The sequence below is a fragment of the Juglans microcarpa x Juglans regia genome, chromosome 1D (genome assembly GCF_004785595.1).
Source record: "Juglans microcarpa x Juglans regia isolate MS1-56 chromosome 1D, Jm3101_v1.0, whole genome shotgun sequence".
Classification (NCBI taxonomy): Eukaryota; Viridiplantae; Streptophyta; class Magnoliopsida; order Fagales; family Juglandaceae; genus Juglans; species Juglans microcarpa x Juglans regia.
Window position 1 is genome coordinate 44,881,347 of NC_054594.1, and position 63,108 is coordinate 44,944,454.

The 63,108-nt window shown below is 34.8% G+C and overlaps 5 protein-coding genes across 5 annotated transcripts; 2 read left to right on the forward strand and 3 right to left on the reverse strand.

Moving 5' to 3' along the window:
- Positions 1-2,185: 2,185 nt before the first annotated feature.
- LOC121262351 (CBL-interacting serine/threonine-protein kinase 5-like) lies at positions 2,186-4,246 on the reverse strand. Its single transcript, XM_041164802.1, has one exon. The coding sequence runs from the start codon at positions 3,805-3,807 to the stop codon at positions 2,446-2,448; it is 1,362 nt and encodes a 453-aa protein (XP_041020736.1). The 5' UTR covers positions 3,808-4,246; the 3' UTR covers positions 2,186-2,445.
- A 12,124-nt stretch (positions 4,247-16,370) lies between these two features.
- Positions 16,371-19,718, reverse strand: LOC121248092 (sucrose transport protein-like). The gene is made up of 3 exons (XM_041146450.1): positions 19,469-19,718; positions 17,310-17,380; positions 16,371-16,541 (listed from the first exon to the last, which is right to left on the reverse strand). Exons 1-3 carry the CDS (start codon positions 19,716-19,718, stop codon positions 16,371-16,373), a joined length of 492 nt encoding a protein of 163 aa, XP_041002384.1.
- Positions 19,719-34,561: 14,843 nt separating this feature from the next.
- On the forward strand, positions 34,562-36,966 carry LOC121262360 (probable WRKY transcription factor 40). Its single transcript, XM_041164814.1, has 5 exons — positions 34,562-35,013; positions 35,131-35,193; positions 35,409-35,726; positions 35,854-35,970; positions 36,315-36,966. The coding sequence occupies exons 1-5, from the start codon at positions 34,936-34,938 to the stop codon at positions 36,675-36,677; spliced, it is 939 nt and encodes a 312-aa protein (XP_041020748.1). The 5' UTR covers positions 34,562-34,935; the 3' UTR covers positions 36,678-36,966.
- Positions 36,967-39,446: 2,480 nt separating this feature from the next.
- Positions 39,447-43,350, reverse strand: LOC121262369 (phosphatidyl-N-methylethanolamine N-methyltransferase). The gene is given in 3 exon segments (XM_041164826.1): positions 39,447-39,956; positions 42,996-43,026; positions 43,029-43,350. Coding segments are annotated over 3 exon segments (492 nt in total). The 5' UTR covers positions 43,240-43,350; the 3' UTR covers positions 39,447-39,706.
- An 11,070-nt stretch (positions 43,351-54,420) lies between these two features.
- On the forward strand, positions 54,421-56,902 carry LOC121262377 (probable N-acetyltransferase HLS1). The gene is made up of 3 exons (XM_041164837.1): positions 54,421-54,645; positions 55,010-55,137; positions 56,026-56,902. The coding sequence occupies exons 1-3, from the start codon at positions 54,421-54,423 to the stop codon at positions 56,900-56,902; spliced, it is 1,230 nt and encodes a 409-aa protein (XP_041020771.1).
- The last annotated feature ends 6,206 nt before the right edge of the window (positions 56,903-63,108 follow it).

A 63,108-nucleotide genomic window follows, 5' to 3' on the forward strand; every position in this document is an offset into this window, starting at 1 on the left:
GTTACATGGTGTACTACATGTATTTTTAATGGAAAATGCTAGTATGCCGTCTGAGTTTACCCTTTCATTTTGACTGCTCATGTATTTAAATTTTTTTTACTATGATTGAGGAAGTGGCTTTTAATGTATTGATGTATTTTTTCTATTTTTTAAAAATATTTAAATATATATGAAAAAATATGAAAAGAAAAAGAAAAAGAAATATAAATACAAATTTGTGTTAGGCGGCACGCTCAGCAGTCATTATTGGGTAGCAGCCTAGTATGACTCAATTTTAATATGCCAAAGACATATTTTCATTACAAAACCAGCATGCTTATTGTTGTTTTATTCACATTTCTTCACTCCTACAGTCTCCCAGTACTTGAATCAAATGAACAATTTTTCTCTCCTTTTATGTTGTGTAATAAAATAATTTCTTCTCATTTGCATAGTTAAGCACTTATTTGCTTTCTTTGGCTGTTTGTGTATATGATATGCTAATTGAAAGTAATAACACTCTTTTTTCTATCTAAAACTCAATTATGGAAAAATATTTATCTATTCAAAGTTCATCTGAAATGTCATATTGAACTCAAACCTGGGTCACCAATTATGTGTCTGGTTTAGGCTTCATAATATGTATGCTTAAATATTTTTGTTTTTGTTTTAATTAATATTGGATTTCAATGATTCACATTTGTCTTGTTAGCCTAATCCATTTTCCTTTTAGCCCTTAGCCGTGCGCAACTTAGCGCTCCCATCTCTCTCTCTCTCTCTCTCTCTCTCTCTCTCTCTCTTAGCCGTGCGCAACTCCCACTTTAGTCGAATCTTCCTTTCCAAGCAACCCAGCCATCGTCGGCCACCAGCAGCTCCCTCTTACGTCGGCGACCACTCCCATGGACCCAAGCCACCGTCGAAACCCCCACGGCAACCCTATTCTCATCGCAACTCCCTTTGCCAAATGGGTCTCACACGTTTTCTAAATTAAGGCATAAAATTGCATTGAAGACTCATTTTAAGATGTTGTTGTAAATATAAATTCACAAAAATTATATTTAAAGATTTTAAATAAAATCTTATTTTATTGTAAAGTTTGAAAATATTTCATATAAAAATTTATATTTTATTATATTATAATTACGAATAATTCACTTAAATCTCGTTTTAGTTCTAAATTTATTTTGAGCAGGCCGCATATATGTCAGCCGAATTGTCTCGAATGAAATTTTTTTATTTTTTTATTTAGTGATTAATAAAATATTTTTTAACGATATTGTGAATTTTTTATTTTTTTAAAAATGTTTATGATGATTAAAAAAATATATAAAATAAAATAAAATAAAATAATAAAATATACTATTCGGTGAAGTGATTGGACTATTTTTTGATACATGTAACAGTACTCTATATATATACGTATGTATTATTATTATTATTATTTTAAATAAGAGTCTCGAGATGATGATAATAATGTTAATAATGATAATAATAATAATAATAATAGAAAAGTAACGTATTCAGAGTCCAAACGCATCGTTGACAAATGAGAAGTTGGATGGATTGAATAATTATGGAAGATCTTTCTACTGTGACCGATACACTATTTTGGAGACAACTGATTGAGATAAGGTAAATTTGCGTGTTGGGATTAGTAGAGTAGAATCCTGGATAATGTTGACACCTTTACAGCAAATCACCTCTATCCTTATCTTCTGGTTGTCAATTGAACTCTCGGACAATTCTCCATTCATTCAGGTTTGACTCGTAAGCTTTTGATTGGAACAATCCACCTTCATTCATTCATTGTGAAATTTACATTGAGGACATATTTTCTTAAAAAAGTGAAATTAATTGGATCGCATTCTTGTCTCTATCATGGGCATCCATGTCAAACAGTGGAGGCTCCTTGGGGCCCCCCCATCTTGATACCCACACCAATTAGATATGGTACCAGCAATCCAACCTCCACACAAATTAGATAAGATAAAGCTTGGCAACAATGACCCAATAAAAAAAAAAAACCAACCAGTCCTCGTGATTTTTTGAATCTCAAAATTAATTGAATAGTAATAGACTTATTACTCCCTCACTCATTTATTACTCTTTTAATTTTTTATTTAATAATTAAGAAAATAATTATTAGTAAAGTTGTATATTTTTTTTAATTTTTTTTATGTTAAAAAATACTTAAAAAAATAATAAGAAAATGATAATTTCGAATATTTTATAGAATAGTAAAAAGATGAAATGAGGATAGTATACTAATTTACAAAGAAATTCTCATCCCCTCACCTACTATTCTTCACTAATCACACCATACATTCAGATTATATACATATGCCACTGTTGCACAGGAGCTTTTGCCACACAGATTACAAAAAACTGTGTTACAATCTGCAAGCCCAAAAAACAAAAAATAATGGATTACAACTCTACTAATCTAATTGGATTAAGAAGTCTTAATTAGTGACAGGTACTCTCCCCCTGCCAGCTCCAAATAATGTCTTTGAGTGCAGGCCTCACATCCTCCTCACAAAATTTCTTGTACTCGAGAGTGTCTCCAGCAGACTTGGACAACTCTACCACCGCCACCTCCGGTGCCACCTCGAACACCTCCGCTGTCACAGCCAACTTTCCTTTCCTACCATCCACTTCACCCTGCATTTTCATCTTGAAATCCTTCAAACTCGTCACCCCGAAATTCAGCCTCTTCGCAACAGCCGCCAGCTTCGCCAGGATCCCCTCTGCCGAGCACTTAGACGTGAACATGGACCCGGATTTCCTCTTGCTCTCAAACAAGCTTGACAAGTCGAACCCGGAAGACATCGACGAAATGAATTCAAAAGCGTTATAAAAAGGCGGTGACAAAGATTTGGTTTTTACCGATTCCATGAACGCCTCTTCGTTATTATCGTCCTTCTCATCTTTCTGATCTCCCACCGGTTCTTGGATTGAGAACGCAATTGGCTTTGTAAATCCCTTTTGAAACCAAGGACTCTGCATTATCTCCGGGATTGAAATTCTCTTCGCCGGATCAGGAACAAGGAGCTTGGATATCAACAGCTTTGCATCGGTGGAAAACCATGGAGGAAACTCATATTCGGCCTTGAAAACCTTCCGATACATTTTCATGACGTTGTCGGCTCGAAATGGCAAATACCCAGCAAGCAAAACGAATAGAACTACCCCACAAGACCAGATGTCAGCCTTAGCTCCATCGTACCCTTTCTTCCTCAACACCTCGGGCGCCACGTATGCCGGGGTGCCACACTGGGTATGGAGTAACCCGTCATTCCAGAGCTGCTCCGGCAGAGCGGACAAGCCGAAATCGGACACTTTCAAGTCCTCGTTATCATCCAGAAGGAGATTTTCGGGCTTCAAGTCTCGATGCGAAACTCCCCGGCTGTGACAGAAATCGACCGCACTCACCAACTGTTGGAAATACTTTCGTGCCAAGTCCTCCTTCAGCTTTCCTTTTGCTACTTTAGCAAACAACTCGCCGCCTTTCACGTACTCCATCACGAAGAATATCTTCCCCTTGGTGGCCATGACTTCCTTCAGCTCAACAATATTTGGATGGCGAACCAAGCGCATGACCGAGATCTCGCGTTTGATTTGCTCCATCAGGTCTTCTTTCTTGACGTGGTCTTTGTTGATGACCTTGATGGCAACGCTCTCGTTGGTGATGAGGTTCTTGCCATGGTAGACTTTGGCAAAAGTGCCTTGGCCTAACACCCTCCCCATCTCGTACTTTCCGAAGAGAATGTTTCTTTGCGGACTGAGCAGCTGCTTGCAGTTTTGTTGCAAACTCGGTTCCTCTTCCATCGCACTCAAAAAGGAGGGAACAGTTTCGGGACTGTTGAATTATTAAGAAATTGGATCGAAATAGGCCGCGAAACTTTTTGATCTGGTAAAATTATCAACGACCACGATGGGGAAAAGGGGATTTTCCAGGAAAACTGAAAACTGTATCAAATATCTGAGAAGCATGTTGGGAGGCTAAAGGTAGTCATGCCCGCATATGGGAAAAAATATGATTTTTTTTTTTTTTTTTGTGGGAGAGAAGTAATTAGGGGATTGGAGGTTGATGATTACAAAGTCGACCGGTGGTAGTGAAATGGGTGAGATTTAATGAGAAAAAGCACTGATTGGGGGGGGCAGGAAAATAAAGGGCATTGGAGGAAGTAGTGATGACAGGAGAGTGGGTTGTCCCATAACCATTGGAGGACATAGTTTTGGGCTTCTTTTAGGATTTGGATTGATCTGGAAGGAGGGGCAACTGGCAAGCACACAGAAATACTAGAACAGTAACAGAAATATCTTCCTGTTTCAATAATCGTAAAATTTTGGTCAATTGGGTTAAGCCACGTTGAAAATATTGGGTCCAGACTATATTGACCAGTCACTGGTCTCCACCGCTCCAGTGGCTTGCTTTTTCAAGTAAAGCTTCGTAGAATCGTTATTTTTCTTTCTGCATACAGCATACCTCAAATCGTTGGAAAAATTATATTTCTGAAACGATGTAAATCATAATTTAATTTTAAATATTGTTTTATTCAGAGTATACGTTGCAAGCAGGACTCTTGTCGTTTAGGGTTACACACACAATAAGCCAGAAGGGACAATAGGCCATGGTGAAGCTTCCGGTTCGGTGCAGTTTGTATTTTGCCAAAGTGTCGCGAGGGTTGGTCACGGATAAGGCTTAACAGCCCTTTTATTTTTCCATACATTTTTTTATTTTATATTCTTAAAATTTTTTTAAAAAATTCAAATTCATTTAAAAATATTTTTTAACAATTAAATAAAAAAATAAAATAGTAATCGGTGAATTTTGTAGTGCATCCACGATGCAGCATTTTCCTTTGCCAAATTTGTACTTGCCCCCAAGGTTCAGAAGCATGCAGACAATGAGCTTTGACTGACGATGTCGGCAAATACCAATCTCTAATTTTGAGAAGCTGACCCAAATTCAGCTCGAAAAGGGTCAGAGCACAAGAGTTTAAAATCCAACATTTTTGTCTTTTCTAATCGCGTGGATGCCGTGTCCGTCTAGAGATGCCACTCCCCTTATGTGTTTGAAGCAATGTTTTGAATGCCATTTTAACGACTCTTTTGATTGAGGTACTGAATCAAGATATTTTGATATCGATATGATTTTGAAATCGTTTATATATACATATAAATAAATTATATATAAAAAAATATAAAAATTATATTTTAAAATAATAGTTTATATATAAATAAATTATATATAAATTATAAATAATTTAGTTTGAATTAGAGTCTAAAAATAAGCTTACAATTTGAAAAATAAAAAAAAAAAATCGAAATTTATATATAGACAAAAATCTGAAATATTGATTAGACCAGTCGAAATATCTATCAGTACGAACCGAAACGATTGAAATTATATTCAGTATGAAACTATATCCTTTTTCATACTGACCATCCAGCCCGTATGATATATTTTGGCCAAATCGGCCGGTACAAAACAAAATTCAAAAGTTTGAAGTGTGGACTCAATTATCCCAGATGGGGGAAATTGCAATTTAGGGGGCAGCATAACTTGAATAGATAAGCTTAGCTGTTGCAAAATAAATCCTAACCCTCATTGTGCGGTCGAATATGATTGAAAATCACAACCGATCAACGAAACCGGAGTGGGCTGGACAACTGGACTGGATTTAGGTTATATTTAGATGCTGAATATTTGTAGATATTATTATTTAACATTTTATTATATACAATCATTTTTATGCACTTTATGAATGTAATTAGTTGTATCAATTTTTTTAATATGCATCCAATTACATCAATAAAGTACTTAAATAGGGCACGCCGCACTATTACATCCACGAGGGTGGATCTCAAGAAAAGCTATCTACAAGTGTAATTTTTTTCAAACATTTTTTAAAATATTTAAAAAAAAATTACAAACTTATTAAAAACTACTTTCTTAATAATTAAATAAAAAAAAATCACTATTGGTATTTTTGTCAAAATTTACCCTTGAGAGTAGCTATCGAACACAGCCTTAGCCTTAGGCCATGCGGGTTGAGAATTATGTGGACCTAACGCCTTTTGTGCCGGCCCTCTTATAGCATTTTCAGTGGCTTCTTGGTCCTATATTTAAAAATATATCATTAAATTAATTTTTATTTTATTTTATATATTCTTTTACAGTATATTATAGATCACTTTTTTTTTTATATCATTTTTATATTTTTTATTTATTTCAAATATTTTTTATAATTACTAATGATATTCTCATATTTTTTTATATTTACGATATCTCTCTAAATATAATATTATATAATTATGTCTTATTTTAAATTAATTCAAATTTATAAGCTAGAACAAAATATAAATAAATTCAAAAAATAAAAAAAAGATTATATAATAAAAATATTCTCAAAGAATATTATTAAAATATTGAGAGAGACTGAAGCATGCCCAAAACCCACTCGGAAAAGGAGGAGCTATGGGGAGAATTTTTTCAGAAATTTTACCATAGCCAGACAACGAGATGCTTGAACTTTGTTGTCGATTTGAAGCCCCCTTCGCAAATCGTAATCGAAGAAAATCAACGAGCAGCAGAACCAGTCTTATGAAGAAGAGAAGATGGCGCGAAATAAACTTCCGGGGCTGAAACAAAATAAAGTGGCTTTACGACGATGAAGAAAAATGTAAACAAAATAGAGAGAATTGAATTACAAATTTATATATTTGTGTACAGTGTCCACTAGATATAGAGAATGTGCTGAAGCAAATTGGAAATTAATTATAAAATACATAATCTGTTGGATCGGTGTTTTGAGCTATTTTCTTCAAATTTTACATTTCTAATGGGTTTTACATAAGAACAGTGTTACACCCACTGAGGGTGTAGCCTAAGAATAAGAATGGGTTCCGATAAGGATATTTAACCTTTTTTATTTTTATTATTTTATATCCTTACATATTTAAAAAAAAAAATTCATGACATCATTTAAAAATACCTTTTTAATCACTAAATTAAAAAATAAAAAAAATTTCGAGACCCATGTCGGCACAAGTAGCATTATTCTTTACCTAATCTAACGGAAATGCTCTTAGTATTAGTATTAGTTTCTTTATATGCATATGTAAAATTACATTTTTTAGAGATTTATTTTACATATAAAAAAAAACTATCACATTGAATTATGTATTTTTTAGCCAAATATTATTATTTACTTTTTTCCTAATTTGTTTTTTATATTTTGCAATTAGCATCATTGCAAATTCTATCATTTAGCACTTAATATATTTTTTTTCCTCAAATTCTATCCGCTGGTGGAGAGAGAGAGAGAGAGGAGAGGGAAAAAAAGTAATAAAATAAAATTTAAAAAGTGAACAGTATATCTTCAAATTTATAAAAATATTATTTACAGCTATACAAATTTTTAGATGTATATAATCTAATGCAGCCTAATTTAAAGTTATATTATGCAAATACATACAATGATAGTGCTTGTCGCTGGTCTCTACTCATAGCAACAGCGTGTTGTCACTTTCACGTAGTTGTCGTATGGCTGATTTTTAGCATTGCGAGATTTTGTATACTCTTTTAAAATAGGAATGATCTATTATTAAAAAAATGTTTGGAATGAAAACCAAGAGAATAACGCTCAATACTCTTTTTAGTGAGCGTAAATTTTGTATACTCTTTTAAAATAGGAATGATCTATTATTAAAAAAATGTTTTCTTTTTTTATTTGCTTTTTTTTGTTAAAAGGAATATATTGATATTGTACATTTTAAGACTACAAATATCATAAACAAACTAAAAATTGTGACTCCCTTTTAGATTGAATGATTCAATTTTAAAGAGAAAGAAGATGCAAAATATAAGAATATTATGCCTATATTAATTTTCAGACAATATAGATCCACACTCTCTGGAATTAGACTATCTAACTTGATTGTAAAACTAAAGACACTTGTTAGTAGATATAAAGTAAACTTCGTCTTAAAACGGATGTATTTGTAATTGTGGCTACTTTTTTTTTTTTTTTTAATCCGAGATTTGGTTTTTTCTTGGATGAGGCCGTGGCCTGTGGGCAGAAACCAGGGTTGCCGGCTGGTTTTATGGTTCTTTTCTTTTGAGAGGCTACATTACTACTATTCAATCATGGACTAGGCTTCTGGATTTAGGTTTCTGTTTTGGGCCTCTCTTTTTGTAAGGTTTCCTTTTTTTTTTTTTTTTAACTCCTGATTCAGGCCCTATCACGTAGTGGAAGTGGAGAATCTACTGATCCATTCAATTAGTAAATTACTATATCCTCGTTTACAGTTTAATACTAGGTCACAGTATGTTTTGATAAGGATAAAAATATGAAATGATATCATTCTTCTTGAAAATCCGAATATACTTGTTTCGGCACTTTACGAGGGTTATATTTAGCTATGACCCAGGTTTTTTCTAACGCTCAAAATCGATGCAAATATCCATAATAATCACTGCATTTAATCATTTTAGGCTATTTATAAATTGCTGCAAGTTCGCCAAAATCCTAAAACCGCTTTTGATCAATTTCAGAGATAGGCAAAAATCGTCACAAAACTACTATTTTCGGCGATTTTAATCTGTCGTAAATGTTTCAAAAATCGACGGAATGACCTTTCTGTTTATCATTAAAATCGCTGAGAAAAGTTATTTATAGCGATATGTATCATCACAAAAGGTTACTAAATCGCCGCAAATAATTTTATTTTTTTGGCAATTTTAAATTATCGTCGCTATTATATAGTTCCATTGGTTATTGTTGTCGAAATAGATTATTTCCGGCGAGTAAAATTCGCCGCATATGATAAATAGATTATTTATTCGCCGAAAATGATTTTCCAAAAAAGTAAAAAAAATGCACAAAAATAGAGATGAACTATACCCAAACCATACTTCATAGTGTATGGTTTGGGTATAGTTCACCTAAATAGTGTAGCAACCCCTCTCACATATATTATTCTCACATATATATAATACTAGTGGAGGCATAATGTGCAATGCACGTTTGCCTAGTTCGGTTTTTTTAACTGTTTTGTAGAAATTTGTACAAAGAAATATTAAACAAAGTTAAACAACAAGATAAATTATAAACTTGTTTTTTTCCTATCATCATTGTAGTTCTGGACCATATTGGACAGGACCAATTGAGACAACATTGAAATTTTTATGTTGTTGTTGGTTGAATTTGTCTGGATCTGTTGTAAGTTGAATCATCCATTGTTTTTCTGTAAATGGTAAATGCTCTTGTATATTAAATATTTAATGAGATTAAATAATCAATAAATGTATGAATAATTTGCACATAGAACAAAATTGAAAACTGCAAAAATAACACTGTTTTTTATAAGTAATTTAATTATATTATTAGACTTTTTAAGTTTAGAGATTCAAGTTATTATTTATGATTTAACTCTTGCATTATAATGTATAACTAATATAACCGTCTTACAAATAATAAAATAGATATTTCTTCTAAAATCTGCTTAGTAAAAAACATTATCAAGCATATTTTTTACAGATTGATAACATATTAATTTGAAACACCCTAAATTTCTACAGTTGCAACCAGGTTTTCTTCTATGCAACCCAATCCTTTACATAAAAATATCAAATAAACAATCTCTCATCCAGCATAAAAGTCAGATTGTTTATCCAGAATGCCATAAATTAGTATATCACAATTTAAAGACCCCATTAACGGGAAGATTAGTAAAATCACAATTATATTACTGAGGCATAAATAACAATGCCTAAAACTGATTTTACCTACCCAAGAACGCAGAGGATCAATGATAGGAAAACAAAATGGACAAAAGCTCAAAAATTAGTATTCACTTCTTTCATGCCTTTTTTGAACTTTTGGACATATATAAAAAATTTTAGGATATGGTTTTTTAGCAGTATAGATGATAAAATAAAAAGGAAAAGCTGAGCAATTAATTTCACTATTATATAAAAATCTCTCATTGAACCCAACATCATTGGGCAGATATGATTTTTTTGACATCATTTATTTCTTACCCCAGTTAAATAATTATGATTTTTATAAACAATTCAGTCAGAACCTTAAACCATAACGTTGTCTTTTCTCATAGGTTTAATGAAAAAGTACACAAAGGCATGGAACGTCATGACTGGATATTAGCAAGTTAAAGATGTAAAGTAAAGAAAAGTACGCAAAGGCAATGCCTTCTAGATAACATAATCTTTTGTAACCATTGATAATAAAATGTCATAAAACAAAGAAAAACTATATAATATGTTAAAACATATTTGCATCATATAACTATAGATACAAAATTAAAGAAAATAATATAAAAGATTTTAATATTTTGAAAGTATCTAAGATGGAAGCAATTGTTTGTTCTCAACAAACAAACCCAACAACATACAATCTTGGGAGCAGTGAGTATCAAAAAATTAAAAACATTGAGATTCAGCAATACAAAACTTCCAACCATGCTAGACAAAAAAAAAAAAAAAAAAACTTAAATTCAGAAAACCAACGAATGAAACTTAAATATATATACAAACAGAAAAATCATTTCAACATTAAACCAGAAAGTAACAAACAAAATAGTTAAAAATTAGGAATAACTACAATATATACATTTACAATAAAAACATAATATTCACTGTAGGATTTGAAGTATATTCAAATTGAAACATCTACATCAAAAAACACCAACATCAACATAACAACAACATCTAATTTGTTTAAATATCAAACCAAAATTAAGTTCAATTAAAGAAACATCTAATGTAACACAAACCTTAAATGAACCGACCACATAAATAGTACTTCAATCTTGCTTGCACCAAAGATAAACAAATTAGAATAATTAAAAGCAAATAAGAAAGGAAGCAAATTTCAAAACCAAGTCAACACGAGCCAAAAAGAACAACACAAAGATGCCAAACAACAAAAATGTATAGAAACATCCACAAAGATCTTCAGCCAATAAAAACACAAGAAATGTTGAAAGATGTTACAAATCTGAATGGAACAGCATAACTAAATGTTTAAAACATGAAAAAAAAATTCAAATGCAAAAATGTAAGAAATGAAAAACACAACAAAACTACCATGTGGTCTCAGACAGAAGCTGTATCACAAAAGAAGAGATAAACTGTGGCCTAACATATAAATAATGGAATGCTAAAAAAAAAAAAACTGAATAAAACCTAAATTTTCAAACCTGCAAGTATTTAGAAATGAACTATACACAACAGAGAAACAACAAAAAATATTGAAGAACTTTAACAACAAAAAGTGTACACACAACACAAATAACTTTTTCCTATCATGAGTAGATAACAAGGGAGAATGATCTTAAATAAATCTCTAAATTTTAGCCGAATTACTTAACTGTCACAAACTCCCCGACCTTGACAATTCTCAAAGCCGGAGAGATTTTGAGAGTCAAGCAATTTGACAGACATTTCTTCAAGATAATTCTCTCCTACTGTCTACAAGACAGGAAGTTTCAAACATTGTTTGACAAAAGAAGAGATAAAAAGTGGCCTCAGATATAAATAAAAAAACGTTTAAAAAAAACTGAACAAAACTTCATTTTTCAAAACTGCAAGAAGTCATCCGGAACTATTCACAACAGACAAACGATAAAAAATATCGAGGAACTTTAACAACAGAAGGTACAAACACATAACATAAATAACCAGATTAACAAATGTGAACAGAACAACGTAACCAAACATTAAACCAAGAAAAAAAAAATTCAAATGCAAAAATATAACAAATAAAAAACACAACAAAAATTCCCCGTGGTCTTAGATTGAAGCTATATCACAAAAGAAACAGATAAACCGTGATCTCAGACAACAAATAGAATATAAAAAAAAATGAATAAAACTTCGTTTTTGAAAACTTCAAGTATTTAGAAATGGACTGTACACAAACACTACAAAAATAACCTGTGGTCTCAAACAGAAGTTATATCACAAAAGAAAAGAGATAAACTATGATCTCAGCAAACAATGGAATGCAAAAAAAACAAAAAACAAAAAGGATAAAACTTCGTTTTTCAAAATTGTAAGTATTTACAAACAGACTTTACACAACAAAGAAATGTTAGAAAAAATTGAGCAACTTTAACGACAGAAGAGAGAAACATAACACAAATGACCAGTGGTCTTAGACAAAAGTAACATAAAAAAAGGACATGGATAAATCGTGGTCTTACATATAGAGAATGGAAAGTAAGGAAAAAATAGATGAATAAAACTTGTTTCTTAAAACTGCAAGTATTTACAAATGAACTCTACACAACAGATACATCACAACAAAATGGAGGTACATTTAACAACACAAGGTATTGTAATGAATGTCAAGATTGTACTGCGAAAAAAATATATAAATATCACCGAAAGGCAATTTCATATACAGTTTTTCACGAAAAGGGAGTACATCATCGATCTCACAATGAAACTGAAAATATGAAACGGTAATAAAGACAATCTGCAACGCACAAAAACAAACCGTAATAAATTCAATGGCAAAAAAACATAGCACAAATTGCACTGAAACATAAAACGGAGGGGGGGCGGGAAATTACTGTGGCGACAGTGTACTTCAGAACTCCAAATCCAATCTTGGTTTTTTAATACAAAACCCTTGACCAAAAACAAAACATTAAGAGAATAGAAGAGCGACGTTATGTTTGGTATACTCGATCAAAAAGAAAACAACAAGAGAGAATAGAAAGCGAGGTAGTGTTTGATAAAGGATATATAACAGTTTATAGAAGTGTGGCCATAAAGTAAGAATCCAGAAGGAATGACGCATAAAAACAAAAGTAATAAAACAAGAAAAGACTTTTGCACAGAAAATACAAATCAAATTATTCAAATCTCCTTGTTGCCATCCTCAATACAGTGACGACACAAAAACCCAAACAATCAACCCATACTCTAAAGCTGACAAACAGTTCAAACAGATCTAGAAAAGGACAAAAAGATATTTCAGAAGCTTCCTCGGGAACTCAAATTCAGAAACTGAATGTCACATACATATAACAATGAAACGAGAATGTACCAACCAAACCAAAAAAGAACAGTAGAACCAACAAAACAAAAGGAACCAAGAAACTAAAAACTCTGAAGCTGACAAACAGTTTAGACAGATCAAGAAAATGACAAAAAGATATTTCAGAAGCTTCTTCGGGAACTCAAATTCAGAAACTGAATGTCACATACATATAAAAATGAAACGAGAATGCACTAACCAAACCAAAAAAGAACAGTAAAACCAACAAAACAAAAGGAATGAAGAAAATAAAAAGCTGTCAAATCGAATATTAAAAAAAAAAAACCTTCAAAATCAGAATGTAGCAAAAAAACCAAAAAACAACAACAAAACCTACAAAAGAAAATGAAACCAAAAAACAACAGCAGAACCAACAAAAGAAAAGGAACCAAGAAACTAACAAGCTATCAAATCGAATATAAAAAAAAAAAAAAAAATCTTGAAAACTGCATAAAAAATATCTACATGATTATTGAGGTGAAATCTCAAAAATACAATTCTCGAAGCCACCAACAGTAACCAGTGGACTCATCAGAGCATCATTAATGCACTGACCAAAAGATGCCACATCCATTTAAAATAGAACCCCCACTCTATATATGTAATAGGTAAACATATAACCATAAAAAAACAAAAAACCAAAATTAAAACAATTACTTAAAATGTACAAACAACAATACTAACAAAAGGCATAACTTTATTAAAAATCCTGAAAAAAAAAATTACATCATTGACCACGGAATCAATACTCAGAGCCATAAGCAAATCCAGCAAATTCGCAAACAATATTGAACCACCACCATAATAATAGGACGGACAAAATACAGAAAGAACACGAATTGCTCTTCACCAAAACAAAGTGCATCATCGACCACAGAATCAAACTGAAAATAACAAAAAATGTAAATTTACTGAAACTAAAACAAACCAAACGAAGCGTATCATTGACCACGTGATCAAAACAAAAAAAACTTCAAACCCTTCCAAAACCAGTAAAAAACTTCAATGCACAACCAAAAACCCAAAAAAAAAACACAAGTCACACCCAAAAAAAGCCGAAAACGTTCAAACTCTTCCAAAACCAGCAAAAAAACCTTAACTTTGAACTCGCAACAACATCCCCACAAAAAAAAAAAAAAAAACTGCAACTTTCAACTCACAAAAAAATCGCAACTTTCAACCCGCAAAAAATAGCAACTTTCGTAAAAACCCTTCCTCTTCAACAAGCACCACCAAAAGCGCAACCCAAACATTCCAAACAAACCAACACAGCACCAAGAGCCATACACATAAAAAGGAAAGGCAAAATGAAAAGCAAGGTAAACGTTCAGAACCGACGAAAATGCACCACCCAAAACCCCAAAAAAACACACAAGATACACCCAAAAAAATCCCAAACCCTTCAAGTTTGAACCCAAACCAACAAAAAAACCTCAACTTTGAACCCACAACATCCCATAGAAACAAAACTGCAACTTTAAACCTACAAAAAAGCACAACTTTCAACCCTGAAAAATACCAAACTTTCAGAAAAACCCTTCTTTTCAACAAGCACCACCGAAATGGCAAAATGAATAAAAATCCAGACGTCCGAAACAAACCCACACAACACCAAGATCCATAAGCAGAAAACGGAAAGAGAAAATGAGAAGCAAGAGAAACGTTCCAAACACCTTCAAACCGACCAAAATGCATCAACAAAAACCCAAAAAAAACATACAAAACACACCCAAGAAAATCCAAAACCGTTCAAACTCTTCCAAAATCAGAAAAAAAAACCTCAACTTTGAACCCAAACAAGCAAAAACACCTCAATTTTAAACCCATAATAACATTCCCACCGAAACAAACAAACCCACACAGAGCAAACCAAAGGTCTCAAACAAACCTACACAAAAAACCACACGGAAAGAACAACAAATAAGGAGAAGACAAAACCTAGAGAAAGAGACACAGAAGACCAAATACAATGAACAGACGAAACGCCAAAATCAAAAGCCACCCAAGCGTCCAAACAAACCCACGACAGAGAGGGAGGAGGCGAGAGAAAGAAAGAGAGAAGACCAAATGGAGAAAATGAAAAGCACCCGTATAACGCACCTAAATATCTACCCAAGGAAAAGACAAAAAAATCCCCCCCATACACTGAAACAAAGGGCAGAAATAGAACTGCAAAAAAGACAAAACACACACACGGGAGAAAAAAAGGGAATGGAAAATCACTGTAGCACTGTAGTACGCCAATTCCCACTTATATAATAACTATAGATATATGAGGGGTTGTTGCATTATATATAGTTACACTTATATATAATATATGTATATATAACTATAAGATATAATTAATTCACCTAAGTAGTGCAGCAATCCCTCACATTGACTGTTGTTTTAATACTACATACACACATAGATATATATATATATATATATATATATTTATGCATTTCAATGAAATGAGAGATTTTGCTAGAAAATGATAAAAGCTCACTACCTATTTATTATTTACTCGTCCTCATAACCAATTTTCAAATCAATTTTTTCCTTAAGTAATCACTATATATAGTGTGATTCCAACGAGTATGAAGCTCATGTGTATACAGTTAGTGTTGCATATCAAAGTGATCACAATTGCCCTATGATACATGTTCTAAATAGAACAGAACATTAGTATTAAATGCAAGAAAGAAGTTCTATTTCCTTAAGTTTATATTTAAATGTTAGAACCAAAACAATAGGTAACCAAATATATGTCAACTGCTATCGAGGTATTTATTTGGTTAAACCATTATTCCATAATACAAGTACTTTCCAAGTACCAATCTTCTTCAATTTGTCCATTGAGGGGGAAATGGGATAGTCCTTCATAAATTTTTCAGTTCAGTTAAAACAGTAAAAGAAAGTAAAACAACCATAAAAATATTCAAACTTTTTCAATCATTTGGAGTTTGCCAAGGATTTCTACTTATTCCGTTAATGATGCCATCGATAATGAACTAATGAAGCAGAACATTTTGGTGAATGCTGCATATATGGAAGCCATCTCTCTAATCTCACCGACTATGCTAATTAATTAATCTGCATAAAAAGTAGCAGTGATTGGCAAAGTTTCAATACTGGAGAAATCAAGCCTAATATCTCTTTGGCCAGCCAAAGCTGTTAATGATCATTACCATATCATATTTGATACTTCATGTTTCATATAATGAATTTAAAGCTTAGAACTTGGAAGACGTTGGATAAACCAAGATGATGCCATGGGCACTGGTAAAAATACTATACAGGTTGGTTGTCACCTTGATGATGTCGCTTCAGTCATTAACCCAAATGGAAACCGGATGACTTGTAAGAGCCGCTGGAAATATTTGGCAGCCTGCGGATTGCAATAACACCAGCCACAAAGCCAGAGACGGAAGCCAAAACAAAAGCAGGAATGTTTCCTCCTCCAAATAAAGCATCGCATGGCCCCGCGCCAAGTGATACGATCATCTAAGTAAAGTAATAACACAGTTGACATCAACATTGACTAAATTAATAAGTAAAAAATGGGAGCAAGACTATAAGTGTTTTCCATAATCAAACAAGAATAAAAAGGAAATGTATATATTTTTATAAACCGCTCATCAATCAATAAGCCCAACATTATCAATAACATATTACAAGCTAGGCTAGGTACCTCTGAACTCGACCCCCAAATAATAAGTAACAGGAGAAAAATAACTAGAGACAGGAGACTATAGAACATTCTCACTAAGATATGTACCAAAGATGCTTTGGAAATGAATGCTGAACTTTCTCAAGCATTGTAACTGCAATTATGAAAATACACACAAAAGAGTAAAAAAAAGGTTGGGATGAAGGTTAACGGAACCAAAGAAATATATAAGTTAGCTGTTCATTTGCAAAAACAAAAAAAATGCTAATCTATTTCAAAGTTTGAAAGCCATGTCCTCATCAAAGCCAAATAGGAGTAAAAGGAAACAATTATCACACTTAACTAGTTAACTAAAACTAAAAAACGATATGAAAACTTAGATGAAGGGATTCTGTCAATATTCCCCCTCCCTTTCCTTAATACATGTAGACAAGAAGTCTACATGAGAATGTTCTAGTTCGATTTATAAAGCAAAAACCACAGGGTGGAATAATTAGTGTAAGACTCTATTGAGTGTAGACCTCTCTATGTTGCCACGTTTCCCTTCTTGTTCTAGTTCGATTTCACTCACACTAATTTTGAAACTAATAACATTAGTCTACAAGAACAATAGTGATGCTTGTGTGAGTGACAAGAGTGAATAAGGAGTGATCAGCCTGATATTGACGAAAACCTGTATCAAGAAGCACATTAGTTAGTTTGAAAAACCAGTTGCGGGAGGCTTGCTTGAGACCATATAGGGATTTTTTGAGTCGACAAACACGGGTCTCCCCCTTAGTGCAATAGCCGGGAGGTGGGTTCATGTAGACTTCTTCAAATAGATCGTCATGCAAGAAGGTATTGTTCACATCGAGTTGATGAATGATCTAATTTTTTGTAGCAGCAACGACCACTAAGCAGCAGACAATGGTCATTTTGGCTACCGGAGCAAAAGTCTCATGGTAGTCAAGTCTTTCAACTTGAGTGTAGCCCTTGGCAACCAGTCGGGTTTTGTGTCTCTCAATGGATCCATCAACTTTGAGTTTGGTTTTGAAAACCCATTTATAGCCAATGGGTTTCTTACCAGGTGGAAGGGGGTCAAGAGTCCAAGTGGAGTTAGCTTCGAGAGCCTAGAGATCAGCAGACATTGCCTCGCGCCAATGAGGATGTTTGAGGGCATCAGAATAGCATGAGAGTTCAACACAAGGGGTGAGAGCATTTAAATAAGTAATATGTGAGGGAGAAAAGTGAGAATAGGAAAGAAAAACAGATAAAGAATGAGCAGTACCTGAAGCCGTTGTAGCAGGTGAAGACACCGTGGGCTTTGTATGTAAGGTGGGGCATATGTAGTCATGGAGATAGAGAGGCCGTGTAGTGTGACGGTGAGGAGGTGAAGATGAGGAGGGTGGAGTTTGAGGAGGGTTTATAGGTGTTTGAGAAGTAGGTAAAATGAGTTCAGGGACGAGGAGAGGAATGATTGGAGATGAAGAAGGGGAGGGTGGGGGAGTCTGAAATATCCTGAAAAGGCAATTGTAGTTCATGGAAGGTGACATCACGAGAATAAAAAATGGACTGTGTATCAAGATTATAGAGTTTGTATGCTTTGTGAGTGCTGGGTAGTCGAGAAAAACACATTTAGTAGCACGGGGAGAAAATTTATCACGGTGAGCATAAAAAGTTTGTGCATAACAGAGACACCCAAACACACAAAGGTGATCGTAGTTAGGTATTTTGTTGAAGAGAACCTCAAAGGGTGATTTATTTTAAAGAGTACGATTGGGAGTGCGATTGATGAGGTATGTAGCAGTGAGAACACAATCACCTCAAAAAGGAAGGGAACGTAGACTGCGAGCAACATTAAGAAGGTGCCGGTATTTACGCTCCGCAATGCCATTTTGTTGAGGAATTTCGACACAGGTACGTTCATGAATAATGCCGTGGTCAAGAAGATAAGTTTGAAATTGATGAGAGAGAAATTCTTGTCCATTATCAATTCTAATGATTTTAACATTGGTGTTAAATTGATTTTTGACAAGAGGAAAAAATTGCGTTAAATGAGTGTAAGCTTCAGATTTAAAACGCATTAAATATATCCAAGTAGTACGGAAAAAATCATCCACTATTGTAAGGAAATAATGTGCTCTAGATAAGGAAGAAGTATGATATCCACCCCAAATATCACAAAAAATTCAATTAAAAGCAAAAACACTTTTAGTAGCAAAAGTTGGAAAGGATAATCTTGTGTGTTTAGAACGAGTACAAACATCACAATCAGAAAGAATACAAGGGGAATCTAAAATATTAGGAATAATAAAATTGGAGGGATGACCTAGACGTTGATGTCATAGAGTCTTATTAGTAGTGGATTAAGCAGCAAAAACCATAGGGGGATCAGGACTGTACACGTAAAGCCCATTGCATAGTTCACCCACTCCAATCGGCTTCATCGATTGTGGGTCTTGAAATAAGCAATTATTAGAAGAGAAAGTAATAATGCAAGAATTGTGAAGGGCAATTTGGAAAACAGATAATAAATTAAAGGTTAAAAGAGGAACGAAATAGACTTGAGTTAGGGTTAGAAATGAAGATAGAACACATGTGCCGAGACCCTCGGCAGGAATATCTTGACCCGTGGGAAGCCGAATGGAGTGGGAGGTTGCTAGAGGTTGAAGATCGGTGAAAGCATCCTTGTGGTGGCAGATATGGTGGTTGGCGCCACTGTCTACCACCCAATGGAGGCGCCGATTGAGTGGAAAATCGAGTTGAGAGGAGAAGAGATTACCAATGAAGTTGACAGAGGACTTAATCGGAGAGGAAGATGGTGCGAGCAAGCCAAAAAGCTTCTGGTAGAGCTCCAGTGACAAGCCAGGAATCGGGCTTGAGGCCGACGGAGTAACGGCGGTCTGGTATATTCTGGATGGGGGCTGACCAAGAATGGAAGGCTGGGTCTTGGGTCTCGGGTTACGGCTAGGGGGATAACCCACGAGGGTCCAACAACGATCTCGAGTGTTTCCGTCTTTGTCGCAAGCCATGCACTTGAAGGGGGTTTTGGGCGCCCACTAGATCTGATTGCCATGGCCATGGTTTCCGATGAAAATGGTCGAATGTTGAGCAGCCTTTGTTACTTTTCTTGAAACAAAATAGAGAAGACTTTGCTTGTGGGTGGGAGTGGATCCATGGCCAAGATTTGAGTGCGGAGGGAGGCGAAGGAATCGTTGAGGCCGAGGAGGAACTGAAACACCTGTTCATTATCAGTTTATTGTTGTAAAGCTTTGAGGTCAGTGCTTTGTTAGAGATGACTGAGTTCATCCCAAATTTGTTTGATTGGTTGTAGTAATCATGGACTGAATTTGTGGTCTGGTGTAGAAAAGAGAGAGTCCGTTTTGAGTTGGTAAATTCTGGCATTATTGCCATGACAAAACCGATAGGAAAGATCAACCCAAACATCACGTGGGTTGGTATGATATTCAAGAGAATTGGCAAGAGAGCGGCTGATAGAATTGAGGATCCAGATAAGAACCATATCCTTCATTTGGTTCCATTGTGTGTATTCTGGTGTGTTAGGTTCAGGAGGTTTGAGGGTACCATCAACAAAACTAAGTTTGTTTTTGGCATTGAGGGTTCGGGTCATGGCTTTTTGCCATTTGGGATAGTTGTCACCAGTTAGAAGTCCATTGACAAGGGTTAAGCTTGGTGAATCTGATGGATGAAAAGATAAGGGGAAATGAGGGAAGGGAGGGTTGGGTTGGATGATTCAGCCATGGTGTTGCAAGACCTTGTTCTAGTCTGATACCGTGTTAAGAGAGAACAAGGTCTTGCATAAGGGATACCATGTTAAGAAGATGAGGGGGACGTGTTTGAATAATTCTGTTTATTGTTTTGGTATTCAGCTTTACAAAATATATAAGTGTTCAATGAAACTAATTATGGAAATTTACATATAATGAAAGGTGCTATTGTAACAAATGCCTAAAAATAAGAAATCCCCGATTTTGTGCAATCCATAATTATGGGAAGAGATGATTTTGTCAATATTCCCCCTCAAGTTGGCACATGAAGATCCGTAATGCCCAACTTGCAGGAGAAATGATGAAAAAGGTCCTGGCCTAAAGCTTTGGTGAAGATATTTGCAATTTGCTCATGTGAAGGAGTGTGAATTGCTTTGAGGAGGCCGGAGCGAATTTTGTTGCGAATGATGTGGCAATCGATCCCAATGTGTTTAGTACGTCATGGAATACTAGATTGTGAGCAATGTGAAGTGCAGACTAATTGTCACAGTATAGATGGAAAGGCTCGGGATGAGGGATGCCAAGATCAGTGAGAAGTTGCTTTAGCTAGGTGAGCTCACAGGTGGTGACAGCAATGGCGCGGTATTCAGCTTCCAGCGGAAGAGTGGGCAACGGTAGTTTGTTTTTTTGTACGCCACGAGATCAGACTAGTACCGAGCTGGATGAAGTAATTTGTGGTGGAACGACGGGTGGTGGGGCAGCTGGCCTAATCAGAATTAGTATAAGCTGTAACCTAAGAGGTGCTGGAAGAGGAGAAAAAAATGCCTTGGCCGGGGCTCCCTTTGATGTAACGGAGAACACGCGTAGTAGCAGTCATATGAGGAACACGAGGGGCATGCATGAACTAACTAAGAATGTTGATGGCATAAACAATGTCAGGTCGAGTGATGGTCAAGTAAATGAGACGACCAACTAGACGACGATAAATGCTAGGATAAGGAAGTACAGATCCATCTTCATTGGAAAGCTTCAAATGTTGTTCTATCGGAAAAGAGGCGGTCCAGGCACCAAGTTGACTACTGTCAGAAAGGATATCAAAAGCATATTTTTGCTGATTCAGGAAAATACCTGCAGAAGAACTTGCAACTTTGATTAAGCTATGTTTATTACCAATGATTATACTAGTCATGATAAAGTAATTGCTAAATAAATTTTTGAATTACCATAGTCTTCAAAAGCAAGAACAACTTTGCCAAGACAATAAGCTGCTAAATAAATTTGCAACAACATGGGTGTTTTACATAAAATACCATTAACTTTGCATCAAAGTACAAATTAATACAAAAGATCACTAATCATAACCTCAATACAAGAATTAGTACCAGATTCTGATACATAAAATAAAACCGTAATCCCTGAAAACATTAATGATATATGATTAAGATATAATACGAATAACTACGGATGCACAACCATTATGATAAATAAAGAAAATCATGGAAATATTGTTTGGATTAGATCGGTATATAAGTCTGAGTAGCCATAAGGATCTCATTATACTAGAAAATTATCTCATTGAATTATTAACTCACAGTGTTTTCAACTTTGTTAAATCCTTTAGTGGTGGAAACGAGCCAAAAGAACCATCCAAGTCACTACTTCTCTTGCATATCAAAATCCAAAAAAAAATCCACTCAAACCCATGCCAAATTCATGTAGCAAACAAAACCCTAGAGCTGCCAGTATAACACCTACATCATTCACACAAAAATTGAAACAAAATCCTAACTTCATGTTCATAACCCAGATCCATTTTTGGTAGCAATCCAGTTCTAATTACCTCCATCACAAAGCACCTCACAACTCTAAGATAAGAGCATGGTGGTTGTCGTGGCAGAGCAGGACCGAGGAGGCGTAGAGATGAGAGAGAGACCAGGAGGTGCTCGGTGCCATGGAGTGGTTCCTGAGTGATGTAGCAGAGAGAGAAACAAAGAGACTTTTGCCCTTGAGCTGCTGGGCTAGGCATATAGGAGAAGGGGACTCCGACGGAGGACTGGCGATGGCGTCGAGGTGTGAATAGTGGAGAACGACGCCCCTAGCGGCGGTGATTTCCAGAGATATCCGAGAGAGAGAGGTGATGCCAGATTTAGGGAGGCAAGAGATTGAGCGGGGGTTGGGGGAGAAGGAGCTGGTGGCCTTCGAGGTGAGGTGGCAACAGCATGGTGGGAACGTTGGCAACATGCTGTGCACGGTGGCTTGAGTTGTGTGCGACTAAGGGATTGAAGAGAGACAGGGGGATAGAGGGGAGAGACGGATGGAGGGAAATGACTAGAAACTGAGCAGAGATTTTAATTTTATTAGTTTTTTTGCGGCGAGTTCATATCGCCACTCATAATATTTTAAGTGGCCGTAAACCCTTTTATGGCGACAATTTTCGCTGCAAAATTATCCATTATGGCGATTTTTGCATTTGACGGAAAGAAATAACCGCTACAGTAAAAAAAAAAATATTTATAACAGTGGAAAAAATCGCCTCAATAGTATATAAAAATCGCCGTAAAAAATTGACAGTTAATTTTTCCATCAGCATTTTCCAAACTTGTGTTTTAATTCACTGGCGAAAGTTAAATTGTTGAAAATACGTATTATATAGCTACAATTTTTTGCACCGATCAAAAAATCGTTGGAAATAGTTTTTTTTCGACAATTTTGAAAGTTAAAAAATCGCTGCAAAAAAAACCACTTTCACAATTGTAGCGATTCACGAACCATCGTAACAAGTATTTTAATATATTGGCAAATTTTTTTGTCGCAAAAAGTGAAAAATCGCTACAAAAATTAGAAAAATCACCACAAAAGACCAGTTTCAAAATTTTATGTAAAAAATACGGTGACAATGTAAAATCGCTGCAATTAAAAGCTTTTTGCGACGATTTATTTTCAACTGACAAAAAATGATCGGAAAATGCCCTATTTCTTCTAGTGGAAAGGGGAAGGCACTCCAGTTATTCTAATCCAATGGCAGATTAAGATGATGGAGATATCATTTTAATAAGCAATGAAAGATATAACTTACGAATGTATAAGTTTCGCTTTACTCTTTTTTAAGAGTGAGACCTATCATAAAAAAAAAATTGAATATTTTTATTTATGTATTACTTTTTTTCAAGGAGTTATTATGAGATTTGTATACTTTTAAATCTGTATAAATTATTTTTCTTTATTCCAATGACATGACTATATATTCATAGTATCCAGATGGAGACAGACTTGGTAATATTTGGCGTGCAAATCCAGTTTGGTGAAATAATTGAACTAGCCTCGTATCTTTCGTCTAATATGCCATCCGCACGAGAGTCGATGTGAAAACGAGCCTTGATCTTTACAACATTCAAATTTCTGTAGATCATGATATGAGTAATGTTATATATTTATTTTTATTTTATTTTCGTCTCATTATTTGATGATTTTTTATTATCTAATAATAATAAATATATTACATTTTACTTAATAAAATGATAATATGATATATATAATTTTTCAGAAGAAAGTAGCCTAGCGCTTGGTGTTGGATCCGGTGTATGACCAATGAAGCAACATCTATGAAACTTGTTCCAATATCTTGTTCTTCTAGAAGTACTGTGCGATAAGGTATAACATTTAGAGTATTGGCATTGGCTTCATCAAAAACCTAATTAAATATAAAATTTGATGAATTTCATCAAAATAGGACTGCATTAGATTAGTCAAATAGATAAATGTGAAACTTTGAGCTACAGTAAATCTATAGGTTTCTTCAAATTTAAAGGTCTACTATTCATTTATCAAATCTATTTTTTATTTACTTTTAATCTCCAAATGTCTTTTTTATTCACATTTAATCTCCAACCGTCTTGTAATAATAATGTAAGAATCAAATTAAATTATTAATCAATATATGATTAGTGTAATTGTAAAATATGAAAAAAAATAAAAATATTTTTATTAAAAAAATAATATTATATTATTATTTTGATGAATTTAATAGCTAATTCAATGTGGAGTTATGACTAGAGAAGACTAGAGAAGTTTTAGATTTATAGAAATTATGTACTTTTCATCAAATTTTAGAGATAATTTTGATGAAGCCAATGCCAATACTCTTATAGGAGAAGTTTCCTTTTGTCGAAGATATTATATTGATTTGATATAATATCAATATAATATAATAAGTATTGATTTGATATTATATTCATTTGATTTTCATAATTATCAAATCACTTTGATTTGATATTATTTTAATTTAATTTTATAATATTTATTTATCTCAATGTAATTTTTTTTTTATAAATAGGAATGTATACCTTATATTCAATAAAAATCGAGAAAGTAAAAATTTAGCCCTCAAAAGTCTTTTGCCCTCATTCTCTTTTCCATATTCTTTTATATTATATTTTATTTTCTATCGTGGTATCAGAATCTTTGACTAACATTAAACTTGATCTTGTGGAATATTTATTCTTCCGCTAGGTTTACCTCTCACAAATTTTTTTATCGTCGTTCAATTACGTATCGTCTTAAATTAATACATTTGAAATATTTCTATTAGTTGTGAAACTTTTTTATTGGATTTTGATCCGTTGTGAGCATTGTTTGAAGCCTCAAATCCAACTTTGGCCTTCTGATTTTGATCCAATAGTTGACCAAGGCCATATATAGTTCATTGTTGGCTACAACTCTAGATATGATGGTCCAGTTGCCAGCCACTTCATCATCAACACCATCGTCTTATCGACGATCAATTAATGAATATGAAACCTACTTTTAAATTTCAAACTCAATATCTCAAAATTCTTCGACTTGAGTTTGAGGGAGAATGTTGAAGATAATATTTGATTTGATATTATATTATATTGATTTGATTTTCATAATTATCAAATCACTTTGATTTGATATTATTTTAATTTGATTTTTATAATGTTTATTTTATCTTATCTCAATATAAGATTATAAATATTGCATGTTAATAAATATTAAGATAAATTTAAATATATTTATAAAAAATTAAAAAAAATTATAAATATTACATGTAAAAAAATGTTGAATTGAAAAATATTATATTACAAAAGTGTAAAAATGACTCGAAGGAGGCGGCCTAAGATTGATACCGCACGTACTACGTAAGCAGTTGCATTTCTGGTCCAATCTCTCAACTTCTATCGCACGAAAAGGACCCCGCTAGCTAGCTAGCTAGGTTCAGCCATATTTGAAAGTCTAGCTTCAAGCCTAACCTGCAGTGAGCTTCAAAACAAGGTTGTCGATCGCCAAATCAAGCAAGCTGGAATAATGATTTTTCCTCAAACACGTGCTGAGAAGTAAGACCACATGAGCATCTGAATTCCAAGGTTTTTGTCTTGGATTAGAATATTTCGTAATTCTGGTCCCGTAATTAATTGGATGTGGACACGAAAAAAACCAGTTCATGAATGTGAACATGCATAGACTCTATATCCCTTACAGGTTCGGTGGACTGACTCGCAGACGTGTACTAATTATTAAGTCGGTCAAGGTCCGTGGCCGGTATGGCAAGGTTACTATTGTTTTACTTCAATTTTGGATTAGGTTGTTGACTTTTAAATGGCTATGAGTATGTGACGTCGTCCGTGACCTAACCACCACCCCCCATCCAGTTTAATTTGAGCCATCTCTTTTAACATTCACGGAGGATTGAGATTATAATTTGCACATAATTAGATCGTTTCCCAATCATTATATAATTAACGAACAATGGCAACATCCATTAATATTGCTTATGGTTCTCATTTTTGTTCGAGTTGAGGGTGGAATTATCACTTATTTTAAAATTTTAAATTAATTAAAATTTATAAATTTAATTATTTATATTATATCACGACAACATAATTTCACCTAAAAAATAAGTGAATACATTATGGTGTGTTTGGTTAAAAAAAAATACTGAGAAATGTTTGGAATTTTTTTAGATTTTTTAAAAAAATTTATTTGAATATAAATTTTCTAGGTTAATTAATTTTTATTTTTATAAAGTCATTTTAATTTTTTTTTATATTTTATTAAAACTTAAATAAATAGTTAGATGAAAAGTTGAAAAATTAAAAAAAGAAGTAGTGATAACCACATGCCTCTGAACCTAGTATATGTATTTAAAGTTTTATATACTAATACAGTGGTTTGTATACGAGTAGAAAACACGTGACGAAGACAAAACAAAAAGAAACTGTTGTCAAGCCAAACCAGGACGTGAACATGACCACACGTGCTCTTATCCAGACAAAAACACACCACGTGTGACACTCCTTTCACGCTGTCAAATAAAGTGCGCGTCGTTTACTTACTACTTTTTTGTTTTTCAGCTCCCACTTCTACAAATCTAGTAATTTTCAGACCAATAATAATAATAATAATAATTATTATTATTATTATTAAGAAAAATGATAAATATATAATATTTTTCACAATATATTTCACAATTATATTTTAAAATAAACAGTATTATTATAAAATATCATATAAAAATAATATTATTTTTTAAAAATATCATATTTTACATAAGAGAAATAATTTATATAAGCTCCAAATAAACAAGCTTCATACAAATTTTTGTAAAAAAATAGACCTCACTTTAAAAAAGTGTAAAAAAAATTATTATTTATTAGTGAGACTCTTTATTTTATAAAAAGACTTGTATGTAATTTATCTATTTAAGACTTCTATGTAACATTACTCTTTACATAGTGTATTATAAAAAGTATTGTGTGTATTATTATTCAGTAAGAAAATCCAAACCAGACAATTGTACTGGTGCTACTGTTCTGATTTCGGCTGAATTGTAGTGGGTATTCATCCAACATACTTTAAGCAATTCAAACGTTCTGGGATTTGTCCCTATTTTGAAAAGAAAAAAAAAAAAAAATTCTCTACCCAAAAAAGAAAAATGAATAATAAAACAAAAATGTCACTACCAATTTTTATTTTTATTTTTTTTTAAAACAATGATTACTTGTTAGATTGGAATAAGAGTAGAAGAGAAGAGATGAAGACCAAAGAGTATGATGCCAATCATATACTTCCAAAAGAACATGAAAAGCACAAGGAATTGATGATGTGGATGTTTGTACAACACGAGCCATTACAAAACTAATGCGTTAAGTTTGTGCCGCTTATCTCATTCATGGCGTCAAGAAGAGGGCTGTGATCTGTATTTGTGCCCAGAAAAGGGGGATATAATTAATTAGGTGAAGAATGCAAGTGCGTAAATCAAAGGGAAGGGGCCGGCCGGGCAGTTGGGATTTTTGGGTATTGGCCGGGTTCTTATGCTTGATCGATCTCATGTAGTAGTACTACACGTCCTGAGTGGCTCAGAGGTGGCTTCTAGATGCGGAGGGCTCTTGTTGTTTGCTTAAATTCAACTAATATTTCACTGTTTAACTCTCGTGGCCATCTCCATCAGAAAAAGAAAGCCATTACAACCTAATATATGGAAAACCAGTTTTGCACGCCGAGTTTGCCTCGCGTGGTGTGATGTAAAATTTTATCCATCACATTATTATCTTACTTTTTATTCGTGAGATGTGAGAAAATTTTTTATAATTAGATGATTATTTATCATTCAATGATAATAAATATGTCATATCTTACATAATTAAATAAAAATATAATGTAAAACATTACTCGTACACAGTGACAGAATTACGTTGGACTTTGTGGGGTCACTCCCAACTTTTTGAAAACACAAAATACCCTTAGATTTTATACATAATTCTATAAATATAGAAAATGTCCCTGCAAAAAATATATATATAATTTCCATATGCTCTCTAATTTTTTTTTTTTAATTTTCAATATACCTAGAAATACCTCTCTCTAATTTTCTTTTCCTTATAATTCCAAAATTTTGTTTAATTTCTGCATATTATCTATTTTCAAGGATATGGCTTCTCCAAAATTAAAAATAAAACTAAGTTTAGGAAAAATAATAAATTTATTAATATGGATCCTAAAGTTTTTTGTTATATAATATTGAGCTTCCTAATATGGAATCTAAAGTGAAAATATAAGAAAAATAATTTAAGGTTGATGATCTATGTGAAAAATAGTTGAGAGATTTTATCCTCTAGACTTCATTGAGCAAAAAAAAAAAACATTTTTTAAACTCTCAATTATAACATTATATGTTTAATGTGATACAAAAATATATAGATTTTGCATGAAATGTAGCTTACATACTATAATAAAATATTAAATTCTAAATGATCTATAGTTTATATGAAGAAAATAAATTTTAAATATTTTATTACAAAAATAATAATAGATGAATATTATTTCATTAAATATTATTGCCAGAAATTTGATATATATATTAATTTATGTTTTTAGAATTTTATTTCTACATATATGTAGCAAATTACGAAGATATAATTTTATATTTATAATTTTTTAATCTCATTTTTAGTTTACATAAGAGAAATGATGTTTGTAGTCTTAAGATATGCAAGTTCTGTCATTCCCTTTAAAAAATTAGCTAAATTTATGATCCATATGAAAAAATTATTTTTTAATAGTGATTTTACTTTTTTTTTCAAATAGAGTGTGTAGAGATTGAACAATATAAGAATGTATTTAATATTAGTCTTTATATAAATGTGTTATATAATAGAAAAGTTGGACCCACGAACGCCATTGTATCAGAAACCTCGTGTCATTCCCAATTAATTTAAAATGAAAAAGGAATAGTGGATTAAGGAGCCGGCGTGCTGAAGATCATTACATTGTTGTCGAGTATATATATAGAGATGGATTTCAATGTGGCAATAAAGTTTCGGAAATAAAGAAAAATGCGAAGGAAATGAAAGAAACATCAAGGAAGAGTTATAACTTCTGCTTCCATGTCCAATCGAATGAAAATGCAAATATATATAATTGAGTTTTGCTACTCATAATTTTTACACACTATACATCTTTTTTTTTTTTTAATTTTATTCTTTTTAAAATAATTAAATTATTCTACTCGTAATTTATATACTATATATTTAATAAGAGAGAAAAAAGTATAATTTATAGTGTCTGGAAATAATAAATAAAATTTTTCTACATAGCTCGCTTGACACTCCCTTATCGAGACTTGATCAGGTTCACAATTTGACAAACTTTATGTATGGGTAATTACTTCTTGGTAAAATATTAAACTGTAACTTGACTCTACATGCATTAAGAAGAAAAAAAAAAAAAAAGTAAGCTACGTGCATGCATATTGAAAATAAATATGGTGTGAAAATCGAGAAAAATATTAATTCTTAAGTAATTCTAAATACAAAAAGCTGCCGAATTTGATTTAGGTCTATTTAATATGATTTCCAAATTATAATGCAGTCAAATTAATATTATTTAATTGTTAAAATGAATTTCAATCTAAAAAGGTAGAGGAGGGCCGAAGCTGGTGGCCGGTAATCGAGAGAGAGAGAGAGAGAGAAGAGAAGAAGAAAAGATGTTCAGTTAACGATAAAAAAGATGTTAAACGTCTATACTTTTTATATTCCAGCAAGATTTCTTCCACTGGTACAACTAAATTTTGAATTGACTTGCCACTAATCAAATTAACTATTAATTAAAGTTGATTGGAAATGATCTTCAATCGCATCGTGAATTTCAATTAATACCTTTGTCATGATTGTTCTCACCATCCTAAACTTGTTTGATTTGAAAACTAACTAGCAGCTTTCCCGTACGTCGTGTGTGATTTGATCAAACGTCATTATTTAATCGATCATTTCATAAATCTTGAGATAATTACAAATTAATACTCCATTGATTCTATATTAATATTATTACTATCATTAATATTATCATTATTTTACCCTTTTTTTTTTTCATTGTCGTCTTGTAGTGGACATAGGAACGCCCTTTGTCAAACTTAATTTGGTCCATCGTATTATTCCTTCTGATGTCCTAATACTAGATCATCATAGTAATATAGGGACCTTTGAAGTTATAAAAGACATTAATCTTAACTTGTTTCTTTCTTCTTTTTTTCCACATCATGACGTAATTAGGTAATGAGAGGAGGAGGCGGCAAATGTTAAGTTTGATGAAATGAGAGATCAATATTTTATGATCAAGGAACTGACTTAAATGATTTACTTGATCATACTATATATATTTCTTAATTATGATATTTCTTAATAAAATATTTAGGGACTGCAATAAAATATTTCTTAATTATGATATAAGATAGATGAAGAAAATTTGATGACATTTGAAAGCGGACAGCTTATAGTTCTCCATTTTCATGATTTACAAAGATCTTCAAATTCTAATTTTGTACATATTTAAGATCCCGTTTAGATTCGAAAAGTGTTTTATCTCATTTTATTATTATAATTTTTCTAAATTTTAACATAAAATATAATAAACAAGTTAATTTTTTCAAATACCAATTCAATTTTTTAAATCTACAAATAATAATAATAATAATATTTTTTTAAACTTTCATCTTTTATCTAAAATCATTTCATATCATCTCTTCTCTAAATTCAAATCAACTATAAAACGACTCATCATAGAATTTTTCAAAATTATGATCTTGAAAATAGAATCGCACGTTGTCATGACAGATTGTTGACATGTGAAATATCCCAATCTTTTACTCTCCAAGATTCATTTTCGCCGACTCATGAGCCTTAATAGTCAATATGGAAGGAATCTTAGAAAACCATACTGTTCATAACTTCATATATATGCTTGGTTGAATATTTTGGAAATGGAAGGGAATTATTATAACACCAAAAAAAGCATCAAAATTCTTTACACGACAATTTTATCAGGCCGACATAAGATGACAAAGAATCCCGGCCCGTAGACCATAATTCACGTTTTGTCGCTTTTGTTGCAAGTACCCAAATCTTTTTCTCTTTCTTTTTTTTTTTTTTTTTTTTTAATTTATTTTTCCGTAAAGTCATTGCCCAAACAACCTTTTAAATTTTTTAATTAGTTGAACTGGACAAACGTTCTCAGTACACGTGCTGAGAAATACGACCACGAGAAAAAAATATCCATGACAACTTTTTTCGTAATGGGTCATGCAACTAATTAAAATTAATTGGACGTACGTGGACACAAATAAAACTCATCCATGAATGTAAACATGCGCGCGTGGACATTTTTTCTGGTTCCGATTCAATGGACTCAAAGACTAGGAGTACTTAACATTAAAAATTTGGTCATGGTCCAAATGGTTGAGTCTTGTTTTTCTTTTTGTGTTTTGGTTTCTTATAAATTTATAATAATATAAATGGTTTTTTTTTTTTTTTTTTTTTAACCAACGATTAGGTATTTGATGTTTTTTGGGTTAGGTGACCTCAATATTGTGACGCACGGGGGTCACCGTCCAAATCAATGTATATAAGATAATGTCTTTGTACGTCGACTAAAGCTTTTTAACTACCAGCTAGCAATATATCTCAAGTGCCCCATAAAATACATTTTTAAAACATGTCTGTTGCCAACCTATTATTGCTTCAAAGTGTGCTTGGCATGTCTTCGATTTTCTTCCATGCCAAACATGTGCTAGAGCTACGTACAGCTCCTACAGGAAAGCAATGTGATATCAAAACGATCGAGCAAACGTTTCCATTTTCGTGATGATTTTTGTAAATCGAGACCCGGTTAATCACGTGTGATATTTTAAGAAACTTTACTTAAGTTTGAGGGAGGATTAATACTGTTTTGTCTTGCCTTGTGGGCAGCTCAAAATAAATTGAGGTTTAAGGAAAATTTTAAGTGACTCATTCATAATTATATTACAATAAAATATAAATTATTATATAGAATATTTTTAAACTTTTCTTTAAATATAATTTTTGTGAATTAATATTTACAACAATTTAAAATAAGGTTTCATGCAGATTTTATGTCTCAATTTAACAAGACCTTTAAAAAAATTATTTAAAATATAAATAATTCATTATATTACTTATCCAAAAAATAAATCATTGTATTAAATATTAAATTTAATATTATGTGGCCTTGCATAAAAACTATAAAAATTATTTAAAATTTTATTTAATGAAATGGTTTTTATTTTTTTTTCAAAAAAAAATAAAAAAAAAAAACAGCTAAATTTTATTTTTGAAAATCTTAGACAATGACCTAAATAACCTTACCGAGTCGGCCCAGAAAAAGATCACGTTCGAAAAAGGAGAAAAAAGGGTACCAACTACCAAGTCGTCTGCGACTACCCGTACTGACGAGGTATTAATTTGGTTCAAGAGATCATCACCCAATATACACGCATTGTCCGTAAATTTAAATTCGTAGGAAATAATAGTGATCATTGGGATTATATTTAATGCTAGACGTTATCTCCGATTTAATATAAGTTGAAAGTCCAAAGAGTCACACCAAAAATGATATATACTATAGAGTGATCCAAGGCTTAATTGTCAACAAAGTAAAACCAAATGAGTTTATTAAATGTGCCCAAGTCATCATATATTGTAGAGCTAGATTTCGTTCCGTTCATTATCTGACTAATCCTAACGCCGCGCCCCATGCATGCACCAGGCAGGGCATCTTTTAGAAATAAAAGGAAAATGTTAAATTTACTTATAAAAAATTACTTGATTTCTGCGTGTCAGTATTAATATGCTGAAAATCTTAAAATTTAAAATTTAAATTTAAAAAAAAAATTAACAAAATGAATTTTATAAGTAAAATTATAAGTACATGTAATACTACTCATAAATAAATAATATAATATATTAATAAAACTGGACATTTGAAAATATTCAGCACAAGGATAATCAGACGCGGGTTTCTATAATTGAAGGTCCAAAATTTAAACATATGATATTAACGTGACTGAACAATATTCATATATTATCCTTCCTCGATCGATCGGCATACAAAAGAAATATGCAACAAACTCAGATGCACGTAATTAAATATTCTCATTAAAATATTTCGTTGGGCTCCCAGCAGTGAAAAGACTATTATTTTTATAGTCTTCGGATTTAATAGAAATAGACCCATTAATGGAATTCTATCCAGATTACCGTTAATTGGGTTTCTATAATTAATAATCCCCCCACCCCCCCAAAAAAAAAAAAAAAAAAAAAAAGCGAAAACCTTCCGGTCGGTCATGAAAGATAGTGTCGACATCCACTTTTTTTTTCATTTTAATTAGTATTTCTCATAAATAAATTTTGTAGAATTTAAGTTCTCGTTTGGATATTGAAGTAAAATAATTTTAAATAAAATAATTTTAAAATATTTTTTTACTATTATTATTATTTTAAAATTTAAAATTAAAATTAAATTATTTATTATATTTTATATAAAAATTTAAAAAAATTATAATAATGAGATAAGATAAGATAAAACTGTTTCTATATTTAAATAGTGCTTCAATGTTAATTTGTAAGTATCTAAATTAATATGGAAACTTAGTATACCCATGAGAATTTACATAAATCTTAAAAAAGCATATATAAGTGAACATTGGGAGTTAAATTCGCATTATATAAAGGAGATGGCACGCATGTGTTTAATTAAGGAACCATATAAGAAAATTAAGAAGAAAAAAAAACCACGCGGTGAAAATATAATAACAATTTCAAACATTTTCATACCCAGAGAGGAAATTACTTACAAATTATAAAAAGAATAAAAAAAAAAAAAACAGTGAAGCAGGCAATCTGTCTGTGAAACGCGTTGGACTGCAGGCATGAGAAGCCCCGTGCAAAAATTAAAAAAAAAAAAAATAACAAATTAATATAAAAAGAATAAAATAATGCATGGAACGTGGAAAATGCTCTAAACAAATTTAACAAAGTAAAGGAGCATACATGCCCCCCGTTATAAAAAAGTAGATAAGATGGAAAGGTTCAGCAACGGGTCAACATAGAACTTCTTTTTTGTGTCTTCCCAATTCCTATTTGAACAGTCCGCCAAAATACCATACACAACCCATTGTTTATTTCTCTTTATTCCATGGTGTGCTTGACTTTGAATCTTTGCTGGAAGAATTTCAACGCAACCGCCACCTTCCACCTATCGCATTCTTTTCTTATTTACCAATATTTGATTATTTAAACTAAAGCACAACCAAACCCAAATTAACCCCATGCACTCTTACACACTAGTACTATATATATATGTTTGTATATTGAACTTAAAGCTCATGCCAGCTCTTCTTCTTGTCTATCTTTGCTGGATCTCTTCCCAGTTTCCACCAACCTTCCTTTCCTTTGCAACTTGGTTGATCCTGTTTAAGCCGTCCTCTATATATATGCTTTGGTTAACTTGGCCAATTTAACAAGTTCTGTACAGCTTGAAAATTGAAACCTTGGGATTGATTGCAGCTTTTTGATTGGTCAAACGGAGACTGCTAGCTAGCTTCTGGTTGTGGAAACTTTTGTTTTGGGTTTCGCTGGAAGCTCGATCTAGAAGGAGAAGATCATTATACACAGGGCGTACGCGCGTGTTCGATCGAGTTAATTTGACGGCTATGGATTATTCTTCATGGACAAGTACACGTTTGGATCTTAATTCTAATCCTACAGGCCATGTTCTTGACGAGGCTTCGGTACGTGAAAAACTAATCTGGAAAAATGCCCAGAAGTTCTTTCTTATGGTATTATTCACTTAAATCGATGAACTTAGAATTAAGTTTTTCTTTTTCTTTTTCTGTTTTTGGTTTCAGAACAAAGAGGTGGAAAGCAATTTTATAGACTTTGAAAGGAAGCTTTCAGTAAAACATGAAGAGGTCGGTTCCTCTTCTCTCTTTATATTCATGATTGAGTATTGATTAATCCCTTTTCTTGGCTGTCAATTGAAGTCCAAGGATTAGTACGTTTTAAGCCAAATAAAAAGAAGAAAGTGAAGTTAGAGTTATTATAGTGTGAAATATATTTCCAGGATGAATGCATGTTCTTAACTATGTATACGGTGCTAAAGTTTATTGTGTATTAATTTGTTCAGACTGGTGCTTTAATGGAGGAAATGAACCGTGTGAGCGCGGAAAACAAGAAGCTAACCGAAATGTTGACGGTGATGTGCGAGAACTACAATGCTTTGCGAAGCCAATTGACGGATTATATGAGCAAGAACGTCCTCGAAAAGGAGCCCAGCCCAACAAGGAAAAGAAAGTCCGAAAGCAGCAATAATGTCACCGGAATTCATGGAAATTCCGAGAGCAGCTCAACTGACGAGGAATCGTGCAAGAAACCCAGAGAGGAAGCCATCAAGGCAAAAATATCAAGGGTTTATGTCAGGACTGAAGCATCCGATACAAGCCTTGTAAGTACTTGGGGTGAACTCTACAAGTCTTATACATACGTACATATACAGATGTTTTCCTGACTGTTTTCTTTACTATATATATTGGGCATAAATTGACATGATTTTCCTTTACATGTATTTGCAGACTGTAAAGGACGGATATCATTGGAGGAAATATGGACAGAAGGTCACCAGAGACAATCCCTGTCCTAGAGCTTACTTCAAATGCTCATTTGCTCCAAGCTGCCCTGTTAAGAAGAAGGTGAGTGAAATTCGGTTATTAACTGTATATATTTCCAACCTCAAACCTCATAAATTAGCATATTTCATCCAACTCTCAGAGAATAATAATAATAATAATAATTATCATGAACCACTTGGGACTTTGAGATGTTTTATTGTGACTAGCATACTTGAAAGTCTTTCTGAATTGAATCTGCCAAGTGCGTTCTGCATTTTGTCTTTCACCGGCTGGTTCAATTTCTCTGAGACGTACAAATACGGCCACAAAATCTGTTTTGACTCAAATCCCACCATCCATTCTGTTTTAGTAAGAATATCCGGTAGCAAGCTAAGGTCTTTATGCTCCTATTTTGGATCTTTCAGGTACAAAGAAGCGTGGAAGACCAATCTGTTTTGGTTGCAACATATGAAGGCGAGCACAACCATCCCCATTCTTCTCAACTCGAGGCAACAACAGGCTCGTCTCGCTGCGTGACCCTTGGTTCGCATCCCGGCTCAGCCTCTCTCAGCTTGTCTGGACCAACCGTGGCTCTTGGCTTGGCAAAATCCAGGTCCAGTAGTATTGATACAAAGCAATCAAAACCCAGAATTGATTCGCCGGAAGTCAGAAAATTCTTGGTGGAACAGATGGCTTCTTCCTTGACCAAAGATCCCAATTTCACAGCAGCACTTGCCGCGGCCATTTCGGGGAGAATTTTACCCCAGAATCCAACGGGAAAATGGTGAATTCCAACATAGAAAATGAATACCGAGTGTTTTATTCTTCGTGAACCTAGTTTGACGTTTAGGATGCTTGTGTAAATATAACGTTGGATAGGAGGAGAAAGGAGTTTGGAACCTATGCTATTGAACTTCCTCAACTGGGAGGAATATTGAATCTTGCAAACTGCACTGTTATCTGGGAAGGTTAAATGCTAAGCAAGCCTTCAACTGAGCCAGAGGCATAGGTTTCCGTAGTTTCATGTTTGAGCATTAAAATCTTTAGAGCAAATGGAAACTCCTGGTCACAGTTCTGAAATCTTTTTGATCCTTCCACTTCTTGAATGCAATAATCATAATAATAATGATAACCTATTGTGAAAATTGGAGATAAAAGAAGGTTGGCAACCAAACGCTTTCTTTTTCAATGGTTTATAATCATATAGATGATACAAGCTGTAAGACGGGGACGTACAACCACCAGGAAAGGAAGCATATAATATATGTACAACTCTCAAATAACCTTGATTATTATTTCTTGGTGAAACTCGAATAATCCATAGCCCTTGCTAGTCCCGAGTGAGTTGTGCCCTTGTGTAATTTAGGTCCCGTTTGGATTGAGAAGTGATATCAACTCATCTCATCTTATCATTATAATTTTTTTCAATTCTCACGTAAAAATATGATAAACAATTCAATTTTTTTAAATTTAAAAATAATAATAATATTAAAAAATAATATTCTAACAAATTTTATTCAATTTATTTAAAATAATTTCACATCCAAACGGATGTTCTTCGTCCATTTCTTAATCGCACCACTAATTTTATTAAAAAAAAAATTACTTACAAACTCCTTTTTTGGGATATTAAATACACAATTGAGGTAGAAAGTTTGCCATATCAGATGTCATTTATTAGTCCAGCTACCTAGATGAAGGACTAGATCTAACACATTGCGGAACTCTCTCCCTGGCTAGGTCTTTGGCTATCAATTGATCTGCTTTGAGAAATTATAAATTTACACTACATACTTCTAACATATAATTTTTTTATTTTTGTCATTTAATTTTAATACTTAAATATGTGTATTTAAATAAAAGAATTTTGCTACACAACCTCCACCACACTCTACACTCCACATTTTTTTAAATTTTTAAATTTTTTAATATTTTTTTTAATTTTTTTTGAGTTTATTCTTTTTAAATTATTTTAAATTTTCTATTCATTATTCATATAATAAATATTTGATAAAAAAATAATAAAAATTAAAAAAAATATAAAATATGGAGTGTGAGGAGGTTGTGAATATTTATTCTAAATAAAATGATAAAAATAATAAATCACGCGTTAATTAAGTAAAGATATGTAGTGCAAGTCTTCTCTATAGAATAAGTCGTTTTGCTTTGGCGTCGTCAATTGAACCAAGCGAGGGTACCGGAATTGACAAACTATACGCTCGTGTTTCACAAAGTTCCATGTGAAATTGCTGAAGGACCCAAAGTACTATTCGATTACCTGCATGATAACAAAAAGCAACAGGAATGTTGTCAAGTTATTCATAAACGTTGAATTTATGTGTTGCCTCTCTCTCTCTCTCTCTCTCTCTCTCATTGCTTATCAGGGGTGACTATAAGGTTTGAAATTAATGTGAGAAGAGAGTTTTTCTACGGCACCACATTGTGGCCAACACCTCTCAGCACAGATACAGGGAATGCCAAACGAGGCAAAGTTAAAACTCAGAAAACACTAAAACCCATTTCAAGAAGAATAATGGTTGTAGATTTTCAAAGGTAGCATGGCAGGCAGGAGAATATTCTGTTGAATTTTAGCTTACGGCAGGAGATTTGATGGAATATTATGCTGACAAGAAACATAGTACATAGTACATAAGACAGATCATCACTTGAAGAGTACGACTAATACCTAAACATGTTCATTTTATCAGGACTTCCAGGCCATGTAAGTTTAGCCAAAGCACCTGATACGCTGAGCAATTGAGAGTCTGAGACAGTCTCCAGCAAGTGTCAAGAATACATGGGGACTGATAAAGCTATCTGATAATGTGAACATTATTGCAATGATACATACTTGTCATCATGGACCATGACTTCCCATTCCTCATCATGAAAAGCAGCATGATAACGTGGATCTCTTTAAGAAAGGAAAACGACTTATCACTTATCAATTGGTATTTTAGAGGGTGAACATCAAAACAAGTGCGTAAAATGATTGTAATTGTTATATAGAATACATATATATAAAGACAATGGCAACCACAGGTGAAAAGAAGCATTTGTGTTTGTAAAGAGTCAAGCCTCAAGTCACTTGTTTAAAAAAAATGAGATTCACAGTTATAGATTCCGCAAAACTATGTTTATTTTTCTCATTTTTTTCCTTCTTGTTTCTCTTTTTCCGTTATTATTTTTTTAAATCTCTCCCTTTCTTCTCGAAATTTGAAGCCAAAACTATGACAGAATCCAAAAGAGGAATATTTATTATTTGCGATACTTTGTTTCATGTACTATTGTGGTGTGTGTTGTAGAAATGATAAGTGAATTTTTTCTTTAAAAAAAAAATTAATAACAGAAGACAGAAATGTTACTGCAAGGTAAACAATCCGAAGTAGACGAGTACATAGAAGGACCAAGTGCTGATGCACAACACCCTTATTTTGGTGAAAAGTATGAATTAACTTGACCCCTTCGGTCAAGAACAACATCCTGGTTCATGAATCAGCTGATTATTCTCCAATAATTGCATAGGAACGAGGATTTGAGAAATCTAGCCACAATGGTATGATAGAACAGATCCACCATTTCCACCCGAACAAGACGACAGAATATTGTGGAAAGCCTCACAAGGCGAATTGATTCATGAAACTTAATCTAGGTGCAAGTAGCATAATGCTACGAGGATATTATGTTGGTGTTAGATCAAAAACAAAGTTTCTTTTAGGAAAATAATGTGATTAGTAGCAACATGCAAAGCAAGCCCCTTGAAGGTTGTGCGCATACAAGTAGATGGATCCTAGGACTATCTTAGCAGTTGGTGTGATCACGAGATTATCTTTGCACGAGTCGATAAATCTTCCTTCGATTCCAGATGAATCATGAAGATATAGCCCAGTGACCAGAGGAGAATGTACTGAAAGGGCACCAAAGAAATACATGCGAGAAGACTCATAAGGCTTCCTACATACTGAGGATCTTTGATATACCCAAAAGGGAATTCGGTCACCCAGGGAATGTTCTTTCCAAAGCGAACTCCATAGTAAGTGCCAGATTCCCCAAGCAACTGATACACCCTGTAATTCGGCTGTTTCAGTACGACAAATAAGAGAGAGAAAATGACAAACACATAGCACCACAACATCTACTCAATCCCAACATACGAAATACAGACCAACCAAAATGTGTTCATGGAATGCGCATATGTTGCCAGCTAAATTTGTTGCATCTATGAAATTTAAAAAATGAAGGTAGTTACCATTGGAGCATAAGCGATTGAGATTTTATCTTGAACATCAACGGTAAAATCCTCCAAGATGAAGATAACATTCACTTGCCCACTATATTTGTGGGTATGAGTTTCTAGAACATAGACATCATGCATGCTCTGGCCATTCCATGGTATGCATCTCTTTGTTATGGCTGCAAAACTAAGTATTATATTGTTTCTTGTTTTTGTTGTTGTTGGTTTTTAAAGGGTAATTATCCTTTTCACCCCAAACTGCTACCTATTTTTCATTTTGCACTCTAAACTACGAGAAGTTTCAATTGGCACCTTTAATTAAGACCTAACCATTAAGACGAATGAACAACTTGCGACACAATCTTAATGATCAAATTTGAATGAAGGGTGAAAAGTGAAATCTATTGGTAGATTATGGTGCAAATGGAAACTTTTTTGTAGTTTAGGATGCAAAATAAAAATTGTGTGGTAGTTTGCAGATAAAAAGCGTAATTTTCTCCTGTCAATATCCTTAGTCGACTTACAAGCATGATATAACAGCTCACACGGTTTCTTGGCTAGTTCTGATTTTGGTTGAGACGAATTAAGCATCAGAGATACAGATCAACAAACAACAACAGTAGCCTGAGAAATTGTGGAGTCTACAAGGTTCAGGTAGACTTATTGGTCATCTCTGTTAAGATTAATTCCACAGATTTTCTCAGATAATAAGACTATTTTTATATGCTACCAATTAAACAACTCATTCTGCAAGTTCCTAAAACCACAACGCAAAAGACTTGTACAAAACACATCCGAAATTTTTTTATCCAAAATACATCCCATTCTACCCACCCACTTTCACAAAATCTAATACAAAACACATCTCAAGCCTTTTTTTTTCCCCAAAAAATTACATAAATTCTTTTTTTTATAAGTAAGAAATTTATTAAAAAATCACATAATTAGGCATAGCCCAAGTACACATGAAGTATACAAGAGAAAAAACCTAATTACAAACTAAAGCTGAAAGACAGCACGAAAGTCATTGGAACTAAATCCATCCATTACAATAATTGAAGCCCAAAGCAACAAAGTATGAAAAAAGAAAGCCCTAATCCCATCCACTAAGCGTTCTCTATTATCAAAACAGCGACCATTCCTCTCATTCAGTGGCAGAACCATGTTGAGGCTAGAGGCCATGGCCCCCCCAACCTCCCAAAAAAAAATCATCATTATTATTTAAATCCAAATAAAATTTGATAAAAAATAATATTGATCTCAAAAATTTAAAAATTTCTTAAAATATTTTAAAAATATGAAAATCTTCTTCTAATCCCATCTAAAATTCTTGAGTCTTCTTATAAGTATGAAAACAATAGTTTCTATATTTTCTTAAATTTCATAATTTTTTATCAGTAAACATTAAACAAGATTTTATTGGTCAAAAGAATAATTTTAGCATTCAAAATATAAAAAATGAGTATACATACATAAAAAATACTAAAAATATCACTGAAAATTTAAAAACTTGAAAATATGAGTTAAAAAATATACAATCCAAAAAATATTTCTTATAAATTGAATGGATATGAAATTAAATTATGTCTATTATGTATTTTCTTATAATTATAAACAACAAAGTGTATAATATATACACATACACGTAGGCATGTATGTAAGCATTGTCGTCATGCATAGATCAATATGCCCCCATCCCCCCCCCCCCCCCACGTAGAATTTCTGGTTCTGCCACTGCTCTCATTCCAAATACACCACATAAGACAAAGAGCATCTTCCAAACAGTCGCTATTTGACATTTTCCTTGAATCCCTGTCCAACAGGCCAAAAGATTCCCCACACTCTTAGGCATCATCCAAGAAATGCCAAACTTGAAAAAGACCTCATCCCACAAAGCCCTCGACACATCACAATAAAGAAGAAGGTGATCTGCCGCTTCTCCACACCTTTTGCACATAAAGCACCAATCCATTACAATGATTCCACGCTTTCTCAGCTTATCAATAATAAGTATTTTCCCATGAGCAGCCAACCACCCGAAGAATCGGGCCTTGAGAGGCACTTTGCATCTCCAAATATTTTTCCAGGGGAAAAATCACTAGAAGAATGGGGCACCAAGAATTCGCACAAAGATCTAACCAAAAATTTCTTATTACCAAGCTGATTCCAGATTAATCTATCCTCCCCTCCAGATTCTAAATTTAAGGCATAGAGCAAGCTTTAAAAATCAGTTATAGCCCCCACCTCCCAATCTTGGGCATCTCTAATAAAACTTACTGACCACTGAATAAGACCAGCAGTGTTGCTCATACAATCAGCTACAGAAGCACCTTTATCCGAAGCAATTCTAAAGAGGGAAGGGAAAGCAATCTTCAAGGCCACGTCTCCACACCATAAATCATGCCAAAAACTGATCCGATTACCCCTACCCACTTCAAATCTGAAATTTCTGAAGAACTCCCCGCATCCATTGCGAATGAATTTCCACACTCCCACTCCATAAATTCTTACATACCAAACATGCCCTAAATGCTCCGAGGTAAGAAGATAGGAAATACCAATAGTCAACAGTTATTTGACCGTTGCCAATTTCCTTTTGCAATCTTGAAAGAGATTACTCTACCCTAAGATATCATAGTATGTTTACAACTGATACGAAAAAAGTTGATATTCTTACATTGAACGGTAGTTAATCTCCCATCACAGTGCTCTCTCTCTCTCTCTCTCTCTCTCTCTCGTAACAAAATATTTTTAAAGCTTTAAAATTCACATTCACAGTGATCACTTACACTGAGAACGCCATCAATAAAGTACGGAATCATAAATAAACACGCATATGATGTATTATCGATAAAGAGAGAAATAGACAGACCTGAAGTTGAGGAACTGGCCAAAGGCAAGGAGGGCCAGAAGTAGAAAGGGGGAGGCCAAGAGAGTGATGACACGGAGAAGAGTGACACCAACTGAACCAGCTTCAGGAGATGCGAGACGTGGGCCATCACTTTCGATGGATCCCGACCCTTCCCACACAGGTCCACCCATGACTGTGGCTTCGTCCATAGCCAGTAGTAAAATGGGAACGGCACCAAAACCCCTACCGCTGCCACCATCCCCATTTCCTTCGCGCCCTCACTTCCCTTCCACTTTCTCGTACCTGCGTTTGCGTCCGGGAAGGGCGAGACAGAGAAGAGTGTTGTGCTTTCAGATGTTGGGCCCCAATAGAGTGGCTTAAGATAATCTAATTTGACCCATAGTTGAGAAAGCTTTCTGGCCTGGCCATATAGTGGGCCAGATCTTAGAAGTGGCTAGACATCCGGCCCAATACATAAATTTGAGCAATGCTATTTTTCTTTCTTAATTTTATCATCTTGATAATATTATTGATTTAATACATTTTATAAGTGTTTTTCAGCATCAATTAAAATTTATGTGACGAAATACGACAAAATTCAAGATGATTAATATTTTTCTACGAATTTTGATAGTTGCATGTGCAATATTTGCAAGCTGTGAGAAAAACTATAGTACTGATGAAAGGATAAACAACCTAAGATAGTGAAGTACACATCTTTTGTCGGATGTCCAATCCAGAGAGAGAAAGGATAATGTATTTAACTGTATGATGCTAATTAATGCTATATATATATATATATGTCGCATACACACACATATACGTGCATGCATGTGTGCATTAAAAGATATATTTGGGCTTCTAATAATTACTTACAAAAACAAGTAGTAGTAGTAAAGGTTGACAATGATTGAACTAAGCATTTAGACCATCTAATTGTATAATGTAATTAAAGTTGTGTTTCTAAGGCAACTTGCATAAATTCCTGTTCTAATTTTGTCCTTTTCCTTTTTCCAATTTAATATTTAATAATAGTCCCATCACACCAAACTTCATTCGCTAATTAATTATATGAAGGATCGTATAATATATATATATATATATATATATATATATATATATATTATCTTGTGTGCGTACCATTCTGTATCTTTTCTGTTTGCTTCTAATTTGGAATATGGACGTCATGGAATATAGTCAAAATAATCTCTGATAATAAACCTCAGAACCGAATATTTACTTGTTTTTGAAGAAGTGGCAATGCAAATTGCAGGGACAAAAAGACAGTAAATTTAAGAGTGGCGCTGCAATAGGAATTATGAAGATAACACCATGCATGCAGGTTCGTTCTATGTCGAACTTTATACCATTATGAATGCAGGCAATAAATAAATATACACATTTCCAGAAGAAATCTCAAAAGTGAGAAGAAAAAGACGAGGATGATCATCGAATCGTATTTTCCCAAGATCTAAGATCATCTTTCTCACGAAAACAATATATTATAGAAAGAGAATATGCTTCACCATATATATATATGTTTTAAGTTTTCTTAAACAATATATATTTAATTATATTTGCCCATCATTGCACCATAAAGCACCCTTCACTTTAAGAAAAAAAGCTAGAATTAACTACATCCACAATTCTTCCAAACGGTTCAAGCTCCCCCAAAATAAAATAAAATAAAATAAAATAAAATAAATATTATAATATGAAAAATAATATTTACAATCGTGAAGTGCGCAAGCGTCACATAATCTCTTTAAAATAAAGTAAAAAAATAGTAGACTCCACTCTTTTACAAAATAATTACGCGGTACTTATGTACTCTTTGAATATTACTTTTATAATATTTAGCCTAAGAAAAAAGCTACTCAGCTGTCGGTTTAACTATCCTACACAGCACACCTGACGTGTACAACCCGGTTTAATCCAAGTCATGATTTTTGCTCACGGTTCAACGAGTCCCTCTTCTCTCCTGTTTCGTCTCTGTTTCCTCACTTCTGAACAGAAATCGTTATGGCTTAAGAGACTCTTCATCGACATCTTCCTTCGCAAGTTCAACTAATTCAAGTTTCTGAAACTTCAAATTTCTATGTGTGCCCATCAACTGTTTTTTGTTTCTTATGGTTCATTTAACAGGAAGAATAACCAGATCAGGAAGAAGAACCAATGTAGCAGTCGATGGAGGAGGAGACCCACACCGACATCGAGAGGTTGGATCCAGAGATGGAGCTTTTTCTCTCGAAGAGTCAGACTGGGAACGAGTGGGAGCTTTTCAAGGACAACGTGAGGCCCTTGAAGAGAGGCCATAAAGTTGGCATCCTAAATGACGCCCTCAAATCCCACAACGACAATCATCTCAAGAAATCTCTTCTTGAAGACCAAAGGTTCATTTTTCATTCTTTAGGAGGTTGATCCAGGATGAGTATAATGGAGATGACCCACTTCAGCCATGGCTCAAGTGAGCACTCTCAACTTTGGTTTGACTGGATTTTGTTATTTCATTTCTAGAGAAATTATTCTTATATTCGGATTTTTATTTCTTTGTTTGGATAGACGGAAATTCTAGCTGCTTAACTTTATGGAGTTGGATAGCTTAGTAGAACCACTTGGTTCTTTATTCCGAATGGCAGGGGATGCAGAATCTTTCAAATAGAGGGGCGCTGGAGAGCCTTTTAACAATTTCATCAAAACGCACGTTTTAGTAATCAGGAAAAAAAAATCTACCTAAGGTGTGTTGTGTAGGCAGACATATAGAAGTACTCTTAGCCTAATAGGTACATTGACGATCGACTATGAATCATGATATATGTATCTACTTGTTGCACTGAGGACAATTAATGCACATCGTACGGTACCCTAACGGATAAATTACTTGACCTGAAACATCCATACAAATTTTCTCATTTTTTTTTCTTGATGGGTCATTATGTTGTTCTCATTTTTTACAATGTGGCCCGACCTCTTACGTATTCATTTCTATTGTACGTAGGATTTTTAAAAAATAATAAGTATAAGTTTTAAATAGATAAATTTTATATAAATCTTTTATATTTTTTTAAGATAGAAACTATTTTTTTATAAAGACTTCATCTACAAAATTTGTCTATTTAAGACTTGTAGGAAACATTTCTCAATTTTTTATAAATATTGTAGCTAGCTAGCCAGAGTGTAGCTCTTAGGGTAAGGAAAGTAAAGAACCAAAGTGATAAGTATAATCCAACTTTTTAAGGTAGTCATGTAGTTCATCCCAAAAATCTTCTAGGTACCAAGTATGACAATCGTCCTTATTGATCCAATTTACCAACAATTGAGAATCAGTCTCAATTTGAACACGGTGAAATTCAAGAGTATAACATCTGCGAACACCTTCCAAAAAGCTTCTGAGTTCGACAAAGTTATTAGTACCCAGACCCAGAGAGACAGAATAAGCCCGATGTAGCCTGCTATTAGCATCCCGAATAACATCCCCAGCACCATATGGGCCTGGGTTCCCAAGACAACTACCATCAGTATTCAACTTAACCCAACCCTGATGAGGCCGAGTCCATCTAACCACCCTAACCCTCTTTGGCGTTGGAGGCAACACCGGGATTATCAGTCTATGCAAAATATCAATATCCTTGTTGGAGATCGATGAAACTTTCTTAATCTGGTCCATGATACCACGGAGCCATAATTTAGAAGCGTGCCAAACCACCTGAGCTGTGTGGCCCTTGTCCTCATACCGCGCTTTACAACGTCTTTCTCAAAGTTTCCAAGAAATAACAGAAGGAAGAAGGCCAAGGATTATATGCACCTAAGAAAACGTATTTGCATGGTGAAACCAGAAATTAGTTTGTTCTTTCCAAGTGAGGAAAGAAGGCATGTGGACCCCTACTTGAGTAGCCACTAGGCGCCAGACATGTCTGGCTAGATCCCCCGTGCAGAGGACATGATTCAAATTCTCGGTATGACCCACTTGACAGCAATTACATTTGGAAGCCATCAAAATGCCCACCATCTTAATCTTCTCATCAACACTCAGGCAGTTATTAATGGCCTTCCATATCATGATAGAAATCTTTTTGGGAAGATTGGTATGCCAAATCCATTGGGCCCAAGGCACTGGGGGCGCCCGAACCCTGATGCAATCCCAGGCACTCTTAGTAGCAAATTTTCCGTCCTTCTCTCTCAACCATACCAGCACATCTTGACCCTCCTTCCGTCTAGCCAAAAAATCATACAGGTCTCTCACTTTCTGACTGCCTACTAAGCTCTGCAGGAAGGACATATCCCATTCACTCTCAATACGGTAGTCCTTAATTTTGAGTAAAGGATGAGCAGTCACAGGGAAGTGACTATTGAGAGGACCTTCCGTATCCCAGTTGTCATACTAGAATGAGAGGTTTCCCTCTCTCACTACCCATTTGGAGCCATTTAAAATCGACAGGATACTACAGACAATATATTTCCAAAATCGGGTTCCTTTTGAAGGCTTCATAAGAGATAAGTGATTTCCTTTAACATATTTGCCTCTGAAAAATGGCTCCCAGAGCGACTTTCCCTTAATAAGATTCCAAGCAAGTTTCATGTGTAAAGTTTTCTGAATTTCACCAAAGTCCTTGAACCCCAGCCCACCCTCTTCAGTGGGGGTGCAAATTTTCTTCCAAGCGATCCATTTCCTACAACCTTTGCCTTCAGACTCACCCCAAAAAAAGGAACTAAGAAGCTTGTTGAGACTAAGGATCACCACTTTGGGGACATCTAACACAACAAGGAGATGAGTGTCCATACTAGCTAAAACATGACGCAAAAGAATAGTACGACCACCAGTAGAGAGCAATTTCATCTTCCAACCTGCGATCTTGTTTTTAACTTTACCTAACAAGTCACCAAAATCACTCGCCTTCAACCTACCATCCACAATGGGCACTCCCAGGTACTTAAAAGGAAATTTTCCTTCAGTGAAGCCAGTGAGGCGAAGGAGTGAACGTTTCCTAGAAAACGAAATTCTTTTTTAGAAAAGGCAGCGCTTTTCTCTTTGTTGAGGACCTGACCAGTCCAGGCCTCATACTTTTTCAAGACCTCCATCAAACCTCTCATGGATCTATTGCCACCATTAGCAAATATAACAATATCGTCGGCATACATAAGGTGGGAAATCAGGGGGGTCCCTCTAGCTTGAGTAAAATGGCCAATTTTCCTAACCTTAAAAGCTTTTCTAATGAGACGTGAAAGCACTTCTTGCATAACTATGAAAAGCTAAGGAGATAGAGAGTCACCTTGTCTAATCTTGTCTAAGGCCCCTCCCCCTTTAAAGAAGCCCATGGTGGAGAGGGGAGGATTTGGAAAGAAGAGCGCTTTGGGCGGATTTGGAGACTATGGGGAGTGTTACTTTCCCGTGGCTTCTTTGTGAAGACTTCAATATTATCAAAGACGACTCAGAGAGAAGAGGTGGCCTCCCACAACCTTTCCCAGCCATGGGAGAATTCAACCAGTGGGTCCAATCCTGCAGTCTTATAGATATGTGCTCCAAAGGCACAAAAATGACTTGGTGCAATGGTCAAGGTGGATTAGCTCGCAGCTGGGCTAGGTTAGATAGATGTTTTGTTGATACTAATTTTCTCAAATTTTTCCTAATATTTTTTACCAAGTACTAGCGTGCACCACTTCAGACCACTCTCCTCTGGTTATCCAGATGGGGGAGGACCCCTTCAAATATGGTCCTAGTCCATTTCACTTTCAGTATATGTGGACTGATCACTCTGATTTTTATAAATTTATGGAGGGGGTGTGGAAGAGTGAGGGGTTTGGTCATGGGTTAGTTAATCTTTCTTCTAAATTGAAAATGATCAATGTAGCTCTTAAAAATTGGAATAAAAGAGTCTTTGGTAAAACTGATGTTATTATAAAAGACCTAGAAGACCGTATTGACAAGCTGGATAAAAGTCTTCAAGTCTCTTTTAACGCCGAGGATGATAAGGATCTTTTAAAAGCCAAATTGGACCTTTTAACTTGGATGGGTAGAGAGAATACTAGGCTTGCCCACATGACCAAGAAGAGCTGGCTCAAAGATGGGGACCAGGATTCTAAATTCTTTCGTGCTTACTTAAATACTACGAATCACAAAAGAGTGCAGAATATGTGTTTATCAGATGGTACTGTCTTACAGACCCCTCTTGACATTCACACTTATGCGGTAGATTATTTTAAAAAAAATTTGGGTCAGAGTAGCCCCTGTGATTTTTCGGATCTAACTGATTTGATCTCTCCTATTATCACAAATGAGGAGAACCTGGCCATAGGCAGAGCTCCCACCATTGACGATGTCAAGGATGCCCTCTTTACCATTCCCATTGAAAGTAGTCCTGAGCCAGATGGTTTCGGTTCTGGTTTTTTTAGAGCTTGTTGGGACCTGGTTAAAGATGATCTCCTTGCAGCCACTCAGGATTTCTTCCAGAGCCATTTATTCCGTAGGAGTTATACTGCCTCTTCCATTGTTGTAATCCCTAAAGTGGAAAAGCTTTTGGGCTTTGACAAATTTTGGCCTATTAGCCTCTGCTCCGTAGTTTATAAGATTTGCTCTAAAATTATTGTGGCCCACTTGAGCAGTTTGCTTCCTAAAATGATTTCGCAAGAACAAAGGACTTTTATTCCTGGTCGCAGTATCTTTGAGAATATTAGCTTAACCCAGAAAATGGTCAAATCCATCCATAGAAAATCGACGGGGGGTAATGTTCTGATAAAACTTGATATGTCTAAGGCTTACGACCGAGTGGATTGGAAGTTTTTATTACATGTCCTGGATAACTTTGGTTTCTCTCCTCATGTTTGTGACTTGATCAATGCTTGTATCTCCTCCGCGTGGTACTCGGTGAAGAAAAACCTAACCATTTTCCTCAACCTTCACAATGATATACTGATTAGAGCCTGCCACCCATTGTACTGAGACCTCCGAATTCCATAGAAGCCAGATTTTGCCTCCATACCTCTCGTTAGTGATAAAGGAGATGCATCTAAATTTACCCAGGAGGGGCGGGATTCTATCCTCTAAGAAGAAAGGCTCAACCAAAGCTATTATATTAGGATTAAAATTTTTTATGATTTTCTTCAACCTCATATGAGAAGTACCAACTCCCCTAATATTCCAAAAAATAATTGGTTTAGTCATAAATTAAATTTGGAAGGGCGATTTACCACCCTGATGGAGCTCATTTTCTGAAACTTTTCTATTGGATTTCTATCCTCAGCCTCCGTAAAATAATCCTTGCACATATCATCATTCAATTTGTCCCTCTCACTTTCTTGATCTGAAAAGGAGCCACATATCCCATGTGTTCTTTGACCCACCAGGATTTGTCCCTTTTCCACATGATCCACCGTGCACATTAAATCATCTCTCTCACATTCTAGATTCTTCTTCTTGCCGACACTAACCCACCCTCCTTTTTCACTTTCTTTTTCTTTTTGCAGGTTATGGGTGTCATGCAGGGAGATCACCAACTCTCTCCTTCTCATCTTCTCCAAAATTTCATCTTTTTCCGAGGCTTCGTTTGCACCACCCCGATGCTCTTCGTCCTACACGTTGATAGGGATTGAACTGGTACTACCCACCAATTTCCTCTTCGATTTCTTCTTCCCAGAGCTCTTCGATTTCTTCTTCAATATTCTTAGAGTATTTTCCCATTCTTCACTTGATTCCTTCTCTTCAAAATAATTTATTAACCCTGTCTCTTTATCTTGTGATTTCTGCAAGAGTATGTGGATTTTACAAGTTGTGGGCTCTCCATTTGAGCTTCGGGATCTTCCATTGAGGGGGAAGGTTACTATCATGTGTCTTCGACGAAAGAGGCTATTGGATCAGATTTTGAAGAGGAAAACGGCTTCTCTAGCTGGCCCTGTTCATGGTCTTCGGCTAGCCCCTCTACTTCCTCTGTAAAAATTAGTTGGCAGCGTTCATGGATTTCTTTACTTTGTTCAATAGCTCTCAACCCGCAGCTATCTTCTAATGCGGTGCCTGTTCCTTTTGTCAACGAGGTTGATGGGCTCAAGTTTAATTTCTCTTCTTCATCAGCTTTAGTCTTGGTCACCAATTCCTTTTCATCCTCTGAAATCTTCACCAATGCCCATTCGTTTTCCGTAGGTTGCTCTTCCAGCTGGATCTTTTGCTCCCCGGTTTTTTCCTCTGGCAAGATGATTGGTTGTTTGACTCGATATTCTTGTCGGGTTCGTTTTCGAGAGTCCCCGTCCTCCATCGTAATTAGTTTTTTTTTTCCATTTTGCCTGCAAGTGTTGTGATTATGGCCCTGTTGGTTGCATGTTGTGCAATAAGCAGGCAAGGTCTCATAGACCACTTCTTGTTGTCAGCTCGAAGGCCTACCTGGGTGACCAATCCAAAAGGTTTGGGGTCGTGTCTTAGAGGCATCCATTTCCACACAAATTCTTGCTCCATCAGTGTGTGTAACACATCTTGTCACGTTATCACGTCTGATAAACTTTCCAATCCCTGCCGTGAGAATCTTGAGCATCAATTTGTGGTAAAAGTGCAGAGGCAGTCCTGGTAGAAATACCCAAACTGGTACCAAAGGGGGTTCGGTCTCCTCGTTGAAATCGGGAGACCATTGAAAAGCACAGTATGAGACCCATTCCATTTCACAAGATTCTCTCGAAAAAGCCTTGTTAAAATCTTCTTCGTTTGTCATTCTAACAAAAATATTTCGAAATTTCCTCATCGAGGATACCAGACAAGTACCAGATAGTCCCCATCTTGCTCGGGTGAAGGCTCTTATCCTATCTAAGGAAGGCCTCTTATGCAAGAACTTGATGACCATAGAGAACCTAAATGAGAGAGCAGCTTTATCAATTTCTTCCCGGGAGAAGAGAAAACAAAGCTCTTCGTCTATGATTTTCGGAGGTCTCATCGCGATATCCACTTCTAGGAGAGGCTATGGTGATGCTTGGAAAAGATCTACAAAGGAAGGGGGACCTGCAGGGGGACCACCTGTACAAGGGGGCCTCGACGACCATTGTTCGAAACCCTAGCAGAGCAGAAAATTTTCTTTTGCCACATCACACTTGATCTCAACAGATTTTTTTTTTTTCACTAAAGTCTCATGGGCTACCTTACTTTATCTGGTATTTATGGGAACCACATCTATCGTGAAGGAAATGTTGTGGCAGATTTTCTAGCTAAGTGTGAGGCTGAGGGTTTGAACTATGATTGGTCTGATAATCACATCTGGCCTAGTCGGTTAAGAGGTCTTCTTCGCATGGACAAACTGGGCCTGCCCCATCTGCGGATCCTGTAAAGTTTGTATCCGGTAAGTCGTTTTTGTCCTGTTTATGCTCATTATGCTTTGCGTTGTTTCTTGTTTTCCATTGCAGGTTACCATGTACTTAGCTAGTTTTGTTTTGTTGTGTTTTCCATTGCAGGTTATCAAAAGTGTTGTCCTTTTATTTAATGTTGTTCATTTAGTCTGGTTTTTTATGCTTGGATTCTGGAATTATGTACCCACCAGGTGTTGTGTTGTAACTATAGTTTTCTTCTGTCACAAGTGAAAATAATCAATAAATTTGAGGTATTGTCTTCTTCTTAAAAAAAAAAAAAATTAGATAAAATTCTCCAAATTTTCCGTTTACCAAAATAGATAGTACATGTATTCTTACATCATGTCCAGAATTTTAAAGGCAAAAGTCATTCCAATAAAGGAAAGCAAGCACGTCAGCTTAGAAATTTTAATCAAGGGAATCGAAGATTTTAGGAACTTAAACATCATGATGCTGTTCATGTTCTTTCATTAAAAGAGCACATTAATGCTAGTTTTTTTTAAGCATAAACAAACAAACAGATAGTACAAACACTTATCTGCAGACGATGATAGTAATGATCATCATTATTAGACCATCCACATGCTCATAAAAAACACGTAGCGTACCCGTACACCATGATCTAGCTAGCTACCTTAATAATTGGTGAAGAGAAAGTAATATAATATAGGAATACATGCATGCCTTTTTCTGAGATTAAGGAATTATGCTACATACACTGGGTATCATTTTGCAAACATGGCACATCATGATTGTGGGTGTACGTCGGACCAAAATACCATCCACATGAAGTTATACTAAGATCGATCCCACTCAAGCTAGGAGGGGGAAATAAAACTTCAGCTCCATTTAATAACACTCCCATATATAATGTTTGTGTTTTAGATTTAAAGACAGGTTTGTATTCACAATTAATCTCAACTTATTTCAATTCATCTCATTATTATTTATTATTATTTATCAATTTTAACTCATAAATCTTACTATTATTTACAACTCATCTCACTACTATTCACAATTCATCTCAACTCATCTAAATTTATCTTCGAATCTAAACGACACTTAGTTCACTTTATTTTGATTCTTTCTAATTATAATTAGTACCTCAAAAGCTCAGAAATTTTATGATTAAATCATCAATCTAAAGCAATTTTGTACAACTACCGGCCGGCATCTTACCATCATATGGTTTATGGCATAAATATTCACTTCTCTCTCTCTCTCATACTCTCTGTGTGTGTGTATATATATATATATATATATATATATATATATATTCAAGCGATCGATGGAGTTTGTCACAGATGTCATTCCTGGCCTAGCTGTTGATAAACATGAATTGTCAGTACAAAAAGGAACAAAAGAAAAGACACGTTGTGTCCAACACTCCCAACCACAAGATGCATGGATACATTAATAGTACTACGCAATTAAGCACTTGCTCTAAGTATTTGGCACTTATACAAAGAGTGCTGTGATTTATGACTAGTTTGTTTTTACAATTTTTCTTAATTTATTTTATCTAATCATTACAATTTTTTCAAATTTTTATACAAAATAAAATAAATAATTTAATTTTTTTAAATTTTACAATAAAAATAATATTAAAAAAATATATTCTAATAATATTTTATTCAACTTTTAACTTTAATCTCAACTCATCTCATCTCGTCTATAAAAATATATTCGAACAATGTCATCATTATCATCGTTATATACGCATAATAATCACCTCGACACTACACATGTTAAAACTATACATAACTTTGTTTTTTTTAACATTTTCTAGATACATATGGACCATACTACTAATAAAATCAAGCAATAATTGAAAGAATATCTGCTAATTCTGGCTAGTGATAAGAGTACTATTTTCAGCCTTTCATCGACAATTCAAATGCATGGAGAGAATGTTTATACATATATCATAAAATACATGATCAGTACATTTTAATAAAAAAGTCCACTGAAAACTGGTGGAGTTGCCACGTTGGCATCCCACCTGTTATATATAAGGAGATGGAGATCATTGCAGCTAGCTATAGCTAGCTCAGAGAGCACAAACAAATTAAAGATATTCATCCCCGGCCCTCTATCTAGTACTCCATCATTTTTTGTCTTTTTTTGTGATATGTCGGTGAAGATAGCGTCCGAGTTCTTGCCAGAGCTGCCACTTACAGCAGTGGGGAACTTGGTGGCGGTGAGAGAGTATGAAGGGAGAGATAAGGTGGCGGTGGAAGTGTTGGAAAGACAGTGTGAAGTGGGGCAGCAGGAGCAGGGCAAGGCCTCGCTTGTCACTGACTTAATGGGCGACCCCTTGTGCCGAGCCCGCAACTTGCCATTACACATCATGCTGGTATATGATCTCATCATTTCATCATTAATTTCGACCGAAAGTTGGTTGTATTTTATGAACTACTATATTGGGGAAAAAAAAAAAAAAAACTGTGTGATGTAGACGTGACTGATCGATCTTTTGTTGTGCTGTTTACATTTGACGCTGTCTGTACTCAAGTTTGGAAAAGTACAGTACTCTGTTGTGACGTATAATATATATATGGAAGAAAGTTACCGTTAATCTTATATTTTGAATTCTAAAACGGACAAGAAAGTTAATTGCAGAGTTGGATATATAGTAGTATTGTATCTTTTTGACTATTTTGTAGTTATGTTATTTTAGATCTAATTATTGTTTTCTGTTCTCTGATATGAACATGCAGGTCGCGGAGTATGGAGAAGCAGAGATTGTGGGGGTGATAAGAGGGTGTGTAAAAACCGTGACAAGAGAGAATTCAGTGTACGTAAAGTTGGCTTATATTATGGGGCTACGGGTCTCCCCCACCCACAGGTTCTCTCTCTCTCTCTCTCTCTCTCTCTCTCTCTCATCTGCGTGCTTTCTAGATTCTAATGGCATTGCCATCCCATAATAAAAAGACTAAAAGAAGGGAAAAGATTAGATTCGACAATAAAGAGATCAGCGTAATCTTAATTCCTAGTATCAAGGAAACGATCGAAAGCAGATCAGAAAATGCAGCTGGCTAGCATGTCATTATTCATAGAAGAAGAATACGAGAATTCGAAAAAAAGAAGAAGAAGAAGAAGAAATAGAAAAGAAAACCCGAAACAAAACAAAACATTGGTGGACCGTACCGTGTCTCTGATCTCCCTCTTTGTGCGACCATAGCCCTGGCGAACCAATTTAGCACAAGTACGAACAAGAAGACAGAGACAATACAATATCTTATTGTTTGATCTTTGTTATTAATGTAGTATTGTTATCAAAGTCATCATATTTTGAAGGAAAAAAAAAAAAAAAAGAGAGAGAGAAGACAATCCTTTATCTAGCACAGGGCACAACAAATGATTTAAAACCCCGCGTCTAGTGGGGTGTGTCCTAAATAATTGGGCTTTCTTAAAATTCTCCATTGAGTGTGGACTGAGATCATGAAATATATACTGTTTTTTCCATAGTACTCTGCAAATTAAATGTTATTTTATAGAAAATGTTTTCTGTTTCTCCAAAGTAAAAAGCCCCTCGAAAATGCCTCACATTTTAGTCATTTAAATATGTTTTTCTCGACATGCTCCAGATAATGGCAACCATTTTCTAATCAAATTCAGCATTAGAAGGAACCTTGAGATGACCAACATTCTTCAGTTCTCTCAAGCACTTTCTCTAAGAACTCAACCACAATTAATACTTCTAACTCATGATTTGCAACTTATTTGCTTACAGGAAGCTTGGAATTGGCACAAAACTGGTTCGAAAATTAGAAGAATGGTGCAAGCTAAATGGTGCAGAGTATGCATACATGGCCACCGACTGCACCAACGAGGCCTCTATCAATCTATTTACCAAAAAATGTGCATACATGAAATTTCGCACGCCCACCATGCTAGTGCAGCCTGTCCATGCTCACAAGAAAGCAATTGAGTCAGGCCATGCAATAGTTAAACTCACACAACAAGTTGCTGAATCAATTTATCGTGCCATCTTTGCGAATTCAGAGTTCTTTCCTAGAGATATAGACAACATATTACGGAACAAGCTCAATCTGGGCACATTCATGGCTCTCCCAAAGAAGTTCCTTCCTAAATGGGATCCAAAAACAGGCAGTCTTCCCCCAAGTTTCGCAATCCTAAGTGTGTGGAACACCAAGGAAGTGTTCAAGCTGCAAGTGAAGGGCGTGTCGGCCTTAACGTACTTGTGCTGCATGGGGACTAGGTTGTTGGATGCATGTATGCCATGGCTAAAGTTGCCTTCATTTCCCGACGTTTTCAGACAATTTGGGGTGTACTTTTTGTACGGGCTACACATGAGAGGTCAATATGCATCACGTCTCATGAAGTCCCTATGTGCGTTTGCACATAACATGGCTAGGGATGATGTTGGATGTGGGGCCGTGGTGGCCGAGGTGGGCCAGCGGGACCCAGTTCGGGAGGCAATCCCTCATTGGAAGAGATTTTCTTGGGCTGAAGATATGTGGTGCATTAAGAAGCTTGTAGATGCGAAGCAAGATGCAAGTGATCATGAAAAATGTGAGCCATCTGATAATTGGATCAAATCCCAATCGTCTTCATCAGTGATTTTCGTTGATCCACGTGACTTTTGACGACTTTTTTTTTTCCTTTTGGCTTGATCATTGACTCTTGTATCTTGCATATATGTTTCCTCAAAAGGAGAAAAAAGAATGTCCGTACGTAGTACTGTTGGAACATGTTTTCCAGTTGTATGGTGGAAGCATCTAATCAAAGATTTAACGTTCTTAATTACGTACTTGTGACTAAGTTGTGACATGTTGTCCAGTTGTAAGGTGCAAGCATCTAATCAAAGATTAATAAAAACAGGTTCCCGATATTGGTAATTATAATTAATCATGGTTCTGTTTGTTTGATATTTTTGTGAGAAATATATCAATGATTCCTTGATCAGGCTTTTGATCAGTTTAATCTCACCCCTCGCCCTTTTGTGAAAAGAATATGGTATAAACCGATCGATGAGTATAATAATTTAGATACCATATTATATATATATATATATCTCCCCAAATCTATTCTTCGAAATTCTAATTAATGAGTAGAATATCCAAATAACTTGCAGTAACCGTACCAATTAATAATTATGGGAATATATATATATATATATATATATATATATATATGGTGGCCGGCGCATGGGATTAATATTATTGGTTCAAATACATTTTTTTTTCGGTTTCATGGGTTCCGATCTTGAGAGAGAGAGAGAGAGAGTGTAACACCCCGTATTTCAGTGTATTTTTACTGAAGGATTATTTTTGATTGTTCAAAAATTTATCCTCTTATTTTAAAATTGGTTGAATTTTTAATAAGTTTATTTCTATGATTTTAATTTGGTGAAAATTAATTTTATGTGCTTTCTAAATATTTATTTATTGTTATGCATTTAAATTGCTTTTAATATTTAAATTAATTACTGTGGGATTTAATTATTTCAATTTGACTTTACCATTACGTTTAAATTATTTTATTTAACTTGTGGTTTTAAAATCGTCTCCGTTGGATCTTTTTTGTGACCCAAGTTATGAGGATTGGACCTCATTTCTTTTCCTCCATTTTTTCTTTCCTTCCTTTTTCTTTTCTTTCTTTTCTTTTTTCCTTATTTCCTCTCCTCTCCCGCGCGACCTCTCTCTCTCCTCTCCTCCGCCCGTTTCCTTCGTCTCCTCCCAGCGCCGCCGTCGCGCCGCCGTGCGCGACACCGCCCAGCCGACCAGCTCCCCCTCCCTCCGGCGACCTCACCTCCCAAACCTCAGCCCCTACCTCGCCGCCGGTAGCCCACACGCCCCCCACGAAGTCGCGGGCCACCTTCACGCCAGCGCCGCCGTGAGCCGGCGGTGGCCCTCACCGCCCAGCCCATTAGCTTCCCCAGCCGCCGGCGACCTCACCCCACCAATCTCACCTCCATCCGTGCCGCCGTTAACCACCAGTAGCTCTTCGAAGCCGCGGCACTCCTTCCGCCGTTGCGCCGCCGTCGCACCACCATTGGCCACCATCTTCCTACCACTTCATCCCCGACCTCTTGGCAACCCATTGGACCCAACCCCACCTCCGATCCGTCACCGGTGAAGCTCCACCAACTACATTTCCGATTTGGACATTTTGGTCTTCTACCGCCCATTCCGCCGCCACCCACGGCAAACCACCGCCACCATTGGCTTCACCGACCTCCCTAGGCCCTACCCTATCAATCTTGGGTCTTCGTTTGTCCTCGTTGAAAAGTTGGTAATTGTGACCCACGGCCACAGTGTATTTTACACTGTGGTGTTGCTCAGAAATCACCACTTGCAACTTCGAGATCCTCCGGAAATTATTATATTGCACTGTAAGTATTTTCCTTAAAGAACTTTCGTGATTTAAATATATTTTTGCACTAACGCATATTATCTGTGAATTGGGTTGTTTTGCCGGACTGAGTCCGAGGAGTTTCGGGGGTTGGATGGATTGTGGACGGAGTTGTGTTTGTTTGCATTGTGAATTGTGGTTGTTGGTTATGACTTGTTCACGTACATCGCATATTGCATGCATGATCATGTTTGTAAAGAAAACTGGGTTTTCGTGTATTGCATACATGTTTATGCATTTATTGGATTTGGATTTTCATGTGAGTAAAAGGAAAGAGACTGTAGGGATGGTGGTAAGCAGGGATGGTGGTTGTGTCCCGCCTGTGATTCCCGCCTACAGTGCTCTGTTAAGTATTTATTGTGTGTAAAGGAACTGTAGGGATGGTGGTAAGCAGGGATGGTGGTAGAGTCCCGCCTGTGATTCCCGCCTACGGTGCACGCGTTAGGGATGGTGGTAAGCAGGGATGGTGGTTGTGTCCCGCCTGTGATTCCCGCCTACGGTGCACGCGGTAGGGATGGTGGTAAGCAGGGACGGTGGTAGAGTCCCGCCTGCGATTCCCGCCTACAGTGTCCGATAACTGGATTGTTTGTGTGAATCATTTTATGGGAAAATGTGTTACGGATATTTTGGGCCAAAATGGGATTTTTGGCGTGTGTTGGAAATAATCATTTTTCTGGGAAAAAATGGTATTTTATGGTTAACTGTATTTTGCTATATTGTTGGTTGCATTAATGTATTTTTATCTCGAGAGTTGTTTGGTTTATACTTACCTGTGGTACCATTTTATGGTATCGCAGATTTTGATGCAGATGATGATGACGAGCCTTAGCTTGGCTCCGTTGGAGGAGTGATCTGGGATTGCTCCTGTTTAGTGAGTTATGTGTTTTTATCAGTTTATGTATTCACCTTTTGTATTATATTTGGGATGACTGTATAATTTTTAAAGATAAATTGTTTTAAATATTTGTATTTAAATTCTGGTACTTAGTTTACTATCCGCTGCGTTATTATATTTGTACACTGTTGCATGTACACACACTGGCACTTCGTTGGGATGTGTGACCGTGTTGTCACCATTCTGGCGTCTCGATCCCTGTGTATTTATATAAGGGGGATTGGGGGCGCCACAGAGAGAGCCCATGACTAGTTGCAATTCATGTCTAATTAAGCTATATATTAATTTGACTAGCCAACAGAAGTGAACATGTTAACACAAAAATGGTGGATGTGGTCAATGCATGTGCGAGCACTTTTACTTACGGGTTGTTTTTAATACTTATATATATAGTTGAACGTAGTGTACGTAATATATATATATATATATATATATATATATATATATATATATATATATAAAGCTTGATTAAGTATGTACTTCGGAAAGGTAATTTTCTTGGTATCAACTATATATAAAGACATTTTCTGACTTTCGGACAAGTACTTGCAACCCTCACACACAAACACATATACTTCATGAGGACATGACGATCCACTTGCAATAAATACATCTCGGGAAGAATATACATGTTCTAGCCATAAAAGAGATATCATAAAAGTAAATTCATATATTGATATAGTTTGAGGTGGTACATTAAATTGTAAAATTATTTTTATTGTATAGTACATCTAACGTACGTATCATATAAAATGATCATGTCAATTAATTTATGAATTTATTTTTATGAAATCTCTTTGTAATTATAGTATTTATTTAAAAAGAACATTAAAGGATCAAAGAATTAGGAAGAGAAACACGAAGGAAAATATGCACGTGTTGGCTACTAAGCTATAGATCAGGCAAGCTGATTTTTTGAATTCTATAATAATATCACGATACAGATCACGCATGACCGCGAGCTAGACATATATATATATATTTATATATATATGTATCTCCACTAACTAAAGTAATAGAATATTGTAAACCAGATTACTAACTAGAAACTTATAATAATTATATTATGTTAAGTACTAGAGCCTTAAATATATAATCATAAACGTACGTGCGTGTCATGATAGAATCACTCAGTCTTTAGCCCCCACCTACTCAACAAAAACCCTTTCGGCAAAAGAAGATCAATACGAACCCAATTGTGATGAATTAGAATCAAATTAATAAAACAATTAGGTACACTGATTAATAATAAAATCAATATTCTAAGACAATTTATTATTATTATTTTACGAAGAATAATATTAATATTAATATTAATGTGGCTGGCTGGCTGGCTAGGTGTCAACTTTAAACTCCACTAGGAATGCTCTAGGCCTAGTAGCAAACAAGTGTCAAAATGTCATCCGAGAAACTGGGACCAAGCTTGCACTAAGGCAGGTCCAGCGCCTAGTTGGAAAAGGCAACCCATTTTCCCTCATTCGTGCTTATTTTAGGCGTTGATGATCGATCTCTATGATCAGTGTCTTTCTTTTCATGCATGCAAACTAATGCACCGCAAAAGCTGGCAAATTCACATGCACCATCGAGTAAAATAGTTGAAGTTGGCCGAGAATATTGTCCGGGTTTTTGATATATGGTTGCGTCCGGAACAACATGAGCTAGCAGCCTTCCCATTTGCCAGAGGGAATTAGCTGCATTGGGGTGAATGGTATCTTGCTATTATATATTTATTCATTGGCATACATTATATAATATATAGGATTCTAGCCCCCAGGCCAATATTTATTTTACTTATATCTCCTAAGAAAGGAGTGAAACTGAATGCATGGAGAATGGACAGGTGGACGTTGTTTGATGACTAGCATGTGTAGGTATAGCTATGATAGACTAAGATCTCGTTTGGATGTTGAGATGAGATGATACATATGTGCATGAATACTAGTGCATTATTTGAATTAAGATGTTTTATTAAGTTTTGAGAAATGAGAGGAAAAAAAATCGAATAAAAATATTATAAAGTTAAAATATTGTTAGAATATAATGTTTTTAACAATATTTTTGTTTTGAGATTTATAAAAGTTGAGTTATTTTTTGTGTTTTGTTTAAAAGTCTGGAAAAGTTGTAATAATTAGATAATGAGATGAAAAGGTTTAAATTAATTTGAAATTAAAAAATGTTTGTATTTAAATGATGTTTGAAAAGAAAATAAGATGAGATGGGTAATTCTCTTTTCTGCGAGCCAAGCTCAAAGTGCTTTTGAGATCATGTAGAGTAGCATACATTTCAAGATAGTTTGAAGAATGAAATGAATTTAGTTGAAAAAGAAATAGAAGGAAATGACCTCGATTCTTGTGAGAATGTGGATGAGAACTGAGATCAGTTCATAAAAGGCGCATGTTGGTTAAGGTTCCGCTTTGAAGAACTTAGCAGAAGTAGTGATAGGTAAACAAATTGCGATTCTGATTCCTTACCATCTTTATAAAGAGTTATTAATTGGAGCAAATAGATGATTCGTAACATAAACAATATATAGCGTTTTGTGTTTTTAACTATTACACTAAGCGTTTGATGTTGATCTCAAAATCTGAATCCATGCATCTTCTAAATTTCATTAACTACTCCCACGAAAGTAGAGGTGGTGTGGTTTTCTTCTTGATGCTAGTGAAATATCGCATAAATACTCTACCTAAGGTTTAAGGACCACTCTATAATTTGAGAATGTTACCTAAAAGCTCCTATTCTACCAATTTATGCTAAGATACGGGTCAAAAAGCCTGAATTTCATCAAAAAAACTATATGCTCTTGATAATGCAATCTTAATTTCTAATGGATGTTCGATTCGTCTTTTGGGGTAAGCAATGGGAAGATAATTTGTTTTTTAAGAACATTCTGTTTATTCGGCTCAAATAAAATCGGGTAAATACATCTCCCTAAATCAATGAGATCAACATAATTAAACTTCAGTGGAAGACACGACAATGATGCATCTTTTTCATGTTTTTTGTTCTATAGGTTGATTGCTTTTTAAGCTACCATTTTTTGTGATTCCTCGTTAGTCCCCTCAACATCAGATTCTACAATGTAACTAAAAAGTTGTTCCTAGCATTCAACCACAAGGTTTCTTTAGGTCTTTTATAACACAATCGTAAAAAGTCGACTACCATCTCGATGATTGATTTCACAAAATCATTTGTGACTTCATAGGAAGAAAACCGTTAAAAGGTTAAACTCGGAATCTCAATATAATATTCAATTCATTTCAAAGGTTGCACCTTTTTACAATTATGAATTGACACTGAATCCCCCTTCATCAATACGGTAACAATATTAGCGCATGGCACCTGACGTGCTGGAGACATCAGATTTGCAGTTATGTACAGTTAAAAGAGAGGACACCAATGGGGTGACACGTAGGCACGCCAGAGGTGGTACGTGCGGCTCTCACAGCATGTCAATGGAGGAATAACGAGTTGCTGGGGGCAAATGAGAGGATTGGGAAAAGGAGAAGAAATTGGAGGGGAGGAAAGGGAGAGAACCCACCC

Excerpts from the sequence above, each read along its gene's own strand:
- LOC121262351 (XM_041164802.1), bottom strand. The coding sequence starts at position 3,807 with ATGGAAGAGGAACCGAGTTTGCAACAAAACTGCAAGCAGCTGCTCAGT.
- LOC121248092 (XM_041146450.1), bottom strand. The coding sequence starts at position 19,718 with ATGGCTTGCGACAAAGACGGAAACACTCGAGATCGTTGTTGGACCCTC. Across the intron at positions 17,381-19,468 it reads GTCCTCTGTCAACTTCATTG|GTTTTCGTCAATATCAGGCT; the intron begins GTAATCTCTTCT and ends TTCTTGATACAG. Across the intron at positions 16,542-17,309 it reads CAAGCATCACTATTGTTCTT|ATGATCGTATCACTTGGCGC; the intron begins GTAGACTAATGT and ends TACTTTACTTAG.
- LOC121262360 (XM_041164814.1), top strand. The coding sequence starts at position 34,936 with ATGGATTATTCTTCATGGACAAGTACACGTTTGGATCTTAATTCTAAT. Across the intron at positions 35,014-35,130 it reads ATGTTCTTGACGAGGCTTCG|AACAAAGAGGTGGAAAGCAA; the intron begins GTACGTGAAAAA and ends TTTTGGTTTCAG. Across the intron at positions 35,727-35,853 it reads AAGCATCCGATACAAGCCTT|ACTGTAAAGGACGGATATCA; the intron begins GTAAGTACTTGG and ends ATGTATTTGCAG.
- LOC121262377 (XM_041164837.1), top strand. The coding sequence starts at position 54,421 with ATGTCGGTGAAGATAGCGTCCGAGTTCTTGCCAGAGCTGCCACTTACA. Across the intron at positions 54,646-55,009 it reads TGCCATTACACATCATGCTG|GTCGCGGAGTATGGAGAAGC; the intron begins GTATATGATCTC and ends ATGAACATGCAG. Across the intron at positions 55,138-56,025 it reads CGGGTCTCCCCCACCCACAG|GAAGCTTGGAATTGGCACAA; the intron begins GTTCTCTCTCTC and ends ATTTGCTTACAG.